This window comes from Anabrus simplex, chromosome 13 (assembly GCF_040414725.1).
Source record: "Anabrus simplex isolate iqAnaSimp1 chromosome 13, ASM4041472v1, whole genome shotgun sequence".
Taxonomy (NCBI): domain Eukaryota; kingdom Metazoa; phylum Arthropoda; class Insecta; order Orthoptera; family Tettigoniidae; genus Anabrus; species Anabrus simplex.
In genome coordinates, this window is record NC_090277.1 from 2,488,058 (window position 1) to 2,560,146 (window position 72,089).

Consider the following 72,089-nt stretch of genomic DNA (forward strand, 5'->3'; position numbering starts at 1 on the left):
ACCAATAGCATAAGGATAGATTATCTGCAAAATTTGACATGGAGAAAGAGAAAATACAAGGGCATGATCGTGAAATTCAACTAAAAACCTTAAGAAAGAAATAACTTCACTGGTGGTGTTGACGGAAAACTTCGAGATACTTCTGAGCAACATTGCCAATGGATGAGGCAAACTGCTGAACCCAGGTGACATAGTCGGTAAAGGTTTAAGTGGCAAAGAAGTTAATTCAGCACGTACATTATTCAATGAGTTACGGCGTTCAGACTCGTTGTCTAATGGGGCAGAGATAGTTTGAGCAGCGACGGTTATCCTATTGACTTCTCCCTTAGGAGGCTCTTCCTCGCTACCTGCATTCATTGTGGCGGGTTGATCAGATTTGGGAGGAACTTCCCCAGTTAACAATTGAGTGACCTTACTAGACAATTCCGAAATATTTTCAAGCAGCGTACTAGCTTCCTTCCTCTGAACGTCATTCAACTTTAGAGACAACAGATCGTTAACTCTATTTGAAAAATGAAACAGCCTGGCTTGCACACGCTTAATTTGATTAGGAGACGGATCATTTTCATCAAAAAAACTAACTACAGATGCTAGCCCAGCAATATTCTCGACGATCGTGGAAAGAGAGTCATCAATTTCTTTCTCTCCCAAGGTGGGGATGGAAATGGGCAAATCAAGGGACTCTCTAAGCTTGTTAGTGTCTACTGCAACCGTGCCTCCAGATTGCACATTTCTGATAGTTAATTCATAGATCAACTCCTCCTTGCGCAAGTAGCCAAGATGGAGAACGTCGCGAGGGCCGGGCATGATGACAGAACAATTTTGAAAAACTCAAAAATTCCAGCAACTGAGAAAATGGTTAGAGTTCGGAACAAAACAATGTTTAGCCGTCAAAAGGGGCTAAATTGAGACCCATTCAACCACGCTCTGCTACCACTTGTTACCGTGTTTTTGGTGGTAGATAGAGGTGAAAGAAGGTGCGGGTGTGAACGGGTCTCAAACTACGAAATTAAAGTTAATGTAAAATTTAACAAGGTTATATTTTCTTTTCAAGATAAAGTAATAACAAATAGAACAGGTACTTAGTAGCCGAAAACACAATTTGAAATGTACAATTACAGAGATTACAGAATTTGGGCTCCGAGAGCCAAATACACGATTCTTGAGCTAGAAGCCCAACCTTACGATATACAAAATTCAGCAAAAGGGGCAGAAGACCCCAATCATGCCCTGGAGCACTAGCTCCTCTTTGCACAGACAAGCCTCCTCGAGGCATACAAAAATCAAGTTCCAAAAAGAGCAATCTGCTCTCAAAATTTAAGTCAATCAAAGGCCACACCAAACTCGACCTTCAAGCTGTCCTCCGAGGACCTAAACACAGGGGTAAAAGACCCAACCTACTGAGGCCTATTAAGAGAGAAAAGAATAATTACATGGCCTCTAAAATACCAAGTTGAGAGGAGGCGAACTGCACTCCTAATACATTTTGTTTAAAACCTACTTTGGCTCTAGGCCGTTAATGCAAGGGCTAATCCCATACTAAAGAGGTGACTTATGAAAGGAACAAATTTACATTACGTTAAGGAAGAATTGGTTGTGAAAAAATAAGTTCACCTCAAAACAATATGAGTGGGATCTCGAGAGGGTTAAGCACTCCCTATCCCAATATGTAGCTTTAAAAGAGAATAGATGTAAAGAGTAGTTACATTTTAGGAAAAGGTTACATGGTGGAAACGCTTCGAACCCGCCCCGAGAGTTAAACTGCCGACCTAGCAAGAAAAGAAGTTATTAAGAGGCCATTACCTGGTGTTGAACTGCTGGTGAAGAAAGAGGCGCTTCCCGCCCCCTGCTATGTACTTTACACACGAAAGGATGGAACAGAAGTGGCGCAGAGACCCTAAAATCAGCAGTTTATATGCTCTCGCGGAAAGTTCGAGGCGTTTCAGGAAGGAAAACCCCCGCCCACAATCATTTTATTGGTGAATAAAGAGAAACCCCTACACAAGATGAAGAAGAAACACATTATTGGTGGAAAATTAATTTAAGAAATTCGGGATTGGCTAGATTCAAAACAAGGGGAAAGCAAGGGTTAATATTGCCAACTTAAACAATGACTGAAAGAAATTTAGCAAGGAACAAACTTTTGAAATTACATTTTCTCCAAAAAACAGTTCTTTCACTTCGCACTAGGGTGCACTATTGTTGATCTTCAGTAGTGTCCTCTAGAAGAGAAAGTTCACACTTCTTACTACAAGCAAAACAAAAATACGTCGAAAATGACACAGTTCAAAAACTCAAAAATTTCCACGTAGTGACATCTTCTGAGAAACTTGAAAATCAATATCGTAGATAAAGTTCAGACTTCCTCCAGCAGAGGAGTTTTCACTGGCGCACATTTTAAATTAGCGGCGTGGAGGTGTACCGCCCGGTACAGTTTTGTTCGAAGAATATTTATTTTATTATTTCGTTAACATTGCAAATAACGCTAAATAATTTGCACGCAAGTATGAAATACCGACTGAGGTCATATGGTATCAAAATCTTCCATCAAAATTTATATATCTTCGACACTGACCGATTATCACGTCAAATTCCACGATTTAAGAATGAATGTAGCCTACATCAACACCACGGAATACTTCATTTCATTTGACGGTACCGCGGCGCATAGCTTACGGACAACCTATTCTACTTAATAATAATAATAATAATAATAATAATAATAATAATAATAATAATAAACAGATTTATTTGTAAGCTATTTTTTTATAATATTTCTCCAGTGAGAATACATGCCTAGTTTGTTTGTTAAAAGGCAAATTATCAACGACCTTGCTATTCGTACAATCACTGTCTCGAGTAAAAATTCCACAATAATGAACGAAATACAGTATAGCCCACTAACATTTACAGTATGTTGAGCAACCGTTTGAATAATACTGATAATGAGTATTTTTACATTTAGTTTAGCATTATTTTCTAGGTTGGAGAACAGTAGAAAAGAGGGATATGCAAGACTGGGGCGGTCAACTGTCTTACCAACGTAGTGCAGGAATGAACCATAATGGCGGGCGAGCATACCTAGCTTTTAGAGAGCCCTACTTTATAAGCCAGGTTTCATTTCATATTACCTACTTAAGTGGCCCACTTATTGCTATAAGTGGACATTCCACACACACTTAAATGACTCACTTATGTTGCAGCAAGATGGAGGATAATGATTTTACTGAATGTTGCATTTCATTGACAGAATGCTTTCCGCGCACATAGTTTGGATGAAAAATCCTGTCGAAATGTAATGCGACAACAGTTTAAAGAAGGTTTTGTTTTAGTAAAGTGAGAGTTAAGAATATTCTTGTTCCTTCGATTGAGAGAGTGAACATAACCTTTAGAGGACTCACTATCTAACCATTAATGAATATATTGTTTTGAGACTTTATGCCACCTCTTAATTTCAGGTTATTATTGTTATTATTATCATCACCATCATCATTACCGGTATTTCACTTAATTAGTTGCAAACGTATTTCAAGTGGATAAGTTATCAAGACTGTAGGCCTATGGAATAGTAGAGAACTATGAACTATAATTCTTATGAAAAATAAACGTGTTGCACTACCATAATTTATTTTAAGATTGATTTGTGCTAATTATGTGAGGTTAGTCAACAAATCGTTTGCTGGAATATATCAGAAGTTTCAGAAATTATGGCATCGCACAACAAAACATACTATTTAAGTTTGATTGGTGAATTAATTAGGCCTATTACAACGTAACGACTACGGATATATTTGTCAAATCATTAAAAGCGTTGTCAGGCTAGATATTCTACATTTTATGAATATTTATATAGGATCGAGTACCTGAATAGCTATAAAAATATTAAGAAGAAAATTAGACTCTGGGCATTTTCGTAGTTTGCATTGTCCACAAGTTTTCCCCACGTCATTCATATTCTGACGTGAAACTGCGTCGGTCTGCTTGTTCTATATTATGTGCATATACTGTACTTTGACACAAGTTCTTGCAGGTGCCGTCTCAGCTCGCTGTTTTATTATACATTCCGATAATCAAATGCAATATAGACGATCTTTTAACCTCAAAAATGTAGCGCGCGCGGTCGTGTGATGTCCTTTGTAAGCAAAACACGATAGATCATCCCACTATTGGGTAGCCAGAACTACACGATCCAGGAAGCATGGGCATAATATATAGCATTGCCACATCTCCAGTGAATATTTACTGTATCAATGAGTTAGCTCTTTAAGTGCTGTCTATGAAATGTAAACTCATATAACTGAATACTTATTATAAGTGATCCCTTATTACTTAAGGTTCCACTTATGTATAAGTGCTGACTATGAATTCGACCCTACATCTGATGAAAAGACCACTTATTCAGGTTGTGAATGTCCCCTTCAATGCCATATATAAACTGTTCACCGGGCGATTTGGCCATGTGGTTAGGGGCGCACAGCTGTGAGCTTGCATCGAGGAGATAATGGGTTCAAACCCCACTGTTGGCAGCCCTTAAGTTGAGTTTTCTTTGGTTTCCCTTCTTCACAGTTTGAGATTGGTAAAATGCACAATTAATTGTGTAGTGTCTGCAGGGAAAAATAAATGCCATGCTTCCATTGCAGAATTCTGTCTGTCCCTCATCTTTCCCTACATATATAATCTGTTTTGTACCTCTTGGTCTGAATTTGTTCAACATTATAATAGCAACTATCAATCTAAATCATCACCTGCTTCTTCACTCCTGTTCATCTCATTTTCCACTTGATCTAGCCATTATAATGGTGTCTGCGCTTTCTCGACAACCATACTTTGATATTTTCAAATATAGTCAGTATATTTACAGTATTCAACAAAGGCAGAAATACTACTGTAACAAGTGCAAGGTGAGGGAAGATCTCACTGAACTTCAAGAATGCCAGCAACAGACCACAAGCAAAAGTAACAAACCTTCAACATGCAGCAGTCACAGACTGATGCATAAGATAATGCTTGGAAGGAGATACGGGTGCCAAATAATTGTGCAGTGCGACAAAATAAAGTATTGAGGGAATCCCTCACCACCCACCAGTGTCAGGTTAATGAAAGATTGCCTTGATAAAAATACAAATTACCCATTAACCAGAAAAAAAATAAGGAAGGAAACAATGATAGTAATAATGACATAAAATGGAAACAAGTACCTCCAAAAAAAACTCTGTGTGGCATACAATTACACATGTGGTCTCATAATCCCAAACATTCCTTGAAGAAATGTTATAACCTAGTTAATTTACCCATGATTCACTATAATCTACTTTGTATGCAGATTTCTATGTAAATTATTGTACACGCAATTTTCAATATGAAGAGAGCACCCTATTCATGATGCCAGTCACAATCAACTTGGAGAGATTTTAAAATTTCAGGAATAGAACCATCTTGTAGGGTGTGAGGCCGTGTGTGTGTGTTTGCAGAGTTTCATGTAGACATGCCATTTTGGGCTCATCAGTTACATTGGCATGCCCGTCGAAGACTCTACTTGGCAGTGACAAACCAACTGTGTGGTCCCAAAGTTATAGCAATTAGGGATTGCTACCCAGCTAAAGTGGAAGTGAATTCTCTGTTTTCAAAAATATGTACTGCATACAGTCAGTCCCAGCCAGTGCATGGGGGACGTTTGAAATAAAAGCCTGTCTCTGTGATTTGATTCCCATGGAAGACTAGAGGCTGCTTGGCTGTGATAATGACTTTGAAAATATTGGAGAGCTACAGGCTTGCCTGCTTACTTCATTGTTCAGTAAACTATCCCTAATGATTATGATAATACTGATATATATTTCTGGTACCTTTACCTTTTCAGTAAAAGTCACTGGGAATAAATTTTGGCTCATTTTCATATAAGGATTTCTGTTGCTTTGTTAATGGACCAGAAAATAGAGATCAAGAAGGAACCTGTGTGGCTTGAAGACACGGCAGGTGCATACTTTGTAAGTATCATTCCTGATTACTTTGTAGTGATAAAAACTTAATTGATATTCACAACATTTTCAGAGCTATAAGTTACAAGGTATTTCATCTGGAGTTATGTTCTGTGCAGAACAAGAGCATAAATTCTCCAAATTTCAAAAAGTACTTTGTCAGACGTTTTATTGTGTTCTCCTTTCATAGCATGACAAATCTAGGTGGTAGTCTGGTAGGTGTGCTGTATGTTGTTGTTGCCAATGGTGAAGGCATACTGGATGTCTAATTGTTGTATGAAATAGTGGATAGATGTTGACATTCATTATTTTTCCCCATTTATTGTTTAATGATTGGTTACATAACTCTAATGATCAGTATAAATTAACTGGGCAGGCCCTATTCTTTAGAAAATGAGCACTTTCATCTTACGTACAAGGCCCTTGTAAGATTCCCAGTGAGTTTCAGATATAAGTATCTGAAACTTAGTGCTGATTCGGTATCCTATCTGTGCTATGGACATTTTCTTCATTTAGTGAAACTACTATAGTGACATTTAGGTTACTGTTTATGACAAAATTACTGATTGTGACTGGTTGGGTCTTTTCACCTAAAATCTTGGGAGGATGAAATCCATTGTTGCAGTATTAATCATCCTATATTATCATCCTCGTTGGGAACAACATATTTATATTGCCAATTATTGATTTTACCCATCTTTTCTCCAGATCGAGTAGATTTTATAACATTGATTCTCAACATTAATAATTGGATTTTTCAATTAATTATGTAATGGGCCTATGTGGTCATGGAGGGAATTATTTGTGATTCTTTTCTATTTTTTATTTTTTGTTGTTGTACACTTTCTCGTGCTATCTTCCCTCTCCTTCCACTTCATTTATATTCAACACTTTTTATTGATATCAATAATTTATTTATGAATTTGTTTACTTCCTGATTGTAAAGTTTGTACAGCCATATCTAAGGTCAGACCTACATTAACTTTACTATGAATCATTCTGTTGAGTTTTTGTGAATTATATTCATGAGAAACAAGCAGAGTATCCAACAGTTGTGGAGGTCACTGAAAAACAAATTAAAGAAAGCTATGGGAGGAGATAACCGTTATTTATACTCCTCTACTTGAATAATCGATGGCTTCCTCAGGATTGTCACAGCTTGTTGGCAATGCTGATGGCATTCCTAGATGGAGCAGTAGGGGCAGTTTGTGAAATTAGTATACCTGCAATTGTAAGTACTCAGGAGTGGTACTTAAAGAATGCCTTATATATGTCCCCTCAACAGAAAAAGTGTTGCAACCTAGAAGGATATGTAGACACCACCAGGTCGTTCTCAGTACTGAGTCCATTCCAGCGGCCTGAGAGTTCCTCATGCAGGTAGCAGGACAACTTTTATTCATCAGTAAGGTGGAGTCCCAACTGATTGGAACTTCAGAATTATAATAACTGCAACTGCAATGCTTCACAGTATGGCATTACTGTCACTAAGTATTCCACTGAACTGAAAAGTCACTTTACACTGCATTTAAAAACCAGTTAATGGCAAAATTGCTGACCACTTTTTTCAGCATGATATTATGACATTGTTATCGCCTGACCTGATTGTGTTGCTGTAGGTACTGCAACAGCTGTATTAATATTCTGCAAAATCTGCAACAACTGAGTGAATTTTGTAACAACCTTATTAATGTTACCTTTTTGAAAAAGTCCTGCAGGACTTCAGCAATTTAATTTGTGAGCAAGTCTAGAGGTTTATAGTGGTAGGGCAGGCCATGACATTAGTATAATGACAGGATTGTAATAAATATAAGTTCTATTACAATGCTCTCCCTAAGACCTTTATAATGGGAGCACTGTCCTGCCATATTTACAGACTGCCCTTCTAACATAACCTAGATATGCGGTAATTGCATACTGTAAAACTGGTAAATTAAATGATCTATCATTATTTTCAGCATAGTTACATCAGTTCTAAGTTTAAATGTTTAGTCGTTCTGCATCACGTCACAAAACCATATGGCACTCCACAGCAAAGGAATGGTGTTCACCGGTATTGAGTGATTATGGACAAACAGTAGAACATTAGAAGTTCAAAATACTCTGTTGTATTTTTCATGATAATAACACTAAATTAGTTCAATTGTTCAGTTAATATTACTTATCTGGTAATATGAATGCCCTGAGGAAAATAAATTTAAAAAATTTCATATCAATTTTGGTATGCAGTATTCCCTGCCTGGCCACTCGTTCGTGATACCCGGCTGACACAATTTCTGGGGAAAACACTGCACAGGATAAAGTAACATGGAAAGCTGCATCATTCTACTCCATGAACTGATAAGCCAAGCATATTATAGTAATGACTGGAATCTATTTAAAAAAATTATAACAACTGTGTATCCATACATTGATGATTTTGGCAACATTTTGTTATAATTATCCATTTCAGGTGTAATAATGATATCTACATATCTTTTAGCTTAGGAGTCTTGCCTGTATTTTTTGTTTTTGAGTTCTTGTAGCTGAAAATCTGCAGAAAATATATTTGAACCACCATTTAGAAGCCTCTTATCCATGGATAGTTTTTATATTCAATATCATTTCAACATCTATGAATTGACTGGGGGTTTATAAGAAAAGTGAAAGAGTGATTTTACTCTCCCACAAAATATAAATGGCCAGTCTTATTTGAAATCTACCAACCTTACTGGAAATCTATTTTCTAAAACTTTCTTCTCATGTACATTATTTTGATAGGAGGATAAATAAGGGAGATATCTTTAACAGAATGTCTTACAGTCTTAATTTTTAGAGCACATAGCCTGTGAGAAACATTCTTTCTACCTGAAAGGATCTTCCCATTTATTGTAAATCACTTAGATTTGATGTTTTTATATTCACATGAAACTGCAGACATGTCATAATATCAAGAAATACATGATCACGGTGCATAAACTCATTGAGAGTAATTCCAAGCTGAAAAAATATAATATTTACAACATTTTTTTTTAATCCTCCCCAATTTTGAATGAGTGGCACAAATCAAAATTAAGCACTATGGGCATCAAACTATCTATCAGGTAATTTTAGTCATTCACCTAGAGAATCTACAAAAATAAGATATTAAACATTTAAGGAATTCACAAACTTAATTTATAAGGTTGTTTCACTTGTTGACCACTCCTGGTTATCACTTTGAGGAGTCTGATGAGTCGGACTGTTTATGGGAGTGAATCACAGAATCCAGTTGATCTACAGTAAATTTAGTACTCCCATGCAGACATCATCTTGCAAAAAACTTGAAGGTGAAAGTTGGTTGATATCTTCAGGCTTCTCAGGCAGAAAGATAATAGTATGTGAATTAACCATGGCTTCACACCCTCACAGTAGGGTCATCATCTCTTTGTACACAGTGAAGCTCCCCCGAGGACACATCTGAAAATTTTCTTTATTACATGAATCAGATGTTGGTACCAACAACCCCACCAGCCTGCTCTGAAAGGGTTAATCCTCCACTGTATTTGCTGCATTGTTGATTCTCTTTCTGTGTGGTTTAAATCGACAGTTCAAAACAAATTATCTGTACCAGTGAAATTTGTTCCATTGTCATTGTAGACAACTTTTCATATTTCTCATGAATCGATGAACCGTCAAAAACTCAGTAAATATCCATTTGTTACGAAACTGCTGCACTGCCCTATAGATGGTAAAAGTAAAGAGCATAATTCATTCATTCGTTTGTACTTTCAGTGTCAATTATACAGTGAGGTATCTGTCACTTCAAATACCAAAGCATCTTTTATTCTATGAATATTGAATTTTCACGACCGCATTGTAATTGAAACAGACTTTCAACGTATTAGGTCGTGTTACGTACATGTAGTACGTGTTAAAGAGATGTTACGTACTACATGTTACGTACTACATGTATGTAACGCAACCTAATACATTGAAACATCTTTTATTCTGTTTCCCGATAGAGTTCCAGGATGAGCATCTGCCTTCTTAGCTTCGTGCCATTTACATCTCACACATATTGACAGCATGGCCTGGCTTTTCCTTCCTTCTTGTATACCAAAAATCTTTCTTGCAAGTGCAACAGTAACATGCGAGTGTCAATGTGTAACATTCTAACATGTTCCTCATGAATTAGAAGTGCACCGGATGATGTTTACTTGGTGGTACTGTTGGGCATCCAGAAACCTCACTATCTTCTCATTCAATAATGGTTGTTTTTACTCACAAATTTCCTTCACAATCTTTGAATGTGCGAAGTGGCTTCCAGCTGGAAGTCCCTTCTCCCCTGAAACTTCTTCTTGATCTAATTAAATTAGTATCCTTTCTGATGTCTTTATTTCATCCATCGTCTCACAAGTGTTTCTGTCGCATTCCTTCTTTTGTTATTGGTAAACTGCAACATCCAGGTGACCATTGTGGCAATCTTGATATAGAAGAAAAATATTCCAGATTACAAAGAGGCTCCCCAGGGGGAACAGCATAAGTCAGAGTTTCCTTCTTTTTCATGATCGACATCCTCTTCTTGCACAGCACCTTCACAGCAAGGCCACTTTCCTTCACCAAGCTTCACCAGGGCAGGACCTTCCCACCACTTGGATTCCTCTAAAACTCATCCACGTTGCGACCTCATGAAGGCGAATCAGCTGGATCAATTCTTCTTCATAAATGCCACCACTGTGCTCTTTGGGAGATAGGCAATATTTCCTTCACTCTATTTCATACAAAGACACCCTTATTTATCAATATACCGAGCTCGATAGCAGCAGTCGCTTAAGTGCGGCCAGTATCCAGTATTTGGGAGATAGTCGGTTCGAACCCCACTGTTGGCAGCCCTGAAGATGGTTTTCCGTGGTTTCCCATTTTCACACCAGGCCACGCCCGCTTCCTTCCCACTCCTAGTCCTTTCCTGTCCCATCGTCGCCATAAGACCTATCTGTGTCGGTGCGACGTAAAGTAACTAGCATAGCATATATAATATTTATCAATTTCAATGCAGTGTCCAAAAATAGCATTGCAGGTCAATGAGCCTGAGACTGTCTTTTACACCGCTTAAAATTCAAACCCTAATACTGCAGGAAAGTAATTCGAGTTTGGGGTTTTGTAGTTCCCTTAAATGGTTCTACCCTCCTTTTTGTGATTAGTTGCAGACTGATTTCATCATGATGCCTGCTTCTCAACAGTAAAACTGCATCATAAGTGTATTTACTGACATCACAGAATGTATGAAGTTAATAAGACCTCCTTACAGTCAGCCAAGGTAAATCGTTTTGGTATAGCAATACAAGCTAATCGAGGTAATTGTTCATTCCACATTATGAAGGTGTCTTTTGTTTCTGGTAGTACGTCTGTGTCCCAGCTGATTCTCTGCTCTCAAATGTCTTGCAACAGAACCTTCAGCATCAGAGTCTCAGGACATGAGAAACCAATGGGGACATAGAGGCCAGGATGGATAGATAGAATACTTCGTCTTGTTACAGGTCTGTTATGAATTTTGTAGTTTTTCATGATAAGACCTAGCAGCCCCAGTACTGGAGAGACTGAGTCTTCTGTGCTTGAAGAAAGGATGCTACTGTCCCACCCACTCGCAAAAACGAAAGACCCTTCTATGAGTATGATCTCACCACAGAAATCGATCAACTCTCTTTACTGACACTTGTTGGAATGCCTTTCTTATGTCTGAGATCACATCCACTGGCCTCTTTCTCAACCTGAACAGAACAGAGGGAATTAGGTCGATTAAGTTCAGACCTTCGTTCGTACAGTCATTCAGTAACAACTCCCCCTTCCTTTTTCTGGATGTGTTGAATATGTGTCTAATTTGCATAATTGCACTGTCCTTAAATATATCTCAAAGAGGTAAAATGTGGCCTTTACCTCTAGTCTCTTCATAATGCCTCTCTTTAACAATACCATCTTTAGCCCATTTTTGCAGTACAGCAATTGAAATTGATACTCACAAATAAATTTCTCAGTCATAGACCATAGTCTTTTTCCTGCAACGTCCCTGTGTCATATATTATTTCTAATCACTACTGTTTCTCAACTTTTATGTCAATTGGCAATGATGTTGGTGAAATTACTCTTAATGAAGTGGAAAAGTTGGTAAATAAACTTCATTGTCATTAAGCAGCAGGAATAGATGAAATTAGACCTGAAATTTTGAAGTATAGTGGGAAGGAAGGGTTGAAATTACTTCATAAAATATGATTATCGTGGAATGTTAGTAACATACTTTCAGATTGTATGAAAGCTGTAATTGAACCTAACTATAAGCAAGCAAAGAAGAAGGATTGCAACAAATGTTCAGGTATCTCAGTGATGAGGCAAGGTGTTCACTGGCATCTTGGAAAGAATGGTGAATTCAGTGGATGAGAGGAAGTGTGGGGCTGTGCAGGATAGCATTTTCAATAAGCACCAGACAAAGTTTTAGCTACCCAAAACATTGAAAGCTCAATCATTAAGTTTCTTGTTAATTCCTTCCACGATTTCTTGCTGATGGAAGATTTTCCTTTTACTCTTTGTTTGCTCTGCCATTACTTCAGCTGTTTTATTTTCCTGAAGGCCTGTAGCTATTGCTGTTTGCTTTTCTAAGGGCTAGACAAAAGCTGTAATTTCGGTTGTCGTTTCGGTGATTTAAATGATAAAAGTAAAATAATTTTAAAACAGTGTCATCCAGTTAGAGGTTAAACAATTCATAATGGGTTGTATTGAACTGGGATTACAATAAAAATAGGTATAGTTTGGTTCCACCTTGTACCAAAAAAATTCATAGGAAAAGGGGCATGAGACTGGTCTAAGGGAGTGTTTAGTTCTTAGAAGCCAATACAGAGAAAGGTGTTCACAGTGCGAAATAATAGATATTATTTTTAAAATGTTAAATTTATTTAACTTGTAGATGGCATAAATAACTCCTTCATTATTTTGCATTTGAAGAAAGAAATTAAATTTAAATTTCTTCCATTGGATTTCCTGTTGCCTGATTTAGGCAATATTATGAATCTTAGTGAATGTTTGCAACAAATGAAATTTGAAAATAAATCATTTCTTTTTATTAAGTTCATAGAGTTTGCGAACTAAATATCATTTCACTTGGAAAAGTAATTCTCCTAAAGTATTTCTAGAATATTCTCATTTCATATTCCTAAAGTTTTTCTAAAGTTAACACTTGGAATTCCTACAGTCTTTCTAAAGTTCACACTTGAGACGAAAACATGAAGTCTATTATTACTCCATAATTTAAGAGAACTCTTTAACACTTTGAAAATTACGTCAATTATGTGACTTCAAATTGGTAATGAAAGTTTGTTGAAAATGGTGTACTCACTGTCTGTACCGTTCAAACATTGAGATAAACGTTTGTTGGTAAATGCACTCCTATCACCCGAATAGTCTTGATGCCAGAACTGGAAAATGCGAACAGCATTTGGAATTCCTGTCATGTCGTGTTGTCCACCATAGTACCACGTACCATCTCCCACGATGTACTACGTTAATTCCCACGCTGTACCACGTCTCGAATATCAGGTTGATATGAGGTAGACACTCGGTCAGGGTTTCTGGTGTCACTAATGACTTATGCAAACACGAGAAAGTGCAACTGACTGTATAAGTTACAAGTGTCGGATAAGCACGATTTGATTAAGTGAAGAATGTTAAGTCGTTAGTAGAAAGTAATGAGAATCACAGTTCGAACCACAGTTTATCATGCACAGTTTGAAAATTAGAAGCGACGAACTTACTAAGTTCGAGACCCGTACGCGGAGACAGCAAGACGACCTGTCATAGGTGATTTGCGATTTGTAACTGCCTATACCTCTTTTTTTTTACGGGGGGGGGGCCCGTAGCCTGCTCCCCCGGCATGGCATTCGGCACAGTCTACATTGCCTCCGACATACTATTAGTTTCTGAGTAGAAAAGAGATAGCAGGGAGAGTGGGAAGTGATACAAGGAGTATCTGCCGGTTTCCGAGTTAGACCCGCTACCACGGCAAGAGTTTGTATTGGTTAGGTGGTGTTGAGGTATGGTATTGAAGGGTCAGGGAAAACCACATAGGCAGAAAGAAAGAAGAAAGAGCCTACATGTAAAACCTGACGTATTTTGATAGCACATGCAAGGATGTGGGCTGGAAAAGTCCAGAGGTTGTGTTAGTTAAGAATATGTGTCATGCAATCATAACCATTTCCTTGCCATTTTCTGTTATTATGGGGACCAGTCCTTCTTGTCACTGCCGGGTCGGATCGGGTCTGCTAGCGTCCTTGCTTTGGGCCACAGGTTCGTCCTATTGTCCAGCAGCCATCAGTCCCTGGTGCAGAGTCTCCTTTTGGAGAAGGGGAATTAGAGCCAATCCATACATGCAAGGGGTTATCTTCTTCTGCCTGTCGATGTCCCTCTATGCGGTGTTGTTGGAACACACGTGTCACTGCAGATCTAAAAGTAAGGTCCTTTTGTACAGAATATCGAGGTCATTTGCTTGTCCTCGCGGAAAAACGAAATTTCTTCTTAGCTGAATGTTTCGACAATCCATGATCCGATTTACATGAAATTTTAGCATATTAATATTTAAATAACGAGCTTCACAATGATATTCTTAATTTCTCAATACCTCAAAGGATTTAGAAGATATAAAAACCCTTCTTGTACATTCTAGATGATTAGGTGAAGTTCACGTGATGATTGCGTCCTCCTGCATGCTTGCAGCCGGTGACGTAGCTTGCTCGCTTTTGGCCTGCGGCTCTGTGCCGTCCTGTTACCTCGCGCGTTCTACTGATGTGTTTGAGCTGTTCTATTGCAAATATCCTTCTAATTAAAAACTATGTTCCAGGTCATATACATTCCTAGTACAGCCTTTTTCAGTATAAATAATTTTTTATGTGAATTACATCGCACGTTGTTCAAAAATAGGTGGCACTAGTTCTGACAACAAGTCTGTGTCATCTTCAGCCAGTCATATAAAAGGGAGGCTACAAGTTTCAAATTTCTAAAATCAATATAAAAACAAGAAATGTACAATAGCTAATGTTAAGTTAAAATAAGAATGATGATTTGCCGCAGAACATGACTTGTGAGTGAGGTGCATTAGACCGTTGTGTTAAAAGCCTTTTTATGATCTACATGTTTAGTCTTAATACACACGTATATGGTGCATTAGCTTGAGGAATCTAAGCCTATAAATGTATTAAGGCTTCTGTGTTGTTACAAGACAATAGTTAAAATAAATCGTCTATGTGATGAATAAAATTCTGTTTTATGACAATAGTGGTGTTCGACAGTGTCATAAAAGTCTTTGATCTGGTGGTTCCTGAGGTATTCGTGTGAAGGTCATACATTTTATAGAGCCATATTAAGACTACCCATCTACATCATAAGAAGACTTCTAACACAATGGTCTAATACACCTCACTCATAATTTGTGCCAAACTTTTATCATTCTTATTTTAACTTGGTATGTTTCTTGTTCTGTGTTTTTATATTGATTCTAGGAATTTGAAACTTGTACCTCTTATATCACTGGCTGAAGATGACACAGACTTGTTGTTGAAACTAGTGCCATCTATTTTTGAACTGCTTGTGATGAAATTCACATCAAAAACCATTTGTATTGAAAAAGGTGGAACCAAAATATACCTATTTTTACAGTAATGTAATCTGGATCGCTACTGTTTTATATTGCACGTTAAATAGGAGTAGCAAATGATTAAGTATAAATAAAGTGAAATTATTTATTAATCCTCACTTTATATACCGGTACTGTAATTTTAACACAATATTCCTCATTCAGTTGCCTCTGGTGGGTTTTCTTGGTTATGTTTTATTGGTATTGGGCACTCTAATTTCTTTGTTTTCAAATGTGAGGGATAATAAAATATTGTTAGAAGTGCGTTTGGCAGTAATCGCCACTGGTCATTTGATACTTGTACTCATATTCAAAGTGCGCTAAGCATAAATGACTCTATTGGGTGGCTTTCTATTTATCCCTTTTCATCCTCACAACCCATTGTTGAGTTTATTCCTTGGTCTTTAAGAAGGAAATCAGAAACATAATGAAATAAGTAATTACTTTGTCTCAGGGTACTTTGTCTGTGTAAACATTAAAATACCGGGCGAGTTGGCCGTGCGCGTAGAGGCGCGCGGCTGTGAGCTTGCATCCGGGAGATAGTAGGTTCGAATCCCACTATCGGCAGCCCTGAAAATGGTTTTCCATGGTTTCCCATTTTCACACCAGGCAAATGCTGGGGCTGTACCTTAATTAAGGCCACGGCCGCTTCCTTCCAACTCCTAGGTCTTTCCCATCCCATCGTCGCCATAAGACCTATCTGTGTCGGTGTGACGTAAAGACCTTAGCAAAAAAACACATTAAAATGGGTTTAATTACGAACAGGAATTACAATAGCAATGCCAATTGTAATTCTGTAATACTTAGTTAAAATGTATTCTTGGATTAGTTACAGTGATTATTGCAGCCATATGCTGAACATTGGGCTGGCATTCTTGAGACAACAATCTAACCTTTGCTTCTTAATACATACGAAGTCCAGTTACCGTTCTCAGTATCCCTGTATTGAGCAATTGACCATGTGGTTAGGAATGCACTGCTGTGAGCTTGTATTTGGCAGATCGTGGGTTCGGCAGCACGGAAAATGGTTTTCTGCAGTTTCCCGTTTTCATGCCTGTCAAATGCTGGGGCTGTACCTTAATTAATGCCAAGGTTGCTCCCTTTCCACTCCTAGCCCTTTCCTATTCTGTCATTGCCAAAAGACCTATCTCTGTTGTAAAGCAAATTGCAATCTGTCAGCTAACGATATGTTCACATGCCTTTACTAGGAGCGCTGATGTCAGGTATGCAGCCCATCTATGATATTGTGGTTTGTTATGGTTCAGATAACCTATAGGAATAATTGTTTTTATGGTTCATGTCGTGTAAGGGCTTTTGTCCTTGATGACTTCCTTTCCAAATTTCATATGAGGTAGCCTGCCCTAATTCACGTCTGGTGAGGTAGTGTGTGCCCAATGCCTGATGACTTCCGGATTGATCCAGAACAAGTTTATCACTTGTATTTTGTGTCTCAGTCTCGTCCTTGACTCTGATAACATGAATATGACTGAGATATGAGCAGTGGTAGTAAGACCATTCATAATACTTCCGGATTGTATAGGAAAGGGTATGAAAGTGATGTTCATATGGTTGTTGTGTGTGTACATTTCAGCAATGGTTTGTTTATTATGAGCAGATTATTTGTAAGTTTGTCTTACATTTTTCTGACTTTTAAGTTTTATTTTAGCAGGTTTCATGTTATATAATTGTTTTACTCTTCAAAAATATCTCCGAGCATTCAGACAGGACATTTCTCCTCTCCTGAAGCTGTCTTGATTGTCATATGATTAAGGATTCTCGACATGGAAATTTTCCTGAAAAATGATAATGAAGATCTGAAAGTGACTTATTTACTAGAAAATTATGAATATTTAAGCCTTCTCATGTATAACTAAATTTTCAGATCTGTCTGAAAAATGTACCTAATACATTAACTTTTCTGCAGGACAATTATAAAATTACCTCAGAGGAGATGCATTTGAAAGAAGAACCCAAATCAGAGTTGGCAGAGCCAGGAGAAACACAGGTGAATGCATTTGAGGTAATCTTATAGTTTGATGACATTTTTCTGATAATGGATATTGTAAGAAACTGCTGAATTTTCATTGAACTACTCCTCATTTTAAAGCAGACCTTTTGAAGGTCCTCGGAAAGATTTATAGTGAGATTTCCAATATATTTGAATCAATTTTCATATTTTCTTCATGTAGTTCAAAATTTTATGCTAGGTAATGTATAGAAGTATACCGTTCCTGCATTCAGGGTGGGTCATAAGAAATCCAGATTAGCTTCTTTAAGTCTAATTTTTAATGAAAATCTATCTTCTTGTCATGGATTCAGATAAATTGCAGATGACAATATCCCTGACAGATATTTCCTCTATTGATATTGCCGATGGCCGTCTCCACCATACCGACTATCCTTTCTTGTTAAAAGTAATTCTGCATATCTAAATCTAATGATGCACGGCCACTGCAGTATATAAGCGCTGACAAGTTGTGACTTGCTTACTACGGCGAGAGCTATGCCACGGTACAGACGTGCACATTTTCCTCTGTATAGGTCTCCTCGTCCTGTAATGAAGAAAAGTATGATTCATATTGATAACTATGCTAATGGCAATGGCTATCATGCATTTTATTGTATAAGCCAGAAGAATTACTAGGTTGGAGGCTGAACATGTGTGTTTACAACTTACGTGACAAAGGCAAAGAATGTTTGAATATTTATATGTGTGTGTTTCAGGATGAAATTCCTAAAATTGACAATTTGTCTGATATTGATGAACAAATTATTGGTATTAACTTGCTTACTGCTTATGCGTCACAGGATGCAATGACTGTCGCTAACAAATTATGTTGGTGTTCTAAATAGAAAGTTAAATCATGGATGAGATACGTACTGTGTGTTGTTATAAATATTAAATCTGAAGAGAGTTCATTAAAATTAAATATTTTTGGTAATGCAATACTATACTTTAAAGTATATTTGGTATCAAGAACAACGTTGTATTGTAAATTTACTCATTCAGGGCAAATCATATGATGGCCATGCAGGCATCAGTTTTTGGTAATGAGACGAAATCTCTCATAGTGCATTGGCACTGCCGGTGGCTCCAAGTAGCCTACGCAGTGGCCTCCACAGTATGCACTAGCCATGCGTCTTGGTGGATGTGCTAGATACCAACTGATGATCCCAACCTAGCACACGGGGGCAAAACGCTGGCAACCAGGAATGAGTTAGCTAGAAAATTTATAATGTCCAATAACAGACCATTTGTATACGTATTATCTCTACACTTTTCGATGTCAGCTTAATGGTATTCATTTCTGGGTGATATGGAGAAATGTGTAATACAGTATGACTGTGTTTGACTTAAATACAGTCTATTTTATATGTACACTGGAATGGCTCAGGTTCTCAGCATGTCTTCTTGAAAAGGAAATCCACTCTCCAATTTCTCACTTGTTATTGTTTGAGTTATCAGTCCAAAAACTGGTTTGATGCAGCTCTTTGTGTGAACTATCCTGTGATATCCTTTCCACTTCTTGATAACTGCTACATCCTATATTTGCTCTGATCTGCTTTTCATATTCATATCCTGGTCTACCCCTACTCTTCTTACCGACTACACATCCCTCAAAAACCAACTGAACAATTCTTGGGTGTCTTAAGATATGTCCTATTATTCTCTCCTTGTCAAATTTAGCCAAATTCATCTTACTTGTCAGTTCAAATAACACACGCGGGTGAAGATGAAAATGACAACATCATCAACGAAAAGAAACAAGTAAGAGGAAGGTAAAAAGAATACTGTAAAAAGCTGATTTGCAGAATAAATAACATCAAAGAACAGGAACATTCTGTAAAATATAACTTGGAAACTGAAATTTTATGCACTGAAACATAAGTTTTTGTAAAACATCTGGAGAACAGGAAACCCACTGGTATTGATAATATTTTATGAGAAATGCTGAAAGTGAAGGGAAACAGGGTCATATGTGTCTTATATTCAATATGCGATTAAGTTTGGACAGCAATTGAATAAGGGCGAGTTGGCCATGCAGTTAGGGTTGTGCAGCTGTCAGCTTGCGTCAGGGTGTTAGTGGGTTCAAACTCCACTGTCGTTGGCCCTGAAGACGGTTTTTCATGGTTTCTCATTATCACACCAGGAAAATGCTGGGGCTGTACTTTAATTAAGGCCACAGCCACTTTCTTCCCACTCCTAGGCCTTTCCTATCCCATCGTCGCCATAATACCCATGTGTGTTGGTGCAACGTAAAGCAAATAGCAAAAAAAATGAATAACCTAAAGACTGGACAATATTCATGTTAATCCTCCTTTACAGGTCAAAGTGTAGCTCATGCCAAAGTTCCATTTTAATTCCATGCCTGTGACAATAAGGGAGCTGCTGTGGTATGAGTGGTGGTGAGTAATGACATTCGGAGCATGACTGGAGCATCTGAGTTTTATAAAATGTGTTACTCACAGGGTCAAACATGCAGCAATAGAACTTTCAAGACCATCAATTTAATTCCGTAACACATCTTTCGTGATTCAGCTTACCAACCTCACCTTCAGCATTACATTTCAAGAGCCTCTACCCTCCATTTTTCCTGAGCTAGTTATCGTCCATGTTTTACTTCCATACAGTGCCATGCTCCAGGCAAAAGTTTTCAAAAACACCTAAGTAATTTGTTTATCAATGTTCAAAGAGTGCACATTTCTTTTTTGAAGGAGGGCTTCCTTTGCTTGTGCTAGTCTGCAATCAGCATTTTATTTCCTCCTTACTTCTGCTGTCATTAGTTAATTTATTAGCCAAGTAACAATATTCATCTACTTCCATTAAAACTTAATTTCCTAATCTAATATTTCCTACATCAGCTGACTTCATTCCACTTCACCCGATTACTTTTGTTTTGGATTCATTAATTTTCATCTAGTACACTTTCCCCAACTCTCTGTCTATACCATTCATCAAATTCTCCAGATCTTCTGCAGACTGATATACGGTAACAATATCATTGGCAAACTCCAGGGTTTTGATTCCATCTCCGTGCATTGTAATTCCCTTTCCAAATTCGTCTTTGATTTTCTTAACCGTCTCTTCTATATGAACATTCAAAAGGAGGGTGAACCTGCGGCCTTTCCTCATTCATTTATGGAATGCTGCTGCCTTCTCAAAAGTCTTCAATTGTTATCACAGCAGACTGATTTTTCTACAGATTGTAAATAATTCTTCTTTCTCGGTATCTGATACCAATCACCGTCAGAATCTCAAATACTTCGGTCCGATCAACAATACTGAATGCCTTTTTGTATTGTACAAACAATATTGTACCAGGAACATAGGTACGAATAAGGAGCATGAGAAAGGTCTTAGGTAGTGTACAGTTCTAGGAGCCGGTACAGAGAAAGGTGTTCGTTGAGCAAAATAATAGATGTTATTTTGCAAAACTTAAATTTATTCAATTTGCTTGGTGCATAAATGACTTCATTATCTTCTCACATTGAAAATGGGAAATAATTGGATATATCCTCTGTTAAATTTATTCTTGAATGTTTCAATAAATGTTGTTAATCCTGTAAAATTATTGTGATGAATGAAATTTGAAAATAAACTATTTCCCTTCAAAAATTCATAACGTAAATATCGCTTCATAATTATGTATAGTTTTCAAGAATTATCACTTGTAGTGCCTATAGTCTTTCTAGTTTATTCACTTGTAATGCCTCCAGTCTTTCTAGAATATTCACTTGTAATGCGTACAGTCATTCTAGATTATTCACTTCACATCATTATTTAAAATACCTACGGTCCTTCTAAATTAATATTTATCTAAATTTCTTAAAGTATGTTTAACTTATCACTTGAAGTTAAATTAGCACTTGAAGTTAAATAGCACTTGAAGTCAAATTAGCACTTGAATAGAATAAAGTGACTTTTCATGGAGTTTGAAATTGTCTATTAATGATTTCAAAGTAATCACTGCCTTTAACAGTTCAAAAATTTAATGGTAAGTGCACTCATATCACCTGAATGTTCATGTCGCTGGAACTGGGGAATTAGGTTCCACAAACAGCATCTGGAACTACCTTGTACCATGTACCATCTCCCACGTTTTACCACGTTCACTCCCATGATGTACTACGTTCAATCCCATGCTGTACCACATACCATCTCCCACGTTGAGTCAGGTGTTAGGTTGATATGAGGGTTAAACACTCGGTCAAGATTTCTGGTGTCTCGTATTAGTTGTGAAGACATGAGAGAGTTCAATTGATGGTAAACTGTAAGTGTTGAAAGAGCCTGATATAATCAAGGGAATATTAGTTAATTACTAGTAAACATTATTTGAAATTGCACTTTGAATCACAATCTGTCATGTTAGAATTCAAAACAGTAATCACACTTTGAGATAATTATAGCTTAAGTGAAATTAAAGCACAGTCTGAAACAATTTATGGTTTCGAAGTACATAACACTATTCGAAAGATTATACTTTTAGAAGCACAGTTTTAGGTAACCACAGTTTCGAAGTACAGCTCAATTTGTAATAGTTTCGAAACACTTCAAATAAATCATACCATTTACACTTGAGAAAAATGTTACTGTCAATCACAACACGTTGTACTCAGTTTAGAATAAAACCTGAAGTTTAAAGCTTATTAAGTTTTCAAGTGCCTGTTCAGTCCATTTACTACACACGTAAAACATATTCAGCTTTGCTAATTATTCATGACACAAAGACTAAGGAAATGTTATGTGTTATTCAGCTTCATTTGAGTTAATATTTCATGTAATTGCCACAAAATGTCTGTAGGATTCACTAAGTCAATGAATAATAAATGATAATAATCGTATGGCTGCAGCTACCGTGCGCAGACGTTTCAATTTGACGCCATCTGGCTGTCTGCTCGTCAGTTTCGACGTTCTGTTTTGCTCCAGGCCTGCTAGATGGCAGACCGAGTAAACGGAAACTCTCTTGGGCGTCTGTGGCCGAGATTTAATTAATTTTGTCGGGTAAACACAATTGTGTCACCAGAGATCTTTTACATGGCGACATTGTACGACATGGAGTGTCGAAAGGACTTTTTCCCGCCCTTTAAAAATCTGACTACCTCTGCCGGGTTTGAACCTGCTATCTTGGGATACGGAGGCCGACACTGTACCTTAGATCCACAGAGGCAGCTTATAAGTTAATATATACCACTGTTCAAAAACAAGTAATATTTGGAAAAATTTGTCCATACTCGGTTACGACAAATAATAAGTTCTGAGTTCTTGAAATATCCCAAGTTCCGATCTGTCACAGTCCTGTGTTAAACACTCATGCTAGCACACGCTGAAATTTACAAGTTCAGAGATATTACCGAAAATATTAGCGTTCGTCTTAGCACACGCCAGATTTTTCTAAGTCCGTAGCACTAATGAGATTTTGTAAGTATGACTACTAGTTTTGCACCGAGCTCGATAGCTGCAGTCGCTTAAGTGCGGCCAGTATCCAGTAATCGGGAGATAGTGGGTTCAAACCCCATTGTCGGCAGCCCTGAAAATGGTTTTCTATTGTTTCCCAGTTTCACACCAGGCAAATGCTGGGGCTGTACCTTAATTAAGGCCGTGGCTGCTTCCTTCCCATTCCTAGGCCTTTCCTATCCCATCATCACCATAAGACATATCTGTGTCGGTGCAACATAAAGCAAATAGAAAAAATAATAATTTTGCGTAACACGACAAAGTTCTCAGGATTGACACCGGCACACGGCGACAGTACGATGACCTGTTATAGGAGTTGTAGATTGCAACTGATTGTACTTCTCCAGTCTTCACTCTCTTATACACACAGTCGAGGCTGGCTGCCTGCTCCTTGTGCTTTCTTTCCAACTCAATATCTTGAGATTCCGTAGGCTGTTTTACTTGAAATTTTGGCAAGGTTACGTTTAAATTATGGCCTTCACCATGATGTACCTTATTAATTCGTATCTGGAAGGGTTTAGAAGGTATAAAAAACACACTCGTACATTCCAGACTAGTGAGCCGGCTGCACGTGGAGATTACATCATCCTGCATACTTCCTGCCTGTGACGTAGCGTTCTTTCTCACACACGCAGCTTGCAGCTCCTTCTCAAACCTTTACCTTGCACGCTATATTCAAGTGTTTGCGAATTAAAAACAAATGTTCCAGGCAGTATGCATTCCTGGTACATGTCCCTCCCGCTCTGGACAATAAGGATCTTCTTTACTGATTATTTACTCTTCTTTTTCAATATACTTCTTAAAGTTAGAAGCATTGTATATTCCTTCTATAGTACCATCTATACAGGCAATTTGATATGCACTATTTCGCAATATGATGTGAATGCAATATGGTCTAATGAACAAATGGCAGAACTTCGCAGAAATTCGTCGTTCAAGATCGGAAGTTGCTAGTCTGCTGATTAAAACTAAATCTCCTTGATTTAAGGGCTGTCAAAATTTCCTGTCACGTTAACGTCGCTCCCTAATGGTGGCTGGATGTCTTAATCACATTAAGGCTTTGTCAATTTTGGTTTGTTGAAAAGTGGTAACGTCAGGTGGAGGTGGGAGAATTCCATCCCTTGGTCTGTCTGGTCTAATCCCACGATGAGGGGAATGTCATTGGTAGATTCATGAACTGTGCAGTTTACTATTTGCTGCATAATAGGCAGTACTTCAATCCATTTCCAATGATGGTCACTATAATATATCCGACAGAATGTAGCTAGTTCCTTCATAATCCTTTCTGTGGGTTTAGCCTCGGGATGTCTAATAGAATTCATTATATGGCATATCCCCATTTCGTCTATGGCATGTTGGAATTCAACACCAAGCTCGATAGCTCCAGTCGCTTAAGTGCGGCCAGTATCCCCACCATCGGCAGCCCTGAAGATGGTTTTCCGTGGTTTCCCATTTTCACACCAGACAAATCCTGGGGCTGTACCTTAAATAAGGCCACAGCCGCTTTCTTCCCACTTCCAGCCTTTTCCTGTCCAGTCGTCGCCAAGGGACCTATCTGTGTTGGTGCGACGTAAAGCAACTTGCTTGAAATTCAACGGATGTGAATTGTGGTCCGTCAACAAGTATTCTGGTTTCCCCATCTCGGCAAAGACGTTTCTTTTCAATCGTCTTAAGATGTTCCCAGCGTTAGCTTTTTTGTGGGTAATAACGTAATGTATTTTGAGAATACATCTACAGTCACAACAATGTGCTTTTCCCTCAGATCGCATTGGGAGCAGACCATATATGTCGAGTGCCATGATCTCTCCGGGTTTCAACATATCCTGATACTACCGTTTGGCTTACGTATTTTTGGCCTGGAATTGATGTACGTTGTTACGCAGGGTGACATTATACCATCTTTCATTTTATGAATAAGACTCCTGGTTTTGTCTCGGATTTTTTCTGGAATCACATAAGGTTTCTTCTTATAGGGTGAGTGGTCTGTTACATTTAAATGATGCTCATAACCCTTAATCTCTCCTGGTTTATCATTAAAAACATGGGAAAACGTGTTGAGAACCTCTTGCTTTGCCTTTTCCAAGTAGACTGAATTCGTGGTCTTCAGCTACACTGGTTACAGACATAAAGTACTCTGGGCCAACTATGGAATCCTCATTAACTATGGACTCTATTCCATCCTCTACAGGATTACCCTCTCTACTCATTGCTTCGGCTGGTGCTCCCTCGCATTCAGCAGGTATAATATTGTCACCACCAGCTTCTTCTATATTGGTTCCAGTCTCTTGAGCTTCCAAGTCTCCTCTGTCCACCAGCTGTAGCTCTACAGAATCAGCATTGTTCAACCTTACGAGATTGGCATCATAGTCAATAGTTCCCCTGTGCTTTATCATAAAGTCTGATCCTAAGATTAAGTTGAAATGGAGACACGATACCAACAAGATATGTTTGAATAATCTTTCATTGATTCAAAATTCCACAAAAGCCTGCATTTTACATTTTCTGCTTTTTCAGGAACAATTCCCTTAACTTCAATTTGTGCCACTGGCAGAAGTAGATTGTTAATGTGTCTGAAATAAGAGACGTTTGAGCTCCAGAATCAATAACAGTTATGACATTCAAATCACCAACATGTACTGTAATTACAAGTAGTGATCATAATATTAGAGGCCTAGGTGATTGTACGTCTTCATATAATAGTTCAGTATCATAAATACGCCAGTACTTAATAACAGCTGTACAGGTGTTCAGTAGCTTGTTCTCTCCTCGATTTTCAGACAGTCTCTTTATTGTGCATTTGGAGTTTTTCATCCCAGTTAAGTTGGTATCAGGTGCCGGTCTACTTTGGGATTCATAATGTCTCTGATATTCTAGAGAAATAGCTCCTGGTTCATCTTGAGTTTGGTTTTTCTTTCACATATTCTTGAGTATCCTTCCATCTTCTCTCTAGCTCTTCTCTCCTTGAATCCTGATATTCTTCTGGAGTTTTCTCCTGTCTTCTCCAAGGAGTTCTATAGGGATTCCTATATTGATTTCGTTGTGTCCGAAATACTCGAAATAGAAGTTGGAATGGATTGATTAACTCTACTCTCTTCCCTTGGCCTGGGATCATCTCTTTCTAGAGGTTTCACGTAAGTGGAATTAGCACTTATATCTTTAACTCAGCTATTCTTGGAAATAGAACGGGTATTTGCGGTGTCTAGTCTTCGCAATGTAGCGTCCAAGTGTTCCAAGGTCTTACTATTTGCAGCAACCAATATTTCCTGCACATCGTCAGCAGCCCTGAGGATGATTTTCCGTGGTTTCCCATTTTCACTCCAGGCAAATGCTGGGGCTGTACCTTAATTAAGGCCATGGCCGCTTCATTTCAACTCCTAGTCCTTTCCTGTCCCATCATCGCCATAAGGCCTATCTGTGTCAGTGCGACGTAAAGCAACTTGCAAAAAGAAAAAAATTATTTCCTGCATGTGTGAATGTGTAATGAAATTGTAATGTTACGATCTGAATTAATTCTAGATCAGGCAATGGAGGATCTAAGAACTGCATAAAGAAATAAACAGAATACCCTAAAGTATTGACAGATGTGTCATACTTTCTAAGGTAAAGTTGCATATTTGCCAAGTGCTGGGTTTCAGAATCCCGGAAACGTTTTAAGAGTGCCAGTTTGAATCCATCATACATCTTAAAACTACTTTTGAATGCAATAAACCAAGACAAAGGTTTACCTTCCAATAATTTAGCTACAACATGGAGTTTTCTATCTGCTTCAACTCTGAAGATGCAGCCCTGAGGATTCTCTAAGATTGAAAATAATCTTCAGTATTCAAGATAAATTCTTGAGCAGTATATTCATCACGTCTTGAAAATTTAACGGGTTTATCATCTTGGACCTTAATGAGTGTTGTATTGTGAACATCCTTTAACATACCCAGATTTATGGTGTCTGTTTAAGAACCTCTTAGTTCATTTTGAGTTACTTCTTCCAAATTTTTTTTCTATTTTTGATTGCATGGCAGCATCCAAACCCTTGATTTCCGCTTGTAAATCAGTTTTATATCTTGCACGTCCTTACAAAAACAGTTATTGGAGTGTGTGTACTGTCCATTTGTCCAGAAAAAAACACTTATCCAGTTCTTCCTGAGTAATTTTAATAAGTGCTATTTCACTCTTAAGGTTACTAATATCAGCCTTCAATGAATCTCTAAGATTTTCTTGGACTTCTGCCATTTTAACATTGAGAGATATTACTATGTGACTCTTGAAATTCGGTTCTAACTTCCTTTAAATTGGCAGCGAATGTCTGTATAAAAGGAATAACTGCCCTAAGATCTTTATCAATAGATTCTACTACAACTTGAGTTTTGATTTCCTCTTTAAGTTTTTCCACATTTTCAACAAATTGCTCCTTTATTTCATTGAGTTTAGCCTCTACTTTTATGCTTGAGTCTGCAATTATTTTTTCCATGTGGACACCTGCTTCTTTATATCATTGCTCCAGCATAGCATTCGGTTCAGCAAGCCTATTATTAATGGTTCTATCAGCCTCAGCAAACTTCTTGTCTAAATTTGATTGAGCTTCACTAAACCTGGCTTCCAAAGTTTGATGAAGGTTATTGGTTAATTCTTCAACTTCAGCATTAGTTAGATCAATTTTAGCATTTGATTCAGCATCTGCATTTGTAATTGAGCACTAGATTCAACCATTTCCGTATTAATTCTGTTGATCTTCACATTCTGATTGTTATTTGCTGAGTCTAAGTGCTTCGATGGCAGCTATTAGATTATCCATGATGGTGAAATTTATCTAAGTCGTATTTTAACACAGTTAAATGTAAGTTTTGTTGATTGAAAGATGCCTTGAGATGATTGAATTTATAAGATTTATGAGATTTTAAGTTTTGTGCTACTCCCTTCGAAACATTAAGATCCTTAAATGTTTGGCACATTTACTATAATTTTACATAGCATCTTCAATCAAGACCTATGCGCGTTGTTGCTTCTGTTACTATTACTTGATATATTGGTGTGGCTCCAGTCTATGCCCATTTACATCCGTATCATCTATTACTTTACCTGTGGCTAAAATTTAAGCCCTTTTGCATGTGGGCACCATTTATTAAATTATCGTTGGCTCTGATGTAGGCCCTTTCACGGCTGGGTGCCACCTATTACTTTATCTCTTTCTCTGTACCAGCATGAAAATGGCTTTATGTAGTGTATGTTTCCTGTGAAGCGGTACAGAGAAAGGAGTTTGCCAAGCAAAATAATAGATGTTATTTTGCAAAACTTAAATTTGTTCAACTTGCTTTGTTCATAAATAACTTCATTATTATCTCACATTGAAAACTAGAAATTAAGTGGAATATCCTCTGTTAAATTTATTCTTGAATGTGTCAATAAATGTTGTGAATCCTGTAAAATTCCTGTGATGAATGAAAGTTGAAAATAAACTATTTTCCTTCATAAATTCATAAAGTAAATATCACTTTGTAATTCTCTATAGTTTTCAGTAATAGTCACTTACTTTCTCTCTGGTATATTCCTTTGTAATGCCTACAGTGTTTCTATATTATTCACTTTATATTATTATTTAAAATACCTATAGTCTTTCTAAAATAATATTACTTTAAATTTCTTAAAGTTTGTTTAAGTTATCACTTGAAATCAAATTAGCACTTGAAGTTAGATTAGCACTTGAATAGAGTAAAGTGACTTTTCTTGAAATTTGTAATTGTCTTGTGCTATTAATGATTTCACAGTAATCACTGCCTTTAACAGTTCAAAAAGTTTAATGTCAAGTGCACTCCTATCTCTTGAATGTTTATGATGCTGGAACTGGGGAATTAGGTTCCATGAACAGCATCTGGAACCCCTTCGATGTTGCGAGCACCACCTTGTACCACGTACCATCTCCCATGTTGTACCACGTTCACTCCCACGATGTACCACGTTCAATCTCATGCTGTACAACGTACCACCTCCCATGACAAGTTAGCTGTTAGGTTGATATGAGGGTTAAACACTCGGTCAAGGAAGTTCAATTGAGTGTTGAAATAGCCTGATATAATCAAGGGAATACTACTCAATTACTAGTAAACAGTATTTGAAATTGCACTTTCAATCACAGTCTGTCATGTTAGAATTCAAAATAGTAACCACACTTTGAGATAATTAAGGCTTGAGTGAAACTAAACCACAGTCTGGAGCAAGTATGGTTTTGAAGTACATAACACTGTTCAAAAGAAGCACAGCTGTAGGTAACCACAATTTCAAGTACTCTTCAAGTTGTAATAGTTCCGAAACACTGTTGAAATAAATCATACTATTTACACTTGAGAATAATGTTACTGTCAATCAGAATACATTGTATTTGGTTTAGAATTAAGCCTGAAATTTAAAGCTTATTGAGTTATCAAGTGCCAGTTCAGTCCATTTACTACACACGTAAAACGTATTCAACTTTCCTAATTATTCATAACACAAAGACTAAGGAAATATTGTGTGTTATTCAGCTTCACATGAGTTAATATTTTATGGAATTGCCACAAAATGTCCTTAGGATTCACAAAATTAATTGATACCACTGTTCAAAACAAGTAATATTTGCAAAAATTTGTCCACACTCGGTTACTACAAATAATAGGTTCCGAGTTCTCGAAATATCCTAGGTTCCAATCTGTCACAGTCCAGTGTTAAACACTCATGCTAGCACACACTGAAATTTACAAGTTCAGAGATATTACCGAAAATATTAGCGTTCGTCTTAGCATGCACTGGATTTTTCTAAGTCCGTAGCACTGCAGAGATTTTATAAGTACGACGACTAGTTCTGCGTAACACGGATAAGTTCTTGGGTTCGACACCTGCACGCGGCGTCCGTACTTGACCCGTCATAGTTGAGTTGTAGATTGAATCTGTTTGTATCTCTCCAGTCTTTGCTCCTTTATACATGAAGTCGAGGCTGGCTGCCTGCTCCTCTTGGAAAATGTGTTGATTATCCGCAGGCCATTTTACTTGAAATTTTGGCAAGGTTACACTTAAATTATGGGCTTTACCGTGATGTACTTTATTATTTCATATCTGGAAGGGTTTAGACGATTTTAAAAACATTCTCGTACATTCCAGAACAGTGAGCAGGCTGCACATGGAGATTGTTATCCTGCACACTTCCTGGCTGTGACGTAGCTCTCACTCACACACACACACACACACACACACACACACACACACACACACACACACACATAGCTTGCAGCTCCTTCTCGAACCTTTCCCTTGCACACTGTATTCAAGTGTTTGTGCCTTCATGTCATAAATAATTTGCGAATTTTAACACAAAGTTCCAGGTGGTATGGATTCCTGGTACAATATATATGTGTCATTTTGAACCCCCATATGAAACACGTATTCTGAAAAATAGAACAAGTAAAAACACAGGCGTTGTTCGACACTTAAGTCTTGGGAGGGCCAAAAGTTTTGAAAATGTGCTTAGATAATGTACAGATCATGACATTGGTGTTAATTTTCTGGACTGAAAATAGCCACATGAATTTTGAGAAAGCATCAATGACACATACTATAACAATATTCCCATCCCGGGATCTATGTATTGGGCCAAAGAAATTGATAAATAAATTCTCCCCTGGTGGGTTTGCAATGAAGGCGAAGTGTTTACCGACTTGACTGTTTCGAACAGGTTTAGAGTTTTGACAAATGTCACAACTTCTGATATTCAAAGACATCCCTCTTTTAATTTGACCAATAATAATTTTTGGCAATTTTGTGAAAAGTTTTATATTGATGAAGGTGGGCACCTCAGCATGAATCATAATAGTAATTTAAAATCATAGGCCTCAAATTACGGGGAATAAACATTTTAGAAGACTTGTTTCAGGGCATTTACAACACAAGAGACCTGTCTTTGTCTCGACGGACACCTGGTTTGAGGCATTATTGGAAATTCCATCTAATACCTTAACACATTCATCGTCCTTTTTCTGAAATTCAACCATATCAGTAAAGCTCCAGTGGCAAATTTTAAGAATGTTGACCAAAAAATTGCAATCAGGACTACATTTAATGCTATCCTCCTGTTCTTTCACACCATCAAATATATGTGACAGACAGTCAGCGACAACATTGTCCTTTCCTCTCACATGAACCATGGTAAATTTATAGGCAGACAAGCGAAGAATCCATTGAGCTGTTCTCCCAAACTTTTTGAAATTAACGCTCATCCATATTAACACCTGATTATCAGTTTTGCTCCAGAAATGATGTTCAAGGTATTAATGGAAATGTTCAATTCTGAGAACGACAGCTAAATACTCCTTCTTGTATGTGGAATACCTAAGTTCTGCCCCGTGAAGCATCTTGCTGAAATACATTATAACGGCTAAGTTTGCATGTACAATAAAGTCAAATGTGGCTATGATACCAAAGTCAGTGATTACATATATGAACAGAGGGCATGCAGTTCATCTGAAAAGTGAACCAGATAAGGATAGGCCGGGATATGGCACACTTGTCCTTCTGAATTCAATCCCCTAGTTTCAGACGTAAAGTCAGGATTGCTTCACGTGTTCTTAAATTTCTTCCGAAGCACAATTAATGTCCTCCAACTTGATTTAAAATTGGCTTTTCATACTAAAATTAATGGTGCAATAGTTTTCACACTTGTCAACACCAGCTTTCATGGGGAAAGGTATAACATCATTCTGCCAAAAATTAGGTGGCACTTCTCCTCCATCATGCATCTTGCACACTAAATGAAATAATTTTGCCATGATGGTTTTTGTTAAGGCAGTCGCTAATTCTGAGGAAATATCATCAATTCCTGGTGCCTTGTTCATACTTAGGTCTCTCAGAACTTTGTCAAATTATGAACTCAAAATTGGGACTACCATTTCATCAGCATCAACAGCTTCTTTTTGTTCCAGAACCGTTTCTACTTCCTTACCTTGGTACTGCTATTGGATGTGTTCCTGCCATATTTCTGTTTTGTCTTCTTTCCCTAGAAGTTGTTATCTGAGCTCTTGTTGAGGGGATTTGCTTGGTTACAGTGGGAAGGATGCACACATGAAATGAGCCCAATCCTTGGACTGCAGTTTCATAGGATTATAAGCAAGCTGTTGACTGTTTTCCTCCATATCCAATCCTTCAGCACTATCATATCTCTTTCTTACCAAGTTTTCCTTTTTCCAAAGGCTTCCTTGATTTTTCTGTATGCAGTTCCTACTTTCCCTAGGACCATAAAGTCTTGACATCCTTGCACTTCTCTTTCAGCCATTCTTCCAATGATGGTTTTCCATGGTTTCCCACATTTAAACCAGGAGAAAGTCAGGAACTCTGTATCAATTAATGCCAAGGCTGCTTGCTTCCCACTCCTAGCCCTTTCCTCTCCCATCTAGGACCTATGACTGGTGTGCCGTGAAGCAAGTGATAAATTGAAAGTTATTGAACATATACAAGGGTTGGAACTTTAGTAGTAGCAACTATTTAATTACAACTCACACAAAAGAGATGAATGTTATTCCTTCTGAGTAGTCACCAGCATTGAGTACATCCTGTTACCAGTGATGCAGAAGTCATAGAATATATGGGTATGTTTTGCTGCACCTGTTGTGTTGATAGTTTGAATGGAGCGGATTACTGCCTGACAAATCTCTGAAACAGTTCTGGACTAAAGGCCCTGAAGTGGTTCCTTCATCTTGTGAATCAAAGCAGAGTCACAAGGGCTTAAATTCGTGGATTGTAGTGGATGGAGCAGTGATTCCTAGCCTCATCAACTGAACAAATCAGCCACGATTTGCACTGTATTTGGCCGGGCGTTGTGTTGGGTAATGATGGGTAATACGCATTGATGGTGCGCTGTGGAGGAAAACAAAGTGCATTAGAATAAGACCATCACAGTCATAAATGAGAATACCAATAACTTTCACGTGGCTATGGTTCTCATGAACTCTCAAACTTTCTGGTTTCCCGTAATGATGCTATTGATCCATCGGCATTTCATTGCGGCTCATACAGTTTAGCCCATGTCTATTCCAGCGTAATGATATGGCATAAGACAGCCTGTTCTTCAAACTTATAGTTCTCCAAATGGTTATGAGCAGCATTGTATCGTAATCATTTCTGCAATTCTGTTGAATCATGCGGAAGCCATTGTGATGAAATTTTTCTAATGGCCAGGTGTTCCTTCAAATATAAGCAGAGTCATATTTGCTAATCCTTTTTCTCGGTCCAGCTCACATATCATGTGACATTGAGCACTGTCCCTTCATATGCACTTCTCCTTTACTGACCCTAGGATAACCTGGTTGATGGACAACTGCTACATATTGGTGTCCCTCATTGAAGGCTTTTACCCACCGTGCCACTGTCCTGTAAGGCAATGCAGATTCCCCACAAGCTTCTTGAAGCCCTTGGTGACACTGTTGTTCTGTATGACCTCTGGCAAATTCTGCCTTTATTCAATTCCATTGTTCTTGATTCAAAAACATTATGACAACACTGTCCTACATTGCAACCTAACGTGAGGCTGTGTTCATTATGCCAGTTAACATGTTAGTGATTTCAGAAGGAAGAGTACATATGCTCTGAGGTAAGGTAGATATGTAACTAAAGTGTGCTGTCAGTGACATTATTAGATTCCATTGCATGACATCTCTTCAGCAGTGTTGTCACTATTAATGCTCCAACCATCTTACCTCCTATACTTCTGTTTTCCTTGATTTTCTAGGGCTAATTAAACATCATTTCTGCTTCCATGCACCTGTGGCCTACTTAATCTTCATATGCAAAGTCCATTGAAAATATTTTATGAATATATCTGGAGAACTGCCTGTTTCAAGGAAGTGATTTTTTCATAAAGTTAATATAAATTGTTTGTTGAAGCCCTGTTGTTGTGAACAAATGGGTTGCCTTTCCAGAGTAACATTTTACAATAAAGTGAATATAATGCTGCATGTACTATGTGAAATATCCATAGATGCAGTCGATCCTGAAGAGACTCGTCTGAGAAGAATTGAGCCATGAGAGATTCCAGGGCAGTTTTATCCACGTAGTTTGAATCCTTGATTTAATTTTGCAACGTTTGCTACACAAGACTTTGGGATTTTCTTCTTTTGCTGGTTGTCAGCTTCAAGATATACAACATTAGTTACGCTCCTTCAGCTTTCGTTAGTAAGGTTCAGATTGATGAAATCATTTGACTATTGCTCTATTGGTGAAATACTCAATGACAGTTAACTGATTTGAATCTTTTCACCTTTGTTAGAACAGTTGAAAGTTGACTTCTGAATAAACAACATGTAAGGTTTCCGGAGTAAACAACATGTAAGGTTTCCGGAGTAAACCACATGTAAGGTTTCTCTCTTTCTAAAAGTCAAAGAGATAACATTAATCTCACATTGCATACCAAGTCAAGTGTAGATTGCGTCATGTGTAGGAAACATGTTAGGTAGTTTTAAACTCCCTGAACAGAGTCATTTAAAGACCAAAGCAAAACCCAGCACCTTACGATTCTGATGTGCATTACACTGCCAAGCAACCTCTGCTCAGCCTGATGGCCTGCAGTTTATAAGTCAATGTGTTGTGAGCACAACAATTATTCTTGGCCATTATTCTTGGCTGTTTACTCTACTTCTCTATCACTTTACATCTTCATTGTTCTCATGTAGTCTGACTGGACCAGCAACTAGCCGTCAGACTCGGGTGATAATCCCTGACTATTCCGAAAATCAACTCTGGGGCTTCCGGGAATGTGGTGTACTCACTATCCATAGAAAAAAGTCCTTAATGTCTGAATCTAAGTTTTTAGGTCTATATTGATGAAGCGTTCAGATTGTCTAGATTCCATGAAAATCTAACAAGTGAGGTAGGCAGGAGTTTGACTGTTCTCAGGTTGAGATGCAGTGTATGTCTGTTTGACAATAAGAGTCATCTGTGGGAACCAGGAGAGAAACAAGTGACCAGTTGTATAAGAACACATAATAGGAAGAACACAATGACAGGGTGTTGTTAGAAGAGAAGACAAGAGATGTGGAGATTATCCTTGTCCTTCATGCTTTTCTTCCTCTTTTGTTCCCTCTTCCAGTGCTGTTCTCTTTATCTTATTATGAGTTCCTTTTCATGTTTCTATTCTCCATAAAATTATGACTTGACACTTGTTTGTTTGTTTCTTTTTTACATTTGGCAAATAAATTGATATTTTTATTATGCAACTATTGATTTTGTCAGCTATGTCATGTCTGTTTATAAACTTTTATTCTAGTTATCTGTTTACTTTACATTTCTTACTTTGCTGTGCATATTTGTTCCTTATAGGCTTCTATTGATATTAAGGATGAAATATGCATGGATGAACACGCAGTAGGTCAGTTGGTTGCTTGTTTCAAAGAAGAAGACAAGTAAGTACAGTTTAGCTTAATTATATTTTACACCCCTAACCCTGGAGAATATAGAATTTGCAGTTTATGTGTTCAGTAACTCCCTCTGCAGATAAGTCGTGGAGTGAGGACCTTGATATCCCAATAAGTAGCGTTCAGAGCGCGTACAGGTCCACCCAGATCATTCTCGAATTCTGTCACATGTGCTTCACACATGGTTCAAACTTGTTGGTCCAATCATGGCCCTTGAAGAAATTCCACAAAATGAAATAACTCTGCCTGTATTATCTGGTGATCAGCAGGCTGCCTAGATTGCACCACTCTGTTCTGAGCCAGTAAGATGATTGTGAATATTACCATGTAGTAATAGGTGTTCCTGGGGTGTCTGGTTGACCATGACTTTGCTGTTGGCCATTCTTGCAACATGATCAGTCAGTGAATCATGCTGTCTTGAATTAAGCACTTGATTCTGTCTCCTTTCATATCTCTGTACATCTCTGCATTATTCTAGCAAACCCCAATTTTTCTCATTAGTGACTCTTTGCAAATATCTTTTTTTTCTATGATATCCATATATTGACTGGAACTTTCTGTGGCTTTGTAACTTTCAAAGCCATAGAATACAGTGGCTCCTGTGATGACACAGTAGATTTTTATCTTCCTGTAGGTAGGTATATATATTTTTTTAAATTGCTTCAATGGAAGAATAACATCAGAAACCTGCCTGGAATCTTTCTTCTATTTGAGGGCCTGATTATTTGCAGTTAAATGACCAAGTCCTGATGTACTCAATTTGCTTTTCATACTCAAAATTCATTCGGAACTTTGAAAATATGATCTTGGGATCCAGTGTCTGAAACTCCAGTAGTGATCCTGGAGTGTTATATTCGTCATCTGTATTTTGTTTATTCTTCTTCACCTCTATCACCTTATTATAAATACTGCTTGATGCAGTTAGGAGATATTTAATTGATTAAATGTCAAGTCTTTATTGGTCTGTGACTTTTAACTTAGCCTCCTGTTGCTCTTTAACAATCATTGTTTTCATATCTGTTCTGGTAAGTAGTAGCAGATTTTTGGAAAATCTGGTGATCATGGGCAATATGTGGTACAAATGCTAATTACCACTCACTCACTCATCAGTATATTTAATGAATAATCAAATCAGTAACACTGAAATATGGTCGTGAGTAACAAATGAACAACCTATTTGAGATATGCATCCTGTTAGGGTTAAATTAATTGAGTAAAAAATAAATAAACAAGGGGCATGATCCTGAGCAATAGGTTGGCCTCAGAATCCTCAGTGTTGAGGCAGGTGGAAAGTATATTTTGGGATAGAAATGTTGGCCACATTGCCTTTTGTCTGCCTGTGGTGGATGAAAGTGAAGGAATCTAATGTTTGGTGTTGCAGGAATATTATTCTCGGATATTTATATTTGCTACTCATTACAACAAAATAACCAGAAAACAGTTCAAAATGTGGGCAAGCAGCTCTCTAGTGATACAAGTTCTTCGGGTCTATATCATGTTCTTAATTCTAAAAAGTGTAATAACATGCGTAAAAATGGTATTAAGTACTCCTTAACAAACAGAGAATTGTGTACAGATTAAGAAATAAATAAGCGCTTGTTGGTTATATCTAATGTGAGATTAATTCTTGCACTTGGTGTGGAAGTGAAGGTCTACAGTCCACCATAAGAATGGGTAAAGGACATCTGAGTGGGGTAGAGTTTCAGAGGGAGGAAGGTTGCCAAACCACTCTATTCTTACTCCACATTTTGATGCGTTCAGTTGCTCTTAGTGGAGATGTGGAATGGAACTCAGGACCAAAGTCAGAAGTCTCATTCAAATGCGTGTGTAATGTATGTATTTCTGAAGGTCATGTGAATCAGACATTTGCAATGTGTACATTTTGCCAGTCATCAGCTTGGAGACTATATGCAATCTGTACTGTGCAAAATTAGCTGAGGGGTACAGACATGGTCATGTTGGAAATGTGGTTTTTCTCCATCTCAGAATAATTTTTTTTAACATGATATCATGGTGTGGATATAGCATTCTTAACTCAGAATCTTGGACTGCAGGTATCAGGACAGTAATCGTGTTTTGCTTTAATGCTCGCAGCCTGAAATATTTGAAGCGTAAACAAGCATTTCTGGCCACTCTTGCTGCTTTAGACCCACAAGTTGTATGCATTAGTGAATCGTTGCTAAATTCATCAATTTGTGACATAGAAGTGGTACCTCAGTCATACACAGTATTTAGGAAACCTCAGGGGAAGAAATATGTATTGCCATGAAACCCAAATTTAAGCCTGTGTGCCTGTGCATCTGGAAACAAAAGCAGAACTTGTTTGGGTGGAATTCATGTGCAATGGAAGCCTTAAGTTCCTTTCAGGTTCCATGTCCTGAGCTCAGAACTCCCCCGGTGACATCAGTGAGGAATTACTACTACAGTGCTGTCAAAAAGTTTAAGGACACCTGTCAAAAGCCGATAATCATCTACAGGCCGTAAACATTGTGCTAACATATATTTTTTGGCACTGGAGCTGAAAGTACAGCAGAAATGCCACCCATAAATGAAAACCAGATATCTCTAGCTCCACCTGTTCCCAATTTAAGGTAGTTCTTGTAAGTTAAGGCATGCTTAAAAAAAGCCATATATTTATAACAAAATAAATAATAACTTGAAAACGGTTTGAGCCAGTTTTCTGAAATTTGTTATACAAGCAGGTGTACCAGGTAGAAATCAACCAGTTATTACTAAAAGTCATGAAAAAAAATGTGTATTACAATTTTAGGGGTGTTGAATGTTTGCTAAATTTTATGAAAAAGAGATAAAACGTAGCAAGAAGAAAAATAATTTTGAATTTCCCTCCATATAATGGCCATGTAGCCAAAGACTTTCTAGCACACTGCAGTGACCCAAGGAGAGATGTTAGGTGATGGCTACATGGCCATCATATGGAGGGAAATTCAAAATTATTTTTCTTCTTCCTACATTTTATCTCTTTTTCATAAAATTTAGCAAACATTCAACACCTGTAAAATTGTAATACACATTTTTTTTCATGACTTTTGATAATAACTGGTTGATTTCTATCTGGTACACCTGCTTGTATAACAAAATTCAGAAAACTGGCTCAAACCGTTTTCAAGTTATTATTTATTTTGTTATAATTATATGACTTTTTCAAAGCATTCCTTTACTTACAAAAACTACCGTAAATTGGGAATGGGTGGAGCTAGAGACATCTGGTTTTCATTAATGGGTGGCATTTCTGCTGTACTTTCAGCTCCAGTGCCAAAAAAGTATGTAAGCACAATGTTTAAGGCCTGTAGATGATTATCTGCTTTTGACAGGTGTCCTTAAACTTTTTGCCAGCACTGTATTTCTTAGCCATATACAAGTTATACTACATTGATTGAAAGGTATCTACAGGGCTGGTGAGTTTATCTTGGAAATGTTCTGGCAGCATGATCGCCCGCATGTCCTGCCTATTTCCATCAGTCCATTAGCAGCAACTTTCATTGTAGCATTCTACAACATGTCCCTGGATCAATTAATTACTGAACCAACCCATATAATAACCCTCCATTCTCAGTACTGAAGGCAGAATTAATCTTCACTTTCTCTGAACACTTAGCAGTTATAGCTACCATAAAATACAAGAAACCAACAGTAAGAAAATTGAATAGAGAAGTGTATAACTACATAAAAAGCTGGCTGGGAACTGCTATCATAAATTCTAATAAGCCATCTACCCATTGTTGTCAAGAAATACTCTCCATAGATCACAAAACATAGTCAAAATGGTATGCAAAAGGAATATGCTTTACAGGAAATAGAAAGAAGATACAAGCAGTCTTATGTGGGGCGAATATAAATACATGAGGAATATGACCAAGAGACTCGTCCACAAAACATACAAAAACTACATAAAGAAGATAAGTAACATCAGCAAAGACTTGTTAATACGTTACTAGTAAACACTGCAAATCAGCACAAATTGCAATAGTTGCCTCCCCCAAGGCCATTGCCTCACTGTTCAGTAAGAAATTTAAAAGGGGCAATAATGGGGCTAGGAAAAGTACAAATATGTTCTGGAACACAGCTCAGCCATTACCGCTCTCCTTCTCCAGCCTCTACTTTACAGAGATCGAGGTAATTAACAGCCTTCAAAATACTCGACCACATGCTGCTTCTGACCTGTATTTATCTAAATGCAAAACACAGCAGCATTAGCTCCCTTGGATTAAAATGGTCGCTACACATTGTACTATAGAGGCTAGGGACATGGTATAAGGCATAACACATATGCTCTACTCATAGAGACATAATATTACAGGGTGGTCTTGAAGACTCTGAGCTGCACTGGAAAGAAGATGGTGGCTATACATTGTACCAATGGGACTAGGGAGATGGTGTAAGGGTTAGTACGTACTCTTACTCATAGGGGCATAATATTGGAGGGTGATATTGGGGGCTCTGAGCCTAACTTCAAAGAAGATGGTGTCCACACATTGTACCAATGGGGCTAGGGGGATGGTGTAAAGCTTAGTACATGTTTTTAAATCATAGGGGCATATCATCGGAAGCAGCTGTAGGGACTTGGTGCTGGATTTGGAACAAGATGGTGGCTAGCAGATGGTGTAAGGATTAATAATAACAGCTAAATGGAAGGCGACCTGAGGGACTCAGAGCTGACTTGTAGTTCTGTACAATATGGTGACTCTACATTGTTTATATAGGACTAGAGAGGTGGCGACTTCTAATTGCATACCATAATATTTACATTACTTAAAGATTAAAGCTTTGGGTTCGAGTAGCTCAGGTTGGCAGAGCACTGGCTTTTTTAGTCTTGAGAAACTGCATGGCCATCAGCCTAAAAGGCTGATCTAAGAAAGAAAGAAAGATAGAAGTGAAGGTAAAAAGTTAGTAGCATATCATATTTATAAAGACTAACTTAGGCTGGGAAGATATCATCTAAGTAACACCCATCCATCTTCAAGTCTGAAAAAATGAGTAGGTGAGGGGTGAGCCTGTTGAAAACTGCATGGTCATCTGCAGTGAGCAGTCACTAATGAGCAAGGGGCAATTATGCATGTCTTAGTGATCAGGGGGTAATGAGCAATCGCAGATGATCAGGGGGAAATTGAGCAAGGGCATATGAGCAGTTACTAATGAGCAGTGAAAAATAAGCATGGATTAATGAGATGTGCATAGCAAGTTTTTTTAACATTTCATGCAACTATTATCTTACAGCTGAGTAAAAGTTTAAATTCGTGACAATCTCTGTTAATATTGCCTATACAAAAACTCGAAATCTCATGTTTGAACAAAAATGATTAGAAATGGTTTTACACCTTTAGTAATGTAGTAGTTTTTGATAGAACCTTGACTAACGCTGTTATACATGTATTAAATTCTATACTTCCCCCTAAACTACCATTTTAGCTAGCCTACCATTTAGGGTGTCTCCCTTGCTTTATCCAGGTTTTAGACCTGCTCTTTCAATAGAGTTTGAGTTAGCACCCAAAGAGATAGAGGTTATTTAAGAGTGTGCAAAATGATAGTGAACTGTATGCTACAGTTTAAAGCATAGGTTTAGGAAGGTACTGTACTGACTGTACTGTAAGAGTTATTACTCAGTCGTACCCACACTATGTAATTCTTGCCCTATTTCTAGAATCTCTGCTTCATATTTTGTGATCAGCTCTTAGTAGTTAGAAGCATTCTACAAGTAGGTTGGAATCTTACATCTACATGTGTTAACAGAGGCCTATTTTTAACATTTCAGACAACGTGCAGATAGTTAAAATGTAGAAAACTGTATTTAACCTGCTTTCTTTGTAAAAAAAAAAAAAAACCATTGTGATTTCTAAGATTTTAAAACACACTGTTAGAAGACTTACAGGTCAATATGAATTTATTGAGATGGTTGTTGGCATGTACGCAATTGGTGGGGGGGGGGGGGTGAGGGAAGAATCCAGTATGGAGAATAATGGTAGGTACTAAATTTTGGAGTTGTTATGTGCCGGTAAACAATTTTATCTAGTCCAGGGGCAGTGTTCTTGTTAGTTCTGTGTGCTTCTTTTATATCATGTACTGTAATAGGAGCATTTAGGTGGTGTTGTGAGTCTAGAGCTGGAGGTAATTTAAAGGTAGGGAAAGAGGATTCTGTGCGATATCCAAATATTCAGATATTGCATCGTTGTCAGGATGGTAGACATTGGGATTGGAAGATAGTGAGGACATAACTTTATAATGTTCTGCGAAAATGTCAGTCTCTGTTTTATTATCACTGAATGCAGATTTGTTATGTGTTACTGGATAATAGAGGTAGGATTGCTTTATGTTTGTCAATTGTCTCTGAAAACTGTAAAAGTAGTTAGTGGGACATAATTCAAATAACATTATTATGTTTGTCAGTTGTTTTAATTTGGTGCGGTATTTGCGAATGACAGTCATGTTGGATAATTCAATGAATGTATTTGGCCAGGCTTTTTTAAATAGCCTTGATGAATGATCAAGCATGTCTAAGGGTGTTTCTATGTTTGTGGAGAATATTTGGGTCACCGGTTGGAAGGTATACCTAGTAAAGTTCATGGGAATATTTTAATGATTGGAGTGCTTAGGGTGGGAGGGCAGAATTTGATGGATTGGGGTTGACAATAGTTAGTAGGGTTTCTAATTTCTTAGCTTCATCTTGCAATTTGTTCAGTGAAGTAGGTGGCTCAGTATTGCATATTAGGCTACCCAATTGGTTCACGTATATTGTATGACTCTTGGGAGATGACGCTCTTGTTGGCATTGGTTTGTTAGAACATTTCTTTTTGTTAGTAGGACAGGGACATGGTAATTTCCCATTGAATGAAGCATGGTGACATCACAGTTTGTTGTTAGGTTAGGGTTAAAGATCAGAAATTCAGTGGTCATCCTTGATGTAAGGCAGCTAGGGGAAGGGAAGGGTAAGTCAACAACCCAGGTATCGTGTAATAGTTTATCATAAATAGTTTGCTGTTTTTGTGTATATGGCATGTAAAAATCTGTGATAATGATGTAAGTACTGTTTTTATGATCAATATATTCTACAAATTTGTGGGAGTGATATAGCCAGGTGGTATATAAATTGCTGCTAAAGCTATTATTTGATTTCCTATCATGGCTTCTGTTTTTAAGTTTTCAGTTAGATATCATTTACAGAATGATAATGTTGTTGTGATGGGATGGATTTATGAAGACTAAGAGCTACCCCCATGATATCCTCAAAGAACACACCTTATCATAATAACCATTCATTTCCTACATTAATGAACTAGGATCAATTGGAAAAAATGCACAGTGCATTCTTGTCCCAGAGAACGTTCCGGAAGATGGAAGATCAGTTGCACCACCAGCTGTATCTGATAGAGAACATGAGGACACTAGAATGGGATAAAATTCTGGAGCAGCATAGTGACTATTTTCAGAATGTTCTCATTGGAAGGAGGGGGGGGGGGGTGAGATTGGAAGGGGAAGGTGGGGAAGTGTGATCAACGGGGTGATAGCAACACTTTTTCTGTTTGAGTGAGAGAAGTTTGAGGTTTATCCTTGCATTTAACTGGGAAGGATGGTTGAGGTTCGCCGAAAGTGTTGCATTTGAGCGATCCCTTTTTCATGCAAGCACTTGAGGTGCACCGACCACTACAAGTCGCACGTACATTTTCAAGAATGCAATAGTAGATGGTCATAGAATTGGCAGCGATTGCAGTGTCTGCGCTATGGTATACATGACCAAGAGGCCTCCACATGATGTCGCTTTGCATAGATCAGCACACTATCTGTCAGCAGATTGTTCATTGTTGCCATATTCGGATCAGGATATGCATCAGCGAGGTACGTCCATTTGAATTCTGGATCTGAATGGACTGGAATATTCGGTGTCCCTGTTTTTGAAGATGGGCTGTTATAATGTCCTCCATGTAGCTGCTAATGACCCCATATGTCACCACTGACTAGGCGGAGACTGGACGTGAAGGTGGATGGTTGTGCCACATTGTTGAGCCAGGTTCTGTGCTGCAGCATTCGTCCGAAAGTCGCCAGTCCTCTTGTTTACTAGGAATGTGTAAAAAGTTGTGGAAGTTTTGATGGTGTGGCCATCTATGCTCCACTAAATTTCTAGGTGGTTATCTCATGTGGCGTTTGGCAGAAGCTTGGTGTTTATATTGTACGTTGTTGTAGGGTGGTTGATATCCGGGTGCAGATTTCTTAACTTCACTATAAAGAATGGGGTAGGAAGACAGGTGTTTGTAGCTCTGCCATTGTGTTGTTGCATTTTGAGTGGCAGTGCAGTGTTTATTGTTGCCTCTGCTTAGCTCCTGATATTTAACAGCATAAGTCCCGACGGGCAGTTCACAACTGTTAAAAAGAACTATGCTAAAATACCACTCTCTCTGATGTTGACTGACTGACGGTGGTGTGCATTTAGTGCCGGTTGATGCAAGTGGGATTTATTCCTCTGGTGCAATAGCAACCTACTTGCAATGATTTGGTTTAAGAGAATCACTGTCTTCAAGGCTCTTATCCTGTTTAATGCATACTGCTCCATCGCATTTTTTTTTTCCTCATAATGGTGGTGGTGGTGGTGTGGAATATCCAGACACCTTGGAGTAAGCTTTTCCCACAGGTGGTAGATTTCTTACTGATGGTGCTCTCTGTTGGTTCGCTGTTGAAGTTGTTGTGTTGCCGCTCATCATTGATTTGTCATACTACTCAATAGTTGAATCTTATGATGAACCAATTTTCCACCAAAAGATTATATGAAAACCAGATTGTTAATCAAATATGTATATTAACACATTGTTTTGCTGTTTGTTTGGGGCATTGACCTGTGGAAATCTTTTGCCCCTGCTGGCACCATATATGAGGAATCTGTGTGTATTATGTAATGACAGAAGTGTAAGGTGTTGAATGTGAGGAAAGGAAGGTTAATGACATCACGAACACCCTGTCCCCAGGCCAGGGGAAGTAATCATTACAATTAAAAACCCCTGATCCTGCCAGGAATCGAACCTGAGGCCTCCAGGTGACAGGTTGATGCATTGCCCCCTACACCAAGGGGACCGCTCTGTTAACACATTGATCTGCAAACCATTTTGTCTTTTTGGGGGTTCAAATCTCTATCTCAGAACACAGAGATTCAGTGGTTGGTACTCAATAGCAATGACAAGGAAAGCATTTATTTTAGTCAGAATGGATGAAGTATGAATTTTAACAGGAATTTTGTTACGTCTGTTGAAGAAAGTTGTATGTTTGATTGTCTGTTAAGAGGTGAGAGTGATATATCTCAGGTTTACTCAACTTTGTAACAGAAATGAGTACTGAGTAGGATGAGGTCATGCACAACTCTGTCCATAAGGAGGTAAAACACTACTAAGTCATTGAGGAGGAGGAGTTTCGCGCTACAGTGATGTTATATTGACCAGCATGGTGTGATAATGTGAAACAACTACAAAACTATCTTCAGAGCTGGGGTTTCGAACTTACCATCCCTTGAGTGGAAGTTCTTGGCTATTGGTCGTAAAAAGCATGTAGGTAACTCGCCCTGTGGAGGAGGAAATCATGCCAACCCTAGGATGCAAACAGTCTGATGCAGCATCAAGCACTGAGACACCTAGCTAATTTCTATGATTTATTCTAAAGTTCTTCCTAATCTTACTGGGTGTAGGGAAGTCATTAAGGCATTGTCAATTGGATCCACTCATTGCTTTGTGTTCACAGTCATTTTACATCATCATTCATTTTATATTCTTGTCAATGAATACATTTTGAGGTTTTAATTATTGTTTAATTTTGTTGCACCTCATACTAAATGGGCACATTACCTGACTGGTAGGCATCTTTAAAAAAAATACATCATCATAAACATTTACCTAGTCGGTGACCATGTTTTGTACCACTATTTGTGTAATACCATCAGCCTGCACTGCATTTGAGTAATACCCTTATGTGAGGAGTATCATTGGCTTCTGTTATCTGCGAGTGGTGCCATTGTGTGTGACATGCCATGTGTGTACATTACCTGTGATTAGTACCACTATATGAGGAAGGCCATGGTTCTGCTTTACCAGTGAAGAGTACTGTTATAAGGGGCAGTAATACAGATTTTGGAAACCTTTGGACAACAAGTATCATGTCTGGAAATAAAGCTTTGTGAATTGGATCAACTGATTGTCTTGGATGCACGATCATTCTGTCATCATAATTTATTTTAGATTTTACTTCACATTACAAACAAGAGCACTTCCTTCAAATGTAGGTTTTGCAAACTTGATAATCATAGCAATTCATATTGTAGAAAATTCAAACAAGCAAAGATTAATTATTGCTGCAAGATTGTAGGGGAAAGTAACCATTGCTAACTATGTTTTTCCACTTCTCATGTTTCTAAACAGTGTAAGTGCCCCCAGGATAATCGACCCCTCCGCTTATTGGTTTGTAAAGAACAAACAATTTCCAATAATGATATAAATGTTAGGGGCTGTGCAATTGTTTCACCCACTCATATATTTTGCTAAGCACATCTTGTATAACAGTGAAAAACAGTTCAGGTTAGATTGTGGTAGTTAAGGATTTATTGAGACTAGGGAGTTATTTATCTTTAGTGTCATTCGGTTTTGTCATGAAGCTTGGCATTTGTACTGAGACTTCTTGGCTACTTATAACTGGTTTAGTCGATGCTGATATATCGTGTGAAAGATTCACATGCAACTTTGTGTTGTTCTGTAATGTGTCAGATTATACATTGATGTTGAACTGTGTGGTTGTGAATACGACCTCAAGCCAACTTCCTGCACAACAAATTGATTGTTCCAATTTTCATATTGCTGATGACGTCATTTTATGTTCTACTACAATTAGTCAGCCTTCTATTGTTGATATCTTGCTAGCAGCTGATGTCTACTATGAAATTGTGTCTTCTAATATCTTGCATAAGAAAAGTTATCCCACCTTGATAGGTAGCCGAATTTTGTTGGGTATTGTCGGGCACCATCCCTGACGTTTTTGTCAAGATTAACACCATGGTTCGGGGTGCCAGCCTTGCAACACTGTTGGCAAATTTCCTATTCAGCCTGATGTGTCACCTGTAACGGAGTCTAAGCATAATGTTTATAAAATGCTCAAACACATTGAAAATAAATTTGCTAGATTTCCAAACTTGAACCAGCAGAATGTAATTTTCATGTGTGAATACAGTGAATTGGAGCACGTGGAAATTGTATCCCTCGAGACTTCCAACACATTAAGCTTTTACATACCTCATCATTTTGTGCTCAATGATCATGACATGACAACTAAGCAAGGAGTTGAGTTTAAGCGAAGTTGTGAATCTTGAAATGGGATAGAATTGAATTCTTTGTTATTTGTCGACCTTAAAATTCAATGTGACTTCCTGTCTATTGCTTTAAGGTTCACAAGTTGCTGTTTCAGCTGAAATTGTTAGTATGTACAGAGTCATCACCGTAGAGTTTAGGAAATTGTGTGGCATGAATCCTCTGATGAAGATATCAAGAACTTCCTACTGTTTACAATTTTTTACCCCTTCCTCACTACAAGATTTCTAGTTCAGCGTGCTGACGAACACAAAGAATCTCACCCCATCTCATCCCCTTCTTTTACATTGACGACCTGTTGACAGGTGCTAGCTCAGTTGAAGAAGCTAAGGATCTTCAATCAGAACATTCTTCTGTGCTCATAGTACACATGTACATCTTGGAAGTGGATGTCAAATTTTCAAGAAGCCCTTGGCAATGTCCACGTAGATGGTAGAGAAATATCGTCAACTTTTCAGATTGCTAGGAATGAATCCATGAAAGCATTAGGTATCATTTGGCATCCTAAATATTATGTGTTCCGGTTACAAATAATGAATAAAGCCTGTAAAGAAATCACTATTAGAAGCATTCTCTCAATCATTGTTAACATGTTCGACTCTCTTGAATTGTTCGCATGTGCTATGGTTACTTGCAGTCTTATGCAGCTGCTTTGGCAAGTCTGTTAGAGACTTTTATCTGAAATTATTGAAATTTGCAGTGCTATGTATTACCTTGCAATATGAACAGAATCAAATTTGATACATATCTAGAGCTTGCTTCTGTTTGCTGTATTTGATTTATTTATCTTACTTGGAACATGTCATAACTTTTGTGTTTTTTGTTTTCTAGACATGAGATTGTTGCATTATTGACGGCAGAACACTCTGATGACAGGTCAATCTATCCCTCTAGGAATAAGGTTTCTTCCAAGCCGAGTCTTCAAAAACAAATCCTTACCCAATCTAGTGAGAGTCCTAAGGCCTGTGACTTATGTGGTAAAACGTTTGCTTCCAAGTCGAGTGTTTGGTATCACCGGCGTACACACACGCGTCCTCATTCATGCAATGTTTGTGGGAAGAAGTTCTCTTTCCTACATGTTCTTCAAAGGCACCTACTTATTCATACTGGTTTGCGCCCACATTCCTGTAGTACATGTGGCAAGAAGTTCTCTACCCCGGAGAATCTTCGAAGACACATGCGTATCCATACGGCAGAACGTCCATATAAATGTGATGTATGCGGAAATACGTTTTTTACCAAGCAGAATCTTGCATACCACCTGCCTACCCATACTGACGAACGTCCACATTCTTGTAAAGTATGTGGTAAAATGTTTTCCACCATGTCCAATGTTTCACACCACCTGCGTACACACGCGGGTCCTCATGCCTGTGATATATGCGGTAAGAGGTTCTCTGCCCCGCAGAAACTTCAAACACACATGCGTTTCCATACAGCAGACCGTCCATATACCTGTGACGTATGCGGTAATAAGTTTTCTGCTAAGCAGTATCTTCATCGCCACCTGCTTACCCATACTGACGAACGTGCACATTGTTGTAAAGTATGTGGTAAATTCTTTGCTACGAAGTTCAATGTTTCGCTACACCTGCGTACACACGCGTGTCCGCAGGTTTACGTTGGTGACGCGTTTCCGCATTCCTGTAATGTATGCGAAAAGAAATTCTCTGACCCAAAGAAACTTCAAACACACCTTCTCACCCATACTGGTGAGCACTTAGATTCCGAAGATATTTGCGGTTAAAGGTATAGGAAGAGTGCGAGCTTTCGGCGACTTTTGCTGGTGAGGGTCTACATTCCAGCTCTGATCGTGGGGATAAGTTTTTCACAAGTATTATTTCGAAAACACGTTCTATGGCGTACTGCAGGTCGCCAAATTTTTTGAGAACGAAGTGGTAATGGGTTTTACGTAAATCTATAGATGTAGTTATGCAATGTCCTATATACACAATAGATCGTACTAACCGTAGGTTGCATGGAGATGACCACGCTTATTTAAAACTTACTTACATGTACATTGAGCGTCTACATTATTGTGCTCCATGTAATAATATTCTCCGAAATTTAATCCTTGGAAACATCCTTCTTTCGCATGTTGATGAACGCCCACATTATTGTAATGGATGACGTAGGAGGTTTCTTCAAGAAAGGAACTATATATACAATTCCTGAACATGCTGGAAAGTTGTAACGCTCATGTGTTGAATGTGGTAACGCGTTTGGCGCGGATATATATTTCGGAGAGACCTCTTCATCCATATTGGGTGTCGCCCGAACTCTTGTAAATGTTGTGGAATGTTTCGTGAAAGTCCGCGCTTGATGAATCAGCTGCTTAAAGATATTTTAGATTCTCCGCACTCATGTGGTGAACGTTTCCCTGATATATCATCTTCAAACACGCCTTCTCTTGGCGCCTAGAAATTTGTAAAGAATGCGGTAGCAAGTTATTCAGCAAATCTTATCTTCGACCCTAGTCACTTATACTGGAAGATGTTCACCCTTGTTGATGAAAAGGCTTGTCGTGGCAAAAACCCGGCGAATCGTCCCTAGCTACGGTCACAGTATTGACATCAGTGCGATTGTAAATTTTCTGAAACGTGCAATAAAACTACATACATACGTATCTTTATTGCCCACCGTAGTACACACCATCAGCTTACAGATAATAAAGACCGAAATATAAAAATAACCACTACATCTCTCTTAAAACTACATAACTAGATTAACTACCTCTACATCTAGTCAGTATCACCCCACACGTGCGCAGATGGCCAGCACACATGCAGGATGCTATCACACTACAAACTACTCTAATCACCTAACTTGAACCCACCACCTGAAAAATAATAAAAACATATAGTAAGCTGGTCGCGGTGTCAGCCCCGGCAAGGAACACAAGCCAACCAACCCTTTGACACCGCCGCCGGCCTCGCCAAATGAGAGCGGATATTATATCTTACTTGTCCTTGCTGACAATGTGTTTCCTGGCAAGCCACCTGCGGCGGAAACCGGACCACCACGTGTCCTGCCACACTGTTTCGCCCGATGTGCATGACACGCCTACACTGATCTATTGTCAGCACACATTCTGCTCTCTCCTTTTTCTTCACATGCAGACGTGCTTAAACCTAACTTCCTTGGGATTGGTCAAGCCCATCTCTCCCCCTTCTCTATATACGTTACACTCTGCTCTCTTGCTCTATTCCTGTAAGCTACATCCCACATTAATATATCAGCCCTTCTTTTTTAACTCTCAGTAACATACTTTCACTATTTTCATTGTACCAACCCATTCTACTTTACTACACTACCCGCTTCAGCTCATAATTTTTTCCATACAAATTCACTTGCACCACCCCTTCAACACATAAACTCCTAAACAAAACCCTTCTTCCACCACACCACACTTACACACATGCCATTCCAAGTCAGCACATTCATTCAGACTTCTCACAGTTATGCTCATCATGTTTACCTTATGACTTACACCTAAACAAACGGACAATCTACACTTCCACACATCAAACCATTTTCTTACCCAGACAGTTTGTTCACTCAGTCTTCTCCCAGATCTTTTCATCTCATTAAACTTAAGACTTAAACATCAACTACCCATCATTCCATATCCCTCATACTATTACATACTTCCACAGTTTCCATACTGCCAATATTTTCTCCTTAAACTACACTACCCACTTTGTGTGCTCTTGAGCTCGGTTCTTATCAACATCTCTGTTCACTGTGTGCTGCTCAGCTCAGTTCTTCTCAACAACTCTGTTCATTGTGTGCTGCTCAGCTCAGTTCTTCTCAACAACTCTGTTCACTGTGTGCTGCTCAGCTCAGTTCTTCTCTACAACTCTGTTCATTGTGTGCTGCTCAGCTCAGTTCTTCTCAACAACTCTGTTCATTGTGTGCTCTTGAGCTCAGTTCTTCTCTACAACTCTGTTCATTGTGTGCTGCTCAGCTCAGTTCTTCTCAACAACTCTGTTCATTGTGTGCCCTTGAACTCAGTTCTTCTCAACAACTCTGTTCACTGTGTGCTGCTCAGCTCAGCTCTTCTCAACAACTCTGTTCACTGTGTGCTGCTCAGCTCAGCTCTTCTCAACAACTCTGTTCACTGTGTGCTCTTGAAATCAGTTCTTCTCCACAACTCTGTTCATTGTGTGCTCTTCAACTCAGTTCTTCTCCACAACTCTGTTCATTGTGTGCTCTTGAAATCAGTTCTTCTCCACAACTCTGTTCATTGTGTGCTCTTGGGCTCAGTTCTTCTCCACAACTCTGTTCATTGTGTGCTCTTAAGCTCAGTTCATCTCAAAAACTCTGATCACTGTGTGTTGCTCAGCTCAGTTCTTCTCCACAACTCTGTTCATTGTGTGCTCTTAAGCTCAGTTCATCTCAAAAACTCTGATCACTGTGTGTTGCTCAGCTCAGTTCGTCTCAACAACTCTGTTCATTGTGTGCTGCTCAGCTCAGTTCTTCTCCACAACTCTGTTCATTGTGTGCTCTTGAAGTCAGTTCTTCTCCACAACTCTGTTCATTGTGTGCTCTTAAGCTCAGTTCTTCTCCACAACTCTGTTCATTGTGTGCTCTTGAACTCAGTTCTTCACCACAACTCTGTTCATTGTGTGCTCTTGAACTCAGTTCTACTCAACAACTCTGTTCATTGTGTGCTGCTCAGTTCAGGTCTTCTCAACAACTCTGTTCATTGTGTGCTCTTGAACTCAGTTCTTCACCACAACTCTGTTCATTGTGTGCTGCTCAGCTCAGGTCTTCTCAACAACTCTGTTCATTGTGTGATCTTGAACTCAGTTCTTCTCAACAACTCTGTTCATTGTGTGCTCTAACTTTGTAAACCTTGTCCGTTTAATTTTCTGGGATTGTAGAATTGTCATCGATGTGTAACATGGTGAGTATGTTACTAAACCTCTCAGGCTCATTGTTCTAATTAGCGGGATTCCTATGTCTTCACTTTTTGACCAGTATTTTTTCCATTAAAGAAGCTTATGATAACCCATAAAGATATTAATGCCTAAAAATGCTAATAGTTCCTCTTTTTAGGTTTAGGGGCTAACCCTTCTGCGTTGCATACAAACTGTTCTGAAATATCACATTTTCAATTACCGCTCAAGCACGGCTATTATATCTGTTGCTGTTTCACATGAAGAAAATACTTCCTCTGTTGGACCTGGGGAGGAAAGACGTATTATTAGCATACAAGCAACAGTACGAAACAATACAGTTCATTGGTAGTTCACAATAATGTACAAACCTTTATTCATACTGTACTGTGGAATACTGGTTTCCAAATCTCGTTTTCTCCTTTTTCTGTCAATATTAATTATTGATTGTGTTGTCACTGTAAGCAAATGACATTTTGATTGATTATTTCTTAGCTCCTATTGGTACATTCGACCTGCAAGTGACCTTAGTACATGTAATGCAATAAAATACTCAAATTGATGAAATTTTCAATTGGTGTGGATATAGCTAGTAAGTAGCGAGGTACTTAGAAGCACCGTCAGGCCATATGGCATCCAATAAAGTAGAGCTATTGGTCGTAACTGCACCCGGATCATCTTCTTCTTCCTCCTCTATATCAGTATTTTCCGAATCATCTTCCGGCAAGTCCTCTATTATTATCTTACAGATATCGTCATCAGTCAACCTGGCTGCTTTTTCACACTTATTGAAAACCTGTAATGTAATAGATATTAGTACTTTTATTTGAGATGCAGTACGTCTTAATTTTTGGAGAAATGTTCTTAAATTATTGAAGAAAACTTCATAAATGCCGAACAGTTTGCATCAGTAAAGCATTACTTTCAGTTTTGGATATGACTAACACGAGACCCTCCATATGGCCTGACGGTGCTTCTAAGTACCTCGCTACTTACTAGCTATATCCACACCAATTGAAAATTTCATCAATTTGAGTATTTTATTGCATTACATGTACTAAGGTCACTTGCAGGTCGAATGTACCAATAGGAGCTAAGAAATAATCAATCAAAATGTCATTTGCTTACAGTGACAACACAATCAATCAATCCTGATCTGCATTTAGGGCAGTCGCCCAGGTGGCAGATTCCCTATCTGTTGTTTTCCTAGCCTTTTCTTAAATGATTGCAAATAAATTGGAAATTTATTGAACATCTCCCTTGGTGAGTTATTCCAATCCCTAACTCCCCTTCCTATAAATGAATATTTGCCCCAATTTGTCCTCTTGAATTCCTACTTCATCTTCATATTGTGATCTTTCCTACTTTTAAAGACACCATCCAAACTTATACGTATACTGATGTCTTCCCACGCCATCTCTCCACTGACAGCTCGGAACATACCACTTAGTCGAGCAGCTCGTCTCCTTTCTCCCAAGTCTTCCCAGCCCAAATTTTGCAACATTTTTTATAACGCTAGTCTTTTGTCGGAAGTCGCCCAGAATAAATCGAGCTGCTTTGCCTTGGATTTTTTCCACTTCCTGGAACCATACTCTAGTTGGGGTCTCACCAGAGACAAATATGCTCTCTCATTTACATCCTTACTACAATGCCTAAATACTATCATAACCATGTGCAGAGATCTGTACCCTTTATTTAAAATCATATTTATGTGATTACCCCAATGAAAATCTTTCCTTATATTAATACCTAGGTATTTACAATGATCCCCAAAGGGAACTTTCACCATTGCCTACTGTCCATTTCACAACATTATCGAGGTCATTTTGCAGTTGCTCACTATCTAGTAACTTATTTATTTCTCTGTGCAGAATAACATCATCTGCGAAAAGCCTTATCTCTGATTCCACATCTTTACACATATCATTGATACATATAAGAAAACATAGAGGTCCAATAATACTGCCTTGAGGAATTCTCCTCTTAATTTTTACAGGGACAGATAAAGCTTCACCTACTCTAATTCTCTGAGTTCTATTTTCTAGAAACAGAGCCACCCATTCAGTCACTATTTTGTCAAGTTCAATTGCACTCATTTTTGCCAGTAGTCTCCCATGATCTACCATATCAAATGCCTCAGATAAGTCAATTGCAATACAGTACAATTGACCTCCTGAATCCAGGATATCTGCTATATCTTGCTGGAATCCTACAAGTTGGGCTTCAGTGGAATAACCTTTCCTAAACCCAAACTGCCTTCTATCAAACCAGTTATTAATTTTGCACACATGTCCAATATAATCAGAAAGAATGCTTTCCCAAAGCTTACATACAATGTATGTCAAACTTACTGGCCTGTAATTTTCAGCTTTATGTTTATCACCCTTTCCTTTATATACACGGGCTACTATAGCAACTCTCCATTCATTTGGCAAAGTTCCTTCATACAAACAATACTTAAGCAAGTACTACAGATATGGTACTATATCCCAACCCACTGTCTTAAATATATCCCCCAAAACCTTATCAATTCCAGCTGCTTTTCTACTTTTCAACTTTTGTGTCTTACTGTAAATGTCATTGCTGTCATCGGCAAATTTTAATACTTCTTTAGAATTAGTCACCTCCTCTATGTGGACATTATCCTTGTAACCAACAATCTTTACATACTGCTGACTGACTACTTCTGCTTCTTGAAGATCCTCGCAAACACACTCCTCTTGTTCATTAATTATTCCTGGAATGTCCTTCTTGGAACTTGTTTCTGCCTTAAAGTACCTATACATACTCTTCCATTTTTCACTAAAATTATTGTGGCCACCAATTATGCTTGCCATCATGTTATCTTAGCTGACTTCTTTGCTAGATTAAATTTCCTAGTAAGTTCCTTCAATTTCTCCTTACTTCCACAGCCATTTCTAACTCTATTTCTTTCCAAACTGCACCTCCTTCTTAGACTCTTTACTTCCCTCTTATAATATAGTGGATCTTTACCATTCCTTACCACCTTTAGAGGTACAAACTTATTTTCAAATTCCTCAACAATTGCTTTAAACCCATCCCAGATTCGGTTTACATTTTTATTTACCGTTTTCCACCGATCACAGTTACTTATTAAAAACTCCCTCATGCCTGTTTTATCAGCCGTATGGTACTGCCTAACAGTCCTACTTTTAATACCTTCATTTCTTTCACATTTATTTTTAATTACCACAAAAACAGCTTCGTGATCACTAATACCATCTATTACTTCGGTTTCCCTGGCTTTACCTGCACCACATCAAGAATATTCTTCCTCTAGTTGGTTCCATCACTTTCTGAATCAGGTGCATTTCCCATATTAACTTATTTGCCATTTGTTGGCCATGCTTCCGGTCGTTCGCATTACCTTCCCAATTGACATTTGGTAAATTGAGATCACCCGCTACGATCACGTTCCTTTCCTTATTGTTTCCCACATAGCTTATCAAATAATTCTGGATCAGCATCTGCGCTACCCTGTCCTGGTCTGTACACTCCAAAGACGTCAAGTTGTCTATTATCTTTAGAAATTAGCCTTACCCCTAGAATTTCGTGTTGTTATCTTTAACTTTTTTGTAGCTTACAAATTCTTCTTTCTCGAGAATGAATACTCCCCCTCCTACCATTCCTATCCTATTTCTACGATACACCCTCCAGTTCTGTGAGAAAATTTCTGTATCCATTATATCATTTCTCAGCCATGATTCAACTCCTATTACAATATCTGGTAAGTATATATCTATTAAATTAATTCTATTCCTTTCTTAACAATACTTCTACAGTTGAGCACTAAGAGTTTTATGCCATCCCTACTTGATTTCCACTTCCCTGTCCCCTTAACACCGCTCCCTAGCGCACCCTGTTTCCCTGAATGTACCTCCCTATAACCCTTCTAAACAAATTTCCTAACTTATATGTACCACTGGGGTTTAAGTGAAGGCCATCTGAGCGCAGATCTCTATCTCCTACCCACCCATTAAGATCTAGAAATTTCACTCCCAGTTTCCCACATACCCACTCTATAGTCTCATTTAAATCCCCAATCACCTTCAAGTCAGTATCCCTCCTACACAGTATTCCACTGATAACAATCTCCGCTTCCTTAAACTTCATCCATGCTGCATTTACCACGTCCGACACATCCCCAACTATGTTGGTACTTATACCTGCTTGTCTTACGCTGTTAGTACCAACGTGAAACACTACCACCTTCTCCTTTCCCTCCTCCTTCTCTTCTACTTTCCTCAACATCTGCCTTAACCTAATTCCTGGATAACACTATACCCTGGTACCCTTTCCTCCACAAACTTTCCCGACATGTCTAACGATAGAATTCCCCATGACCAGAGCCTCAACCCTACCCACCTCATTTCATCCCCTCCCCTCCTGGTCAGTCCTATCTTTCCTGACAGCTGCAGAAGCTACTTCCTACTCCATTTTCTCCAACCCATGATGCTGTTCCACCTGTCTTTTCCTATCCACTACTCCACATTGCCCTTTCCTACCTCTTCCCTTTCTCCTACTTCCAAACTTCTCAGCAAGAGTTCCCTGTTTCTCATCTTCCCTCGGTTGTTCTACCTGCAGTGACTCGTACCGAATTCTCATCGACACCTGTCCTGAATTTTGATCCTGAATGGAGCCCTTAGCCTGCAGTCTCCTTCCCCTTAGAACATTAGACCATCTGTCTTCCACAATTCCTCCCCTCTATTACACCTACTGTATCCTGTACAATGTTTGGAGGCCTACTTTCCTTCCTGTCCTCTGAGAGAATCCTAATTATCTCCCTCAAGCTCTCCAACTCCTCCCTCATACTCCTTAATGCCTGGCCACACCCACAGTTCATACACTCGCACTGCTTAGCTATTTTTTACTAAATAATGAAAAGAAAAGGAAAAATAAGATAACTTATTCTGTGTAAAGTAAAAATGAAAGGAAAGAAATATTGTCTAGGTTAGTTTACAAAGAACACACGACCGTAAGTCATTTAATATAGGTTACTACTACACTACAATACTACTTAATTGTACTATTTTTATTCCTACAACACGCTAACACGATGAAAATTGCTGTTAATTACTGAAAACAGAGAATAATACACAAGAATTACACAATTCTTAACTGCAGTTAAGTCTACCCTACACTCCTAAGAATAAAACCATCTCCCACGTTTTTCATCAATACCAACCTCAAAAATGAAATATCTCTATTTCAAGACTTAGGTACTTGGAAGTACCATGAGGAAAATACAAGGGTAGGATTTACTGAATAATTCCAAAGCCATGAAATATGAGATGGTACTTTAAAGCACCGTCAGGCAACAAAGGGTTATGAGGATATTGGTAATTGGCGGTGTACGCTTCTGATTCCCATTTGTCTCTCGTTATTTGCTGCTGAGGCTTTCGCTATCAGATAAGGTTTGCTCTACATAAAACATCACCAAATTACAAAGGCGATACCTTTTACAGATTCCTTAAGTATCCTTCATAGTTTAATGTCACACAAATCATGTAGAAATTGGTACATCTACAACATTCTTCGACTATTATTTGTATTAGAACAACTTGACTAGGATATAACTTTAGTGTGGATAAACGGCCATTCGAGCAACACCCGAAATGATCAGGCTGATAAAATGGCTAAAAAGCTGCATATGGAACAGGTATCAACGCTTCAATTGCCCTCCCTTTCGGAGATTGCACCGCAATATATTAAATTTGCTAAAAATGGCAGCACAACTCGACACAATGGGCAAAAATAAAGGGAAAATATTACTATCAAATTCAATCGAGCATTCCTAGTCACCGGTGGTTTTCTAAAACAAAATATTCACGGATACTACTATGAACAGATTAAGATTCAATCACGCTCTTAACTCTGCTTATAAATTCAAATCGAAACTGACGAATTCACCCATGTGTTCATGTAATAATTGCATGGCCGACGTCAATCATAATTTTTTTCAATGTTACCATTTCACCCTACGTAGAAAAGGATTTTTACACAATCTGCAATCGCAAAAACTACAAGTCCCAACAACTGTAGCTAATCTAGTTCAAAACCCTACACCATCAATTGTCGTCGCAATTCAATAATTTTTGTTTAACTGTAATATTAACCCATAAATTCACTTGACTAGTGAGTATTATGGACTCAATCAATTCGCATCCTCCACTACATAACTTTCAACTAAGACGTCGTAACGTTTTAATAAAGCAAACCCAATGTTTCTACAAATGTTGAACAAATCAAGACATCGCGAGTGAAACTCATGTCAGTTTCCTTGAAGACAAGCGCTAATAAGAGTTACCGTACACAAGCCCGCTATCTCCAGTTCACTTGTAGGCGCCGTCATCACTATCAGCCATATTCAATCGTTTTTACGATGTGGCCTCTGTAAGTCCGAAGCAAGGTAGGTTTTCATGAGGTCTCTCCATCTGGGACGGTCTTAAGCGATGTTCTGCCAATTGATCCCAGTAATCCTACGGATGTCTTTATCCCATCTGTCCGGTGGTCTTCCCCTAGTTCTCAGATGATCTTTCGGACTCCACTCAAGCACAAGCTTTGTCCACCTACCATCAGTTCTCCGAGCAACATGTCCTGCCCACTGCCATTTTAGGGTAAACACACTTTCTAAAATGCACTGACCTTTGTGACTGACCTGATGTAATCTGCTCTCTTCCTGTCCTTCTTCGTGAAGCCTAGCAAGAACCGTTCTATAGCTCTTTGGGCTGTTCTGAGTTTTTGCTTGACAAACTCGCTCAATGTCCAGGTTTCACAACCGTAAGTCAGTACAGGGAGAACACTCTGGTCAAAGACTGTCTTCTTCAGGTGGGTTGGCATGTTGGATTTGAAGATTGAAGAATTTCTTCCGTGAGTTTGCCATCCTAGTTTGATACGTCGGAAGATTTCCGGTCTTAAGTCCCCTTTCATGTTTACAAGCTGCCAAAGATAGACAAACTCACTGACCTGTTGTAATGTGGAGTTTCTCACATGCAGCTCTCCTGCTGGGGCCCATTTGTTGAGCATTACTTTGGTTTTAGAAAGGTTCATGGATAGTCCCACTTTTCGACAGGCTGAGACAAGATCTTGTATTAGACTTTGTAGTTCATCGATGTCCTTGGTGATGTCGTCTGCAAACCTTAAATTATTCAGCCTTTTCCCATTGATTTTGGTTCCTGTACTTTGCCAGTTGATTTTTGATATGGCCATTTCTAATATTGCTGAGAACAGCTTGGGAGATATGGGGTCGCCTTGCTTTCCACCTCTTTGAATGGGAAAATCCGTGGTTGGCACCTTGACGTTCACGGAGGCTGAAGAGGTTTCGTAGATATGCTGGAGTACTCTTATGTAGGCAGCATCGACGCAGTGTTCGTCTAAGGCTTGCATAACAGCAGCGTGGCTCACCGAGTCAAAAGCCTTTTCAAAGTTCACAAAGGCTAGACAGAGCGGCATTTGATATTCATTACTTCTGCTGATAACTTCACGAAGGGTGAGTATGTGGTCGATTGTTCCAAAACCTCGGCGGAAACCTGCTTGTTCAAATGGCTGGGCAAAATCAAGCGTTGAACTGATTCTATTTGTCAGTACCACGGTGAAAACATTGTAAAGGACAGAAAGCAAGCTAATAGGACGATAGGTTCTGATGTCATGTACGTTCACTTATTTGCGCAGGAGAATTATCATTGCTCTGTTCCAAGATGGAGGGATGAATGCATTGCGTAGACAAGACGTGAATATTTTTGCCAAGTGGCTTAAAGTTTCATCACCAACAAGTTTGAGAACGCTAACTGAAAGGTTATCGCTACCTGCGACTGATTATTTTTTCATACTGTTTATAGCATGTCTGATCTCAGATGGGGGAATTTCCGGGACTTGGGAAATGTTGGATAAGTCAGGCAAGGACAGGTTATCATCAGCCTTCTCGTACAACTTGCTATAAAAGTTCCTGATGAACTCAAGGAGTTCTTCCCTATCAGTATCGTCCGTTGTCCCCATCTAATGCAACTAATTGCTTCTTACCGATCTGTAGCTTCCTTTTAGCAGACTTCAAACTTGTTTTTTCAGATAAGCAAGTTCTTGGAGTATCTTCATTGAATTTCTTTAAGTCGGTTTTAATTCTCTTTCTTATGGTTTTGCACAGCTCAGAGTACTGTATTTTGTCACAGTCAGACTGAATTTTCATTTCACTCCTCCTCTTTAGCAGGTTCCTGGTATTGTCACTGAGTTTCTTATCCCGAGTGTTATTTTTTTCAACCCTCCAATTACTTCAGCCGTATCCATTAGCATTTTTGCCAGATTTTCACCAGTTGTTTCATGTGGGCTTTGTTGAAGGACTTGATGGAATTTCTCTTTATTTTCTTGTAGATGTTTAAGATTCATCCGTTTCTTTTTCTCCCGCACTAGTTTAAGTCGATGTTCCCTAATGTTTAACTCGGCTGTAGCCCTTATTAGGCGGTGGTCACTGCCAGTATTGAATCTGTTGAGGACTGATACATCTTTAATGACTTGAGGGATGTTAGAGAGAACAAAATCGATCTCATTGGTGAATTCAAAATTGGGACTTCTCCATGTCCATTTACGTCCTGGGTGTTTCTTAAAGAATGTGTTCATTATACGCATGTTGGTGTATTCGGCAAACTGGACCAATCTCTCCCCTCTCCCCACTGAAGAGGACACTATATAGCACTAGGTTTTTGTACTATTACCTTCCACATAGAACACTGAAGAGGACACTATATAGCACGAGATTTGTGTACTATTACCTTCCACATAGAACACTGAAGAGGACACTATATAGCACGAGATTTGTGTACTATTACCTTCCATATAGAACACTGAAGAGGACACGATATAGGACTAGGTTTTTGTACTATGACCTGCCACATAGAACACTGAAGAGGACACGATATAGGACTAGGTTTTTGTACTATTACCTGCCACATAGAACACTGAAGAGGACACGATATAGGACTAGGTTCTTGTACTATTACCTGCCACATAGAACACTGAAGAGGACACTATACAGCACGAGGTCTGTGTACTATTACCTGCCATATAGAACACTGAAGAGGACACTATATAGCACGAGGTTTGTGTACTATTACCTGCCATATAGAACACTGAAGAGGACACTAAAAACACGAGGTTTGTGTACTATTACCTGTCATATAGAACACTGAAGAGGACACGATATAGCACGAGGTTTGTGTACTATTACCTGCCACATAGAACACTGAAGAGGACACGATATAGCACGAGGTTTGTGTACTATTACCTGCCATATAGAACACTGAAGAGGACACTATATAGGACTAAGTTTTTGTACTATTACCTGCCATATAGAACACTGAAGAGGACACTATATAGCACGAGGTTTGTGTACTATTACCTGCCACATAGAACACTGAAGAGGACACTATATAGCACGAGGTTTGTGTACTATTACCTGCCATACAGAACACTGAAGAGGACACTATATAGGACTAGGTTTTTGTACTATTACCTGCCACATAGAACACTGAAGAGGACGCTATATAGGACTAGGTTTTTGTACTATTACCTGCCACATAGAACACTGAAGAGGACACTATATAGGACTAGGTTTTTGTACTATTACCTGCCATATAGAACACTGAAGAGGACACTAAAAACACGAGGTTTGTGTACTATTACCTGCCATATAGAACACTGTACCTGCCATATAGAACACTGAAGAGGACACGATATAGCACGAGGTTTGTGTACTATTACCTGCCACATAGAACACTGAAGAGGACACGATATAGCACGAGGTTTGTGTACTATTACCTGCCATATAGAACACTGTACCTGCCATATAGAACACTGAAGAGGACACGATATAGCACGAGGTTTGTGTACTATTACCTGCCACATAGAACACTGAAGAGGACACTATATAGGACTAGGTTTTTGTTCTATTACCTGCCACATAGAACACTGAAGAGGACACTATATAGGACTAGGTTTTTGTACTATTACCTGCCATATAGAACACTGAAGAGGACACTAAAAACACGAGGTTTGTGTACTATTACCTGCCATATAGAACACTGTACCTGCCATATAGAACACTGAAGAGGACACGATATAGCACGAGGTTTGTGTACTATTACCTGCCACATAGAACACTGAAGAGGACACGATATAGCACGAGGTTTGTGTACTATTACCTGCCATATAGAACACTGAAGAGGACACTATATAGGACTAGGTTTTTGTACTATTACCTGCCATATAGAACTCTGAAGAGGACACTATATAGCACGAGGTTTGTGTACTATTACCTGCCACATAGAACACTGAAGAGGACACTATATAGCACGAGGTTTGTGTACTATTACCTGCCATACAGAACACTGAAGAGGACACTATATAGGACTAGGTTTTTGTACTATTACCTGCCACATAGAACACTGAAGAGGACGCTATATAGGACTAGGTTTTTGTACTATTACCTGCCACATAGAACACTGAAGAGGACACGATATAGCACGAGGTTTGTGTACTATTACCTGCCATATAGAACACTGAAGAGGACACTATATAGGACTAGGTTTTTGTACTATTACCTGCCACATAGAACACTGAAGAGGACGCTATATAGGACTAGGTTTTTGTACTATTATCTGCCATATAGAACACTGAAGAGGACACGATATAGCACGAGGTTTGTGTACTATTACCTGCCACATAGAACACTGAAGAGGACACTATATAGCACGAGGTTTGTGTACTATTACCTGCCACATAGAACACTGAAGAGGACACTATATAGGACTAGGTTTTTGTACTATTACCTGCCACATAGAACACTGAAGAGGACACTATATAGGACTAGGTTTTTGTACTATTACCTGCCATATACAACACTGTTACGGTGTAACGCAATTTACCCTACCCTGAGAACCTATTTTGAACTGGCAACATCGCCGTAGAAAAAAAATTAATTATTCTATACGACTAAGCGGATGGTTTCCCTAGTACACTAAGTGTTTTAGTGATACTCATTGAACATTATTTATATGCCTTATTGTGGACTAATGACAACGTCAATACATTCTCGCATTTATGTATGGTGTGGACTGTTTCATTCCTCGTCTAATATGTGCTGCTATCTTCGGTCAATCACCCACAATAGAGTTCCCCTCCCCGCGCGCTCTTCTACCTATCGGAGCGCGGCTACTGCCTGAGGGAGCAAGCCTCGCCATTTTGTACTAAAAACAGTTCGTTATTGGGAGTCATGGCGTGCAGTTGCGTTAATGGGATTCTCAAGATGATGGCGTCATGTTGGAGAATAGATCCCGGCTGAGGGACTTGAGATATGGGTTTGTAACCCGTTTTACTTCATCTTCTGCATCGTCCTATTAGTAAATGGTTTTAACTAATTCTGTCCTGGGAAACCAAACTCTTCAGTAAGCGTCTGTAAGTATGTGAGGATCTAACTCATCTTCGCTGAGCGTCTGCTTCACTCAAGTAAGTGGTTCATCATTTGGCAAGTTATATCCTGTGATTATGAAACTGCGAGGAAATTCATGTGATCCGTGTTTTGAAATTAACTATTTCATGGTGAAGTTTGTGAAATTAATTTTTTTTGGGAAACTACAAACCGGATGGTCGTGTGGTTATTTCTACTAAAATATCAAGCTTATAGGCATGTAAAGACTATGAAAATAAGGAGATTTACTTATTAACCATCATTTTCACCCGTTAATTAATCATGTAAATTCAAATTGTGTCGCGGCACTCTGTTGTCTTTATTCTGTGCGAGGTTTTGCAGTAGCATATAATTCTAGTTTCCTTGTTCTTTTTAAGGGAATCTTGTTTTTTTTTCTGTTGTTCCGGTATTTAATGTTTAGTGTATTTCTAGCTTTATTTTGGGTTTCTCGCCTTGGTTGTGCCTTGTACCTTATTGGGGGACGCGGCGTGTTTTTTTGGGTTGCCATGGCAACGCTTTTCTTTTTGGGGCGGAATTGTTAATTGTTGCCGGTGGGTTTTGCGTGTTGGTTGTGAGACCTAAGATTACTGATGTATTTTCGACTGATGTGAAAGATTTCCCTACCCTCCCTTGGTCTCTTCTTGTTTTCCTCCTGTTTTTCTGTGTGATTATCGCTCGTGGCTTTAATTTTTGCCCTTGTAGTTTATTAATTGGGCTAGAGTTTTATGTTTCTGCGAAGCCTCATTTGCTAACTATTTCAATTAAACTGATCAAATGAGTGGGTTTTCCCAAGGTTTAAACTTTAGTTTTAATTTCATTTTAGTTACGTTAACAAACGGGCCCGTGTACATTTTCTGTAGTCAATTTAAGTTTTTATTCGTATAATTATCTGTAATAGTAAGGTTATCAATCCGAACTTTTCTTGTAATGAATTTGGTGTTATGAATTAGAGCCATTTCTTTTTAGTCAATGATCTCCATCAGTGTTATTAACGGTACCTGATAGGTCTACGTTTTCAGTCTGTGTTATTCCCTTTTTTTTTCACTGTTCATTTTCAAACTAAACAATTTTATTCTCTCAGATGGGACGATGTTAGTTTTGGTTAAATGATAAGATTTCATTCCTTGATTAAAATTTTTGAAAAGTTAATCAAGAGTTTTCTTTCATTATCCAATGGTTCAGCGCCGAAACAAGGAATTTTATCCATTTCCTCTGGGTGATTTTATGGGTCGCATGGTAAGTACCTGATTGGTGTAATTTTCCTATTTTTGTTTCTGACTTTCATCTTGCTTTTGGTAACTGTCTATTTCACACCGATTCATAGGTTGTACCGACCGGTGTTTGTTTGCTAACCGCTAGTGTGGTGACTCACTGCGCTGGTGGCTTAGTAAAGTGGTAGCGGAAAGCTCTGGTTGCCTTTTTTTTCTTGAGGGCGCTGCTAACCATTGTCCTCTTTTCCCCTTTTTTTCCCTGGGTAATTGTACTTGTGACGGCGTTGAATGGCTGGATTATGAGGGAGGACTATGTATGATAACTATATGCATAATTGTGAAAAGAAGTGGAAGTATCTTTCCTAATTCTTTTGAACTCTGTTTCATGTTCATTCATCATGTCCCGAGCGGTGTTGTTTCCATATCATTTGCGGAAAGCCGAACTCCTGTATGAGCTCCAGGTTCGTGGCTTGGAGACTGACGGCACTGCTACTGAATGTGCAGCTCGTTTGTCATCCCATCTCCAGGTTCCGATTGATCTATCTAAGGTAGAAGTTAACAACTCCGGTGAGTCCATTCTTGAGATTAAAAGTAACGTAGAGGAGATTCAATCCTTCAGAAATGAATTTATTGAGGTGACGCCTACCAAGGCCCAAGTAGATCGGCTCAAGGCTAGATCATTCCACTATTGTGGGCGGATTCAAGACCTTTTAACCGTTCAACCTGCTGCAGAAAATGTTAGTGAGTTAACACGTTTGTTATGTCTCGCCTCTAGTATCTCAACTGAGTTAGACCTGATGTTAGCGTGTAGAGAGGTAGAAAAGTTATCTGTGGTTGACAGACAAGGTCCTTTGTGTCCTAACCCTAATAACCATCCTAACCGAGTTGCTTCCAATACTAATGAACAAGAGTCTACCTGTGTTCCTACTTCTGTGTTAGAAAACCTTATCTCTAGGTTAAACGTTACCCCTTCTCATAATTCCCTTAAGGAACTGTTTAACGGAGTTAAGAATTTTTCTGTGAATTCGATCGAAGAAACTTTAAGATTCCTAAGATTCCTTGTAGAAATCAAGGAATCCGCTTGTGTATACTCTGTTGACGATCTGGGCATGTATAGAGCCTTATTTTCCCATTGTGAGGGTATTTTAAAGAGAGAAATTTCTGAGGCTATTTCTCAGAAGTGTAAAGTTGATGATTTTCATGAACTAATTCTTGATAAATTTATTCCCTCCTTAGCCCTTCAGAGTCTCATTCCACAGCATTGCTTCAGGACTCAGTACCTTCATGAAAATTTGCTAACATACATTGTTGATGTGAAATTCTTTTGTAAGGTGTTCCGAATTACGGTCCCTGAAGAAGAAATTGTGACTCGTATACTAAAAGGGATATCTTCTGCCTATCGGTCTTACCTTTCCCTTACGAGGTGTCCTACTAATTTCTGTGAACTTGAGGCCGCGTGTTCCTTTGCAGAAGATGTAAAGCACGGAGACGCGTCCAGATCGGTACACCTACCTCCCCCTATTTATCCCAGTTATCCAGTGGGTCCTAAAACTGGTAATGGTTCTAATCTTAAAGCATGTTTTGTATGTGGTTCTGTCGAGCATCTCAGGAATTCTTGCCCTTCCAAGAACAGAAAACTGGATATTTGTTGCTATTTGTGTGGTTCTCGGCAACATTCCAAAAATTCCTGCCCTAACTCCTTCCATAGACGTAGCAAATGACAAAAGGGTAATGGTAAACTATCTGCATTTCAAAATTCTGTGAATTCAAACAATGTGAATGAAGTTCTCTGTCCCCCTGAATGTGATAAAATATATGGGCTCGTTTCTTCCCATGGTGCTTTCACTAAGATGGAAGTAAATAATGAAGCTGTCCTTGCATTGGTGGATTCGGGTAGTATGGTGAATTTGATTGATTTTGATTGGTATAATTGTCTGAAGAGTGCCTGTAAATTTTCTGAATTGCAACCCGTTGGCATTAAATTTGTTGCAGCTAATGGTAACAAATTGGATATTTTGGGAACTGTGAGAGTAAAACTAAGAATAGGAAATTTCACTTGGAAAATTACCTTCCTAGTGGCATCCCAACTACCCTGCAATGTAATTTTAGGATCTGGATTCTTGTCAAAAACGGGATTAGTTCTTGATCTTCTGGACAAAATGTTCTTTTTTAAATTTTCCCCCACCTGTAAATTTAAATTGGTTGAGAGTTCTAGGGGTACCCTTAATGTCTCTTGTGTATCTGGGTCTGTACCAGATGAAAGTAGTGGTATTGAAAACTTGAAACTTGATCATTTAAGTAAAGAAAAGGCTGAGGTAATCCGTGCTCTCTGTAATGAATTTCCTGAAGTATTCACCAGTAAATTAGGGCTAACTGATGTTCTTGAATATGATATCGAACTAACTGATACCAAACCTGTGAGGTCTCCCCCGTATAGACTCTCTCCTCCACGTATGTTGGAATTAAAAAAGATTATTGAGAAAATGCTTGCGGAAGGGGTTATCCGTCCTTCTACCTCTCCATATGCCTCTCCTGTTTTCCTTGTACCCAAGTCCTCTGGTGGCTTCCGTGCTGTTTTGGACTATAGGAAATTAAACCAGAAAGTGGTTCTTCAGTCTATTTCGTTACCTGACCTGCACACCTGCTTCGGGTGGTTTTCTGGGGCAAGGTTTTTCACAGTACTGGACCTTAACCAGGCTTACTATCAGATTCCTTTATCTAAGCGGTCGATACCTCTTACTGCCTTCATTACTGACTGGAATTTGTATGAATTTCTCCGGCTCCCGTTCGGTTTGAATTCTGGTGCTGGTGTTCTCACTCGTTTGCTTGATTCTATCTTCTCTGATATCAAATTTAAATGCGTTTTTAACTATCTTGATGATGTCGTTATATATTCTAAAACCTTTGAAGAACATGTGACCCATGTTCGGGAAGTTCTTGAGCGCTTGAGGAAAGCTGGCCTCACCGTTAAGCTATCTAAGGTAGCCTTTGCCCAACCGAGTATGTCCGTTCTTGGACACGTTGTCTCTTCAAATGGAGTTTCCATTGACCAATCCAGGACACAGGCCATTCGTGAGTTCCAGCCTCCTAAAGATGTCAAAGGCATTGCCCGTTTTGTGGGAATGGTTAACTTTTTCAGAAAATTTATTCCTAATTTCGCTGAGGTAGCTGCTCCTCTCAATCATTTAAGGCGGAAAGATGTGAAGTTCTTCTGGGGTCCTCTTCAACAAGAAGCTTTTGAGAAATTGAAGTTCGCTCTGTCGAACGCCCCTGTTTTGGCAATACCTGATTTTTCTAAACGCTTTATTGTTCAGACCGACGCATCTGGAAAGGCTATTGCTGGTGTTCTCCTGCAAGAGTACGAGGATGGACGCAGACCTGTTGCATATGCCTCCCGTGTCCTAACTGATCTTGAGAGTAAATACTCTGTTTACGAGTTGGAGTGCCTTGCAGTCCTGTTTGCCCTCGAAAAGTTTCGGCCATTTGTTGAACATGTACATTTTGACCTGGAGACAGATAATCAGGCTTTGTCGTGGGTTTTGAACCGGCCCAAAAGAACTGGGAGGATCACTCGATGGGCACTTAGGATTTCTGCCTTTAATTTTCAAGTTAAGCATATCAGAGGTACAGATAATGTCATCGCCGATAGTCTAAGCAGAATGTTTGATGGGGAACCTTGTCCTAAGGAAAAATCTGATGATGTAAATTTTGATGAAAGTAATGTCGTTGGAGTTAGTGCCATCCTTACTAATCTACCTTTACTTTACCATGAATTTGAAGATCATCAGAAATCTGACCCTGAATTAAGTGAGATCATCGACAAAATTAATAATGGGGCTCTTGTGAAGCCTTACTCTCTTGTCAAGGGTGTCCTGTGTTGTAAGGGTCGAGGAGACCTTAGTTTCAAAATTGTTGTGCCCAAGGTGCTAATACCGATTATCTTCAAGTATTATCACTACTGTCCAATTGGAGGTCATTTAGGTATGTTCAAGACAAGGCAGAAAATTAGGCAGTTTTTCATTTGGAAAAGGATGGACTGTGACATCAGAAACATGATTAAGTCATGTAAAGTTTGTGCCATCAGTAAACCTAGTTTGAACAACCGTGTAGGTTTGTTATCATCCTCACAAGCCTCTCGCCCGATGGAGCGACTATTCATCGACTATGTGGGACCAATGGTTCGATCTTCTCAGGGGAACACCCATATCTTTGTGTGTGTCGATGCGTTCTCACGGTTCACTTGGATCTTGCCTACTAGGTCTACCACTTCTCGGACTACTATTAACTGTCTAAATTATATCTTTGCTTCTTTTGGCCCTCCCAAGTTCCTTGTTTCTGATAATGCCGGTGCTTTCACTAGTCATCTGTTTAAAAGATACCTTTTCGAGTTGTGTATCTCACATGTCACAACCACTCCTTATTATCCAAACCCATCTTATGCTGAAAGTCAGCGTTGATAGCCTATCATCACAATAATCAGTCTAAGTGGGACTCCTGTTTGCATTCAACTCTGCAACCCATGAGTCTCATGGAAAAACGCCCATGTCCCTTATGTTTTCTTACATTCCATATTCCCCAATGTCAAATGTGCTTGCCATTGATGATCTTTTGCCTGATCTCTCTAAACCACATGATGTTCGGAAGGTTTGGGACGAAGCAAAGAAAAACCTGTCCGTGTCATATGAGAAAGCCAAAAAAAGGTACAATTTGGATAGGAAATCAACTAGAGTGAAGGTTGGCGATTCAGTCTTCATTAAATGTTATCCCATCAGTAAAGCTGTTAATAAATTTTCTGCCAATCTGGCGCCTAGGTATCAAGGTCCTTGCACCGTATTGCAATTTCTGTCCCCGGTATCTATGTTAGTGAGTGACCCGGTTGCTAAAAGAATTAGGCGTGTCCATCTGTCTCAAATTAAACCTGGTTGATGTACAGTACTGTTCTACTGTTTCCCTTCCTTTGGGTTTCTGTTTTGTCAAGCACCTGGGGTGCTGGAATCAACATACAACTGAGAACTGCATTTCAGTGAGCTAATTAAACAAGTAACACGTTACGGTTTATTGTAAGTGTACTTGTCAGTTTCATTTAGGTACATGTTTCTGTAACTTTGGAACCTAAGGTTGTTATGCTTCTATTTGTTTTGGTACTGCTGATGTTTCAGGTGTGAACATGGTGGTTTGGTGGTGTGTGGAATTTATCACATGTCTGTTTCTTGGAGTTTGTTACCAATAAGTTTCCTGAGCTGTACACCTAATATCTTACCTTTTCTGGGTTTAAATGTTTATTTATCATGTCAATTCTGCCTTGGCTGTGAGTAGGATTTGATAATGAATTCTTCGAGCCTGCCTTTGGTCATCCTTGATACTCATACTGTGGTATTGCAAAAATGTTAAGACCGTGTCTTGTTGATATGTATTTATCCTCCTGTGCAGGGTATGTAGTTGGTAGCCTTCTGAACTTTTGGTTGCTCATTTTAATTTTGTCACCTGGGTGATCGTTCTAAAATATATTTAAAAAAAATTGCTCGAGTTTTAACTATCTGGTGGTTGATTTAATCATGGAATATTTTGTTCAAATCCTTGACTTGTTTCTGGTGTTGGTGATCTTATCATAATTTATCTCTTTGAAATTAGGTTTAATATCTTATTCTGTATCTTATTTGTGGGCTACTATCGATTTTCAATAATAACTGTCCCTGAGTGCCATTTGTTTAAGCTTCGAAGATTAACACAGTTACTTACCGCTGATCAGGTTCTGCAATCCTTTTGTTTTGGTGAAATCCTTTCGGGTGGTCTGTTAACCTGTGTCAGAGTTGGTAGACCGTTTGCTTCGTGCATGGATCTTGAATCTTTATGGTTTTTCCATCTCTAGCTATTGGTTTCAGTCCCTCTTCATTTCTAATGATGCGTTGCCCTTGGATAATTATTCGAAAGACTGACAGTAGTACCTCTATTCTTAGTAATCTCAATTTATTCCTTATTTGGCTTATGGTTTTCCTTTGGTTGAATGTATTATCCCATCGTTTTGAAATTTTGTCCTGTTTTAAAACTACTCTTCCTCTATGGGCGGTATTAGGTTGTCCTTTATGATGTTTATGGATCTTGTTGTATTTTATTCCACGCATTACTATTATCGCCACACTACTGAAATATTTTCTTGGATTTAGTATCTTCTTGTTGACCTTATCGTTCTGTGCGAGTTGTGGAGCGTATGTTGGGGTGTTGACAGTAACCATCTCCCAACTATTGATATTGCGCTGAGTAGTGAAGTCAATACATGGACTTGAAGCCTGAGAAGTTATCTTCTTTTACCTTTGTGTTTGGTTTCCTGGTCCTGAATTTGGTGGTGGTGTGGTTTTGCACCATGAATTGGTTAAGATGCTGGGTGACATGTCATGGTAGAGGGACCCTGTTATATTCTCTCTTAGTGCTGGTTACCATTGCTCCTGTGAGGATTCTGTGAGTCAATATTAGTTGTGTTATTGCACTCTGGTGGGTGTTTAAGCACCTTTGATTGAACCATTGTGTCTTTGTGAAGATGGAAATTAATTAAGCAGTTTGTGCCTGCAACTCGTATGATATGTTATGGACTTGGTGAGTGAAAATTGTAATTACCTGCATAACCTATTGCCCTGATGTCATCCCTATTTCCACTTATAATATTGTAAAGTTCAATTTTGTTAATCCTACCTTCTATGGTTATTTTTCCTTAGGTTAATTTGCTAACATTAGTAGTTATCGTTGATTTGTCTGCTTACCGTTCTGCATTCTGGATTGTTGAGCATGTTATTGCTTACCTAGATGCTATCACTTTTTGGAGTCATCCTGCCTATTAATTTGATGATCCCTTAGTGGAATTTATCCTTTCTTCTGCATGTTGTCTAGTAAATTATTATCACCAACATCGTTACCTACTATATATATGTAATATTTCCACTCTCCTGTTGGTGGGGAAGTGGTCATGCTTACTCATGGGCAGCAGTGTGTATCTACGGATATAACCTATTTTTAAATAACCGCGTAGTGGCGAGGTTCTTTGGGCTATCAGTTATGTGCGATGTTGGGTTATTGCCCATCACGTCCCCAGTAGTCATCTAATTGAGGTATCTCATTACCTTTTCTGTTTTAATTGGGTGTACTATTGTGGAAGGTGTTCTAGTTTTTCCTCTTCCAATGTGGGTTGGTTATGTGACTCCGTGTTATATCCTCCTGAAGCCTTATCCATCAATTCTTGAATGGTACTTACCTCTGTGTTAGTTTGTTCCTTGCTTAGTGTACCCCCGCGGAATGATTGTCGATGACAAACTGTTGCGCTCCCTACACCTGATAGTACTAGAACTCATTCTACCTAGGGTTTCCTTTGCTTGGAAAGGCTCAGTTATGGCTTCACAATGTTTGTGCTCTGGTCGGTAGTTGCTCTGCTTGATGTGTCCTTTTTCGAATAATCTCTTCTTCTGGGTTATGCGAGGTCAATTACTTATGATTTAAAATCTGCCATCCTTAATGGTCTAATTAGTTATTTGGGTTGAGTCATGGTGGGTTCTTAAAAATTAATGAACCAGTGGCTCACTGATCTGTAGATCTCAGTCTGTTTAAAAAAAAAGAAAAAAAAGGGGTTCTTTCTCATCTTATCCATCTGTGGGTGTTTAAGTAAAGCTGTGTTTTGGGGGATTGT

The 72,089-nt window shown here is 38.6% G+C and overlaps 1 protein-coding gene across 1 annotated transcript; it reads left to right on the forward strand.

The window, feature by feature from the left end:
* The first annotated feature begins 5,918 nt into the window (after positions 1-5,918).
* LOC137502937 (zinc finger protein 771-like) lies at positions 5,919-51,896 on the forward strand. The gene is made up of 5 exons (XM_068230152.1): positions 5,919-5,984; positions 17,531-17,611; positions 35,390-35,472; positions 47,661-48,129; positions 51,891-51,896. Exons 1-5 carry the CDS (start codon positions 5,919-5,921, stop codon positions 51,894-51,896), a joined length of 705 nt encoding a protein of 234 aa, XP_068086253.1.
* The last annotated feature ends 20,193 nt before the right edge of the window (positions 51,897-72,089 follow it).

Excerpts from the sequence above, each read along its gene's own strand:
- LOC137502937 (XM_068230152.1), top strand. The coding sequence starts at position 5,919 with ATGGACCAGAAAATAGAGATCAAGAAGGAACCTGTGTGGCTTGAAGAC. Across the intron at positions 17,612-35,389 it reads CAGAGCCAGGAGAAACACAG|GCTTCTATTGATATTAAGGA; the intron begins GTGAATGCATTT and ends TGTTCCTTATAG. Across the intron at positions 35,473-47,660 it reads TGTTTCAAAGAAGAAGACAA|ACATGAGATTGTTGCATTAT; the intron begins GTAAGTACAGTT and ends TTTGTTTTCTAG.